Source organism: Populus trichocarpa, chromosome 16 (genome assembly GCF_000002775.5).
Source record: "Populus trichocarpa isolate Nisqually-1 chromosome 16, P.trichocarpa_v4.1, whole genome shotgun sequence".
Lineage (NCBI taxonomy): Eukaryota > Viridiplantae > Streptophyta > Magnoliopsida > Malpighiales > Salicaceae > Populus > Populus trichocarpa.
Window position 1 is genome coordinate 2,476,843 of NC_037300.2, and position 67,731 is coordinate 2,544,573.

Genomic DNA, 67,731 nt, shown 5'->3' on the forward strand with positions numbered 1-67,731 from the left:
TGTGGAATCGGTTCTTATGGAAAGATGCGGTTGACTCGAGAAAAATATATTTTTGAATTTTTCTTTTTCTTAATTTTTTTGGATTTTTATAAATAATAATAGAAATAAAATAACATTTGAGAAAATCTTGGTGGATCCAAAATTGGGTTACAACAGTTGCCCCCTCTTTACAATGCTTACGGTGCAAAGGCATTGGAAAATTCATTTTCTTTTGACTTTGCATAGTAAGTTTTGTAAAGAAAAACGATGGAAGTGTTGAAAAATACACAGATTTTTCAGTTGGTCTAATTCTTATGGGCGACCTGCCCAAATGAAAAACATGAAAGTGTTTTCAATATTGATCTTGTGAAATACATGAAAGTGATTTCAGATTAATGTTGTGAAATACATGAAAGTGATTTCAACATTTGTTTTTTTTTTTTTTTTTTTTTTTTTTTTGTGAAATACATGAAAGTGATTTCAACATTTGTTTTCTGAAACACATGAAAGTGATTTCAGATTAGCATTGTGAAATACATGAAAGTGATTTCAACAATGGTTTTGTGAAATACATGAAAGTGATTTCAACATTTGTTTTCTGAAACACATGAAAGTGATTTCAGATTAGCATTGTGAAATACATGAAAGTGATTTCAACAATGGTTTTGTGAAATACATGAAAGTGATTTCAACATTGGTTTTTTTTTGTGAAATACATGAAAGTGATTTCAACAATGTTTTTGTGAAATACATGAAAGTGATTTCAGCAATGGTTTTGTGAACCGACCCGTCTGTGAAATACATGAAAGTGATTTCAACATTTTTGTGAAATACATGAAAGTGATTTCAACAATGAGCTTCAGGGTTGATGAAAAATTCTAAAGGAAGTCATACCTGTATGGTTGAGATCTGATTTGTAAATCGATCTCAGAGATGATGAAATCTTCTCAAGAAAGTCTTGTATGTACGGTTGGGATTTGATTTATAATTGGATCCCAAAGATGAGGAAAGCTTCTCAAGAAAGTCTTGTATGTACGGTTGGGATTCGATTTGTGGATCCCAAAAAATGAGGAAAGCTTCTCAAGGAAGTCTTGTATGTACGGTTGGGATTCGATTTGTGGATCCCAAAAAAATGAGGAAAGCTTCTCAAGGAAGTCTCGTATGTACGGTTGGGATTTGATTTGTGGATCCCAAAAAAATGAGGAAAACTTCTCAAGGAAGTCTCGTATGTACGGTTGGGATTTGATTTGTGGATCCCAAAAAATGAGGAAAGCTTCTCAAGGAAGTCTCGTATGTACGGTTGGGATTTGATTTGTGGATCCCAAAAAATGAGGAAAGCTTCTCAAGGAAGTCTTGTATGTACGGCTGAGATTTCTGCCGTTCAAAGTGATGGTAGGAGTAAATTCCTTATAAATCACGCAGTATTTGGCAAAAGACATCATCAACCTCTTGCATTTTCAATACTCTCAAAGTTCTCAACTTTTGAAGCTTTAACCATGTCTTCCTCTTCTTCCAATGCTAACCCAAACCCTGTTCCTGCAGTAGAGCCTGCAGTTTGGCGTACTACCTTTGAAGTGAATGGTCGTCCAGTTACAATAGAGGATACTGTAATGGACAATGAAGATATTGCTGTAGCTGTGGCTAGAGACATGATCCTTCCTCGTGATGAAATAATGTTGGCAGCCAGGACCGATATTGAAGCAGTGAATCAGTCACTTGCTCTTAGTATCAGAGCTACCTCGTCTTTGGTGAATGTTGCAGAGCGTCTTCATGCCAGAAGACTTGAGTTGAATACTCAGGTTCTTGATCTCCATCATCAGATTGAGAATTTAAGGAATAGACTTCGTGATGAGAGACGTCACAGAAACAACTTGGAGAGGAGAAATCAAGAGCTGAATACACGTGTGGACTTTTGGCGGGACTATGTTAACACACGACACCTCGAGTTCGAGGAAGAGATGGAGCGTATGCATAAGCAATTTGAGGAATTCTGAGGCATGATTAATCATCAAGATGAAAATATCCCTGATCGTCCTCGCACTGTTTAACATTTGTAGTTGTAAACCCCTTTTTCCATGAATAAAAATCCATCTTTCTTGTCTTCATTTATGAATTTGGCTTTTGTGGAATAGCCATATTTGATGTGATTTACAAGAACTTCAATTCATGTGAGTCTCGTTGGATCCCAGTGGGAATTTTGTTTCTTGAAATATCTGCAAAACAAATATGTAATGCTCGTGAAGTTAGATGATATGCAATGCATCTTACCTGTTTTTGAAATATAGGTTCCCCCCTCTTTGATGCTTCATCGTCATAGGGTGGCTTTGTTTGCATTCCAAAGCCTTCTTTGTTATTTCGATGCATTGGTTCATTCATGTGCTAGCCATCCACTCAGCTGTAAATGCAGTGCCCATCTTGGGCTGTCCGCGATGATTACTACTCTCGCTGTTTATCAAGCTTGACAATGCCCCCAAGTGTAGTGTTGCTCGATTTATCATGAAGAAGTTTAACAAATCGTTCATCTCCTGGATTCTTTCAAGAATTGTTCTCTGATTGATTGTGCGCACCGTGCCAACACCCATCAAGATTGTCAATCAGTTATGAACTCGACTTCAGTTGAAACATACCCTTCAAGTATATGCGGTCATCCACTTTCATGGAACTGTCATGTCATTCAGACTTGCATTTCATACTTTGCAGTAAAAAGCTCATCTTTGTATGCTCAGCTTCTTTCTCAATAAGTTCTTCTCAGCTCATCTAACCAGATTGTGAAAAGAAATGCCTCAACCTCATCAATGATGTCGCTTTTATCACCCATACTCATGTGGTGCAGTGCACATTGACTTCAAATCAGATGGTCTCACGGTCAGTCTAGATGGGTGCGGTGCATTCTTCCAACATTCATGCAAAAGCGATCATGTGATAACATCTTTCAATAGTCATAGCCATATTGGAAATGATAAACCAAGATGAAGATATGAAGATGTCCTTCAGGTACATCTTTGCTCTCAATTGTTGTCGGGGTTTACTGGATCATAAACTGTTCTTGAACATCATTGCCCTTAATTGATCTGAATGTGCTCATTCACTGATTATCTTTCTTTGAACCATATTGTCCTCGCTTTATTGATTCATCATTTGATCGTCTCTATCCCCCAGCTGATTTAAACACTGTTTGTTTTCCTTCTCGGAGGTCCATTGTATTGCCCCCAGGAGTGTCGAGGAGAATTGATGTCATTTCTGTCAGGAATTTGCAAACTTGGTCGATGTTTTTCTTTTGAAAATCTTTCTTATTTTGGAATCAAATCTCACATTTCAAAGGTCATGTCTATTCAAGTCTGATTGTTGAAATGAAATCAGAGAGATGTCAATTTTTGAAAGTATTTTTGGAAATCAAGCTTTATTGGTCAAAGATCCAACACACGCTATTCAATGTAGTCCTTTGATTGTCTTGTACTTTTGAGAGAGAAAAAATTGACTCATTGTAAGATTAAAATGGTTTTTCCATGGTTCTTTGTATCCATTTTAAACTCTAATTTTGGGTATATCTTTTGATTGTCTGTGATGAGGTGACCTTTTATGAATTTGTGGAAAAACAAGGTACCCGAGTCAAAACTTGAGGCTTTATCAAGAAAGATTATTTCTTTTTCTTAGCAACAATTTTATCAGCATGCATAATAATCAGTAGCTTGATTCATGAAGTCACGACCTGTATGAACAACTCTTCAATTTTTGAGATCGCCATTTATCGGTTCAGATTGCTTACTTGATTAAAAAGAACTTTCTAAAGCACGTAATGTAGGCTATGGTTCATGGCTATGAAAGAAAGGAATTTCACAAGCTCAAAAGGTGTTTGAGGGTTTCAAGAACCTAGGATCACCATCAATTACTCATCAATCTCTTTTCCTCACGTTGTCTTTGTAGAGACAGTGACATATAACCTTGTTAATCTCAAAAATCAAAATTTGTTTAACATAGGTCATAATGCAAATCCAACTTTTCTTTGATGAATAGCCAATCTAATTTTTTTGAAGATCATAAAGGCTTTATCATAGACACACCAAAAGACATCACACTTGATTTTTTTCGGGTTAACTTTTGGCATTTGTTGTATCTTTATCAATCTTTGGCTTTCTTCTTCTAGACCTTTCTCAATCATTGGACTTTTGTTCTAAGCCTTCCCTTTATCCATCGACTCTAACATTGTCTTTGTCTTTTCTAGGAAAAGATTCTCATTGCCCCCAGTGTGGGGTGTGATCCTAGTCAGGGTTTTTTATGAAAGAAATATTCTATCAGCTCAAAATGGGACTGCAAGGGATATATATTTCAAGAATTATGAAAGGATGTAACAAAAATGGCCTTTTCTCATTTCAAGCAAGGTCGGTTAGAACCGATAAATTTTGACCTCATCCAATGTAATGGTTGAGACTTGTAAGAATCATAATTCACGAGTCCATAACTAATGAATCCACTACGTGTCATTATGCATACTGCTAAAACGTAGCTACATGGTGTATGATTCAATTTCATATGTGAGCTCAAAAGTTTCTTGATCACCTCATGTCATTTCAACAAGCATCGAGTCATTCAAGCAAAATAATTTTAATCTTCAGGATTGACTAATCTTAAACGCATGTTGGAGCTTGATCAAAATATTTTGTCAAAATAACCTTTGAAAGAAACATCTCATGCTTTCAAAACAACAAAGGGACAAAGAAAAGACATGTTTCATTAAAAGATGAGATGTGATCCCAAAATATAATGCAGAATGACAAAACTCATAACAAAAAGGATCGACAGTTTAACACTCTTCTTGGATCAGCTTTTCTGGCGATATCTGTGTTTTGCCAAGCATTTCGATCACTTGTCAATCTGAGGATGTTGAGGTGACAATATGGTTGATGACGTCATTTTGCACAAACTCAACTTGATTCTTGAAATTCTTGCAAACGTTCAACTGAATGGCACAAAATCCCCCAATGATATTCATGTATCTTTTACTAAGGGATGAGGGCTCAAAGGCGCACTCAAAGGGAGTTGAGGGCTCAAAGGCGAACTCAAAATGGAGGTAGGGTTAGAAAACGCACTACCTAAGGGATGAGGGCTCAAAGGCGTACTCAAAAGGAGTTGAGGGCTCAAAGGCGCACTCAAAAGGAGGTAGGGTTAGAAAAGACACTACCAAAAGGATGAGGGCTCAAAGGCACACTCAAAATGGAGGTGAGGGCTTAAAGGCGCACTCAAAAGGAGGTAGGGTTAGAAAACGCACTACCAAAGGGATGAGGGCTCAAAAGCGCACCCAAAATGGAGGTGAGGGCTCAAAGGCACACTCAAAAGGAGTTGAGAGCTCAAAGGCGCACTCAAAAGGAGGTAGGGTTAGAAAACGCACTACCAAAGGGATGAGGGCTCAAAGGCGCACCCAAAATGGAGTTGAGGGCTCAAAGGCGCACTCAAAAGGAGTTGAGGGCTCAAAGGCGCACCCAAAATGGAGGTGAGGGCTCAAAGGCGCACTCAAAAGGAGGTAGGGTTAGAAAAAGCACTACCAAAGGGATGAGGGCTCAAAGGCGCACCCAAAATGGAGTTGAGGGCTCAAAGGCGCACTCAAAAGGAGTTGAGGGCTCAAAGGCGCACCCAAAATGGAGGTGAGGGCTCAAAGACGCACTCAAAAGGAGTTGAGGGCTCAAAGGCGCACTCAGAATGAGGTAAATTGGTGGAGTCAGGGCAATAAGTCCAGAGTCTAACAGATGCTGGTAGACAAACTCGAGTGGTTGAGGTATGTCAATCGTGGCAAAGACATTTGAGCAATTGATGTTACAGTGAGACCTGGTTGGACCACATAATTAAGGCTTCCCATCGTTAGAGGCATCCTTTGATTCATTTCTCATTATTGTTCTAGAATCCTTGGCAGAATCTTCAATCATTCCCCTCTTTGTAGCTTGTTCAATTCTTTCGACAATCCTCACAACCTCATGTAAATCCTCCAATGTTGTTGTGGTTATTTATGGATTGGTAGAAACTTTCCAACAGCCAGGTAATCTTGGTAGCGTACAGAAACATGCAGCACCACCATTGCTGATGTGTGGAATCACGCATTGTCTCAACTGGGAGAGAAAATGATGAATCTGAAACCCTTTTGTCTCCTCTTCGATTCCTCACTGGCAGTACATCAAACAAACACCTATAGTAGGAATTCTGCTTTGTTAAAGTTGCAATGTTTGCTTTTGTTTTTCTCAGATCAGCATCCGATGCTGCTGGACCGGAATGGTGTTCACAATAGAGATGTCTGGAAAGAAGGCCAATGCACCAGGAACAGAAAGCTAGCAGCTATTATGTGCTCTTAGAATATGTGAAGGCTTTGAATGACTATCAGTACAGTTGAACGAGAACAAGGGTTGTCGTCATTAATTGTGACTGAACGCATTACTGTCATTGTTCATTGTTCATGACGAAAAAGAAGAGGTGCAACTTCAATGGAACTTATTCAAACAGATTTATGAGTTTGTACAGACGTTCCCTTTCCACTCTTGAAGCTCAACACTTATTCAAACAGATTTATGAGTCGAGTAGGCCTCAGCAGGTGGGGGAACTTATGTTTCAACCGTGTGCATGCTTGATAAATGAATGAAATGCACAAATGGATGCAAAATGCCATATGTTTTATGCATGCTTGTTATTTGTTTCAAGGTTTCCTTATGACGAGGAATAGACCAGATCAGATTCTCTTAAGAAAGTTCTCACTGAGGACTCCAAACCTACAGGAACTTGAACCGATTTAGGGGAGAAATTTGATGCCATAAATCAGAATAAACATTTCTCATAACAAAAAGATGATGAAATTATCTTTTATTAATTGATAATATTAAAAGTACAACAAGTCAATCTTTCCAAAGCCTTGGACCGTCGTATGCTGAGATCTCATTAATTCCATCTCTGATCAACCCAAAAAACTGATGGAATTCATTTCTGGTCATTGGCTCACCATCTGCTATTTGTTGGGCTAGGCCTCTTAATCCTAAAGCATAATTCTTGGCATCATCTGCTTGTACATGATAGCGCATAGCTTCAGAAGCCCAACATTCTGCTTCTTTTTCTGCCTTTTCTTTTTCTGATGATAAAGTTTGCTCAATAAAAAGCAAATGGTCTAAATGCTCATCTAAATTGGCAATTATTACATCTTGCTTTTGATGTTGCTCCTGAAGTGATTTATTTGTCTCTTCCAACTTTAATACCATTTCCTCAGCTTTCGATGCTCTTCTAACCCATCTCTTCATGTTGACATCTTGCTTCGTCTTATCTTCTGACAAAAGTACATATTTTTCTTGTAATTGCTGGAAATCAAGTTGTTGATGTTGTAGTTGAGCTGACAAGTCATCATTTTCCTGTTTTATGATAACCAAAGCTTTTTCTCGAGTGGCTAGATTAGATTCTAACTTTCTTTTTTTAGCCCCTAACTCTTCCACTTCAGCATTCAAACTTAGGTTATAAGATTCTTGTTGGGCGCGAACTTCTTCGTGTATGTCTTCAGCAGACTGAATCAAAGACCTGGGTGGCCCTTCAAAAGGAGGAACTTTGTACCCTTTCCCTCTCTTCTTTTGCCATATTGGATATCCTTCAGTTGTTTTTCCTTCTACTCTCTTGGCAGAAGTAACCCTACCAGGATGTTTCCATGCCTTCTTCACTGACTCCAATAATTTCTTCGAGGTCTTGAAATCTTCATAAAATGTTGCCAATTTAGTAGTCCTTGGAATAAACTGCTCAAATCCAAACTGTCGTAAAACCAGGTTAGGACAGTAACTAATACAGCAGCGGGCTCCTATCAACGGGACCCATGGGTACTCACCACAATACGCCAGATAAGATTTGAAATAAGCATATCGACTTCTCCAATGAAATTGAGATTTACTTAGACTTAGGAACATTGATTCCCATGTGGTTTTTCCTACTTCATGCAAGTGTTTTTCAGCAAAATTCTCCAGCTGAGAATAAAGATGCCACGGGGTACCAACCAAACCTGAAATCTTCCCCTCAATCATATGACTCACAGTCCAGACAAACAATAACTGCAAGCAACATCTTAAACAACCCCTTCCAGCTTTTCTGCAATAATTCAATGATGAGAAAGTTTCTGCCAATATTGCTGTAGCAGGGTTAATTTTAAGGGTCACCACATTTTTGAATACATTAACAGCCTCAAAGTCAATCATTCCTTCGGCAGATGGGAAAAGAACCAAACCATATATCCCTAAGGCCAAAATTCTCAATCGGATTTCATTGCTTTCATCATGTAATCTCCTTTTGAATATGGCTTCTAGTTCATTCCAAAACCAACCCTGGCTATTTCCTCGTTTAGTTGCATGTGATTTTGCTAGTTGACAGTCTGCCTGGGTAATCCAAGCAAAGTTAGAAAGTGCATGCTCTATAGGTGTGTAAAAGTACACCTTTTCTGACTTGGGACAATTTAGCAGGGATTCATACTCCTCGATAGTAGGAGTCATATCCACAATATCAAATGTGAAGCACCGATATTCTGGATCCCAAAACCCTATCATGGCCTGAAAACAAGCATGTTGGACCCTAATTTTCAGTAAATGTGATAGATCCCCATATTGTTTCTGAAAAGTGATTTGATCATGAGAGGATAACTTTTCCCAGCAGTCTAGCAGTTGTCCTGTACCAAGTGGTCTGTCATCTAATTTAACATGCTCTGGCAACTGAGACTCAAATTCTGATGGCAAACAATCCCCTTCATCATGCTGGCTCAATTCTGATTTGGTCAAAAATTCCTCAATAGTAATGGATTTTTCCATCTCACACTTCCTGTAAGGATCGGTGGAGATTTAATGAGCACATGAAATGTATATGAACATGTATGTTCATGCATTGACATTTGTTCGTGTCCTAATGGGTATATCCTACTTGATAGGATCTAGCTCATAAGGTTTGGCTCAGTTTAGTCTATCCTGAAAGATATTCTTCGGTTCTTAGATTGCCCGAATTACTCGTGAAGTAATCGGCCTCTTAACCTTATACAACATGAGTAGGGGAGAAAGACTCCACAGTACTAGTTGCATAGGGTGAGTTACAATCCAAGCAAAAGTCCAAATGAGCATCAGTGGACATAAGTCACACTTGCCACTTGAATCTCTCTTTTCTAATCTTAAAAAGGACGAGCTCGGGTCCAGAGCTTTTATGGGTTCACTGTGAAGTGTGTGAATACACAAATAAATAATATGTATGTATGTGATGAAATGAAAAATTGAAAAGAATCACAGTAGATATTGCATAAAATAAATAATGCAAATAAAATAAATGCCCAAAAATAAAATAGCGATAAGAAAGAGCAAATGAAAAGCAAACACAAGCAGTTGGCTTAACCCTAAATCTCCCCAGTGGAGTCGCCATTCTGTCGATACACGACGTCGGGCGACGGCTCCCGCTTTTTTTGTTTATTTAACAAAAAGGGTTTTTTTCTCGATTGGGGGAAACAAAGATTTTATTGGAGTCGCCATCTAGTAATTTGAGGGAACTAGAAATCCCAAATTAGACACTGGTCCCAGAGATTCGGGTACGAGGTTAGTTATGATTAAGGGAAGGTAGACACCACCCTTAAAACATCCTTTCAAAAGAAAGGTTACCCTTACTTGTGTGTTTTTATTTGATTCAAATGCGATTATATTTTGGGCTTATTTGTAAATTTTTGTAAATGATTAACGTCGGTCCCTAAAAATAGGAGACACGTTAAAAATGACATCAGTCCCTAAAAATTGGAGACTCGTCTGAGTTACCAAAAGAAATAATGGATATAATCCATTATATTTTGGGTTTATTGGTAATTTGTTTTTTTAAAATGGTTAACGTCGGTCCCTAAAAATAGGAGACACGTTAAAAATGACATCAGTCCCTAAAAATTAGGAGACTCGTCTAAAATATTGACGTTTGTCCCTAAAAAGGAGAATTACGTCTGGGTTACCAAAAGAAATAATGGACATAATCCATATTTGGTATTTACATTTTTGACATCGGTCCTTTTGAAAAAAGAGACGTGTCGACTTTGGTTTTTGTATTTTTTACAACATGCAAGAAAATTTACAAGCATTTATATATATAAAAAATATCAAAAATACCAGTAGAAACCAAAAAAATCACCTGAGTGCCACTGTATAGGTAAAATACTGAAATACCCTCGAAGTTCTCCGAAAATTACGAAAATGCCACTGGCGGCGCGTGTGCCTCACGCGCGGCTACTGTTGGAGGCGGCGAAATTTTCCGGCGGGATTTCTGGCCAACCGATGGCCGATCCTGGTAGATCTGATGTCGAGGGTTCTGATGGTGGTGGTCTTGACGGCCGTTGATAGCTGACGAGGGAGAATCGTCGGTTTGAAGCTTCGGTGGCAGCCGACGATCGCGGTCTTTTTCCGGCCATATGACGCGGCGAAAACGATGACAACCACCGGGGTTTTTCTTTACAGCAGGGGAGAAACCTTTCTGTGGTGGTGCGGAGGCTGGAGACGGCCGGAAAGTGGAGATCGGATGAGAGAGAGAGCGTCGCCGGCGAGAGGAGAGAGATGCTCTGGGTTATGCTACGGTGAGAACGCAAGCATGGTACACCTGTGCAGCTGAGGCCTGTGATCCGTTGGATCTCTGATGGAAAGATCGTGCGGCTGTGATTGGCCCGATCTGCAGGTTGATCAGACGGTCCGGATGAACAGAGGTAGGATCGGGTGTGACGCGGTACACCGAAATCTCGGTACACCGGGTGACGTGGCGCAACGGGATCAAAGCTTAGATTATTTCAAGGGCTGAGATGTGTTTGGGTTTTAATCTGGTGTGGTAAGCCCTATTATATCCTCTTAAATCAACGGTTCAGATCTAAACACTATTAGATCTAACGGTTAGGATATATTTGATATTTTCCATATTGTTTTTTTTAAAAATCAATATCCTACTCTCGTGAAAAAATAGTAAAAAAACTTAAATAGTATTCCGAATACTCTTTTCTTTTCTTTTCTTTTCTTCTTTTCTTCCCCTGTCTGTCGCACTGTCACTGGCTATTTATAGCCAATTACAGGGGACATACAAACCTTAAATTTCCACAAATTTTATTTTTTAATCACCGTCTGCTTTCGTCATTTTTTAATCACCGTTTGCTTTCGGTGCAACTGCCCGTTTGACAAATTTTTTATTTTATTTTATTTTATTTTTATTTTATTTTTTTATTATGTATAATAATATATATTTATATAGATAAAATTAAAAACTCAATTCAGTATTAGAAAAACCCGATTCAACCGCTAAAAATCAATTTTAATGACCGAAAATAACAGTTTTGACCCAAAATGACCTGATACTTATTTTTACCCTGGTCGACATGGTTTGACCCGGTGAACTCGGTTTTGACCAGAAATGACGGTTTTGACCCGAAAACGGCCTGAAACTCATTTTTTACCCTGGTCGACATGGTTTGACCCGTATTGACTCGGTGGACTCGGTTTTGACCGAAAATGACGGTTTTGACCCGAAACGGCTTGAAACTCATTTTTTACCCTGGTCGACATGTTTTGACCCGTATTGACTCGGTGGACTCGGTTTTGACCGAAAATGACGGTTTTGACCCGAAAACTCATTTTTTACTTGGCCGACATGGTTTGACCTGTATTGACCCTGTGGAATCGGTTCTTATGGAAAGATGCGGTTGACTCGAGAAAAATATATTTTTGAATTTTTCTTTTTCTTAATTTTTTTGGATTTTTATAAATAATAATAGAAATAAAATAACATTTGAGAAAATCTTGGTGGATCCAAAATTGGGTTACAACACGAATCATGCCTGGTATATCCTTTTATATATTTTTTTAGGTTATTAGAAGTCATGCACACAAATTTTTTATTTATATAATTTTTCTACGCACACCAGATTTTTGTGTATAAAGCAAGCATTATTAATTTTCTTTGCACTGCTTATTATTAACACCTTCATCAATAACATGCGTGATATAATAACAACATATCAACCAGGGACGGAGTTAGGATTATTTGTTAGAAAGGGTCAAAATTAATATAACAAGATATAATATTTGTTTTAATTTATTGTGCATAAGTTGTAAAACAAAACCTGTATAATTTAGTTTTATTCAAATAACTTACTACAAACATATAATGACCTTTGTATAATGTAAAAGGTTTACAGCAATACTAAATTAAGTCAAAGCAATGAAGTTAATTTTATTTTCATAATGTATCTATCACTTTAATGTTGTTGGTCTTTATACCTATCAAATATAAACATACAAAATATATAAGAAACATTAGTTAAAGCGAAACATTAGTTAAAGCGAAGCATTATTTATGTTTAATAAACTTTGAAATAAAGCAAAAAATAATAAAGAATCAATTCTTCTTAGTTTGTTCATCGTTCAACCTAAAATCAAAACATATATCGTAAGAAAAAATTGATAATTTTGGTAGCTTTGCTAAAAACAAAACATAAAAAAAAAAATTCAAGCATAATCAAAACAAACCAATAAAATATATCTAATTAATTAGAAAAAAAAATTACTATAACAAGAATTCAAAAAACAATTGGTAAAACTAGCAGATCTGAGAAAAAAAAAAGAAGCAAAAATGATAGAATTATAAAAGAACCTTATCAAATTATTAATAAACATCTCAAAATAAAATAAAAATATATTTTAAATTTAAATTACCCTGTTTTGTTTGATGAAAGATAAATTAATTGAGGACTCTGCTTCAATTTTTTGTAGAAAAAATTTGCTCACGATTTATGTTTTTATTTCTTTATTTAATCGGCTGCAACCTGCGAGATTTATATTAAGATAAATTAGTGGCTCTGTTTTTTATTTCACAAATTTTAACACACCATTAATTACTGTAAAGAATTAGTCCATGACTCTGTTTTATTCAACGTAAGTAAAGAGTAAATTAGGAAATCCACGTGGGTCAAGAGTAAATTAGAAAATCAAAAATAAAGTAACCATTAATTACTGTAATAAACCCACCTTTTTAAAATAAAAAATATAACACTTCCTTCTTAAAAATAAAAATGTCTTGAGGGGGGGCCCGTGCTTGCCCCCCCTCAGGTCTGCCCCTGATATCAACTAATAAACAGGCATGGTATCGCTAGCAAACCAGTTCTTTCTCTTGAGGGACATCTTCACAATCAAGGATCATATCAATTTCTCCACCAATAAAACAATTTCTCCACTATATTTAACTCCATGTGATTTTTTTTGTAATAGAGATATTGTTCAACAGGCTCTGAACTACATAATGGTGTGATCCTGTACCATAACTATATCGTTAACAGCAATAGTAAACAACAAGGCTAATTCCGAATTGGTTGTAGCAGTTAGGAAAGAAGAATCGTTTGTAGCTTAATTATGCATGTGGAAATCAAGGTTAGATGCTTATGGTTCTTTAATTATACTTTCTAATAAAGTTAAAGTTCATATTTAGTACTCGAGAAAAATAATAATTTAAATAACAGACACTCCTAAAACTTAAAGATCCATCATACATTTGCTATTAGCATATATACTTGAATTCTGCATGAAATTGATCGGACCTAAACTATGAAATAATGTTAAAAATAACATAAAATAATCTTTTAAAAATAAACTAGTTATATGTTTGAATCTTAATACCTCTATTTTTTATAATTAAATAAGAAAAATTAAATATAAAATAATAATGAATCCATATAAGTTTTCAAATTAAAAAAAATCACGTAAAAAGATATATATATTATAGAATAATATAAAATCATTTCTAAGACAAATTATTTCTAAAAATTTACCTAATAAATAGAAAGGGTGTACGTAGGATAAGAATTTAGCAACTGTATAGTAAGTATAGATAAAGTGAGAGGAAAAAATAACAAGAGCTTATCCTGATTTTAGTTTTCCATGCTTGAACGAGAAATGCATGTGAGAGATAAAAATAGGCAAGCATGCTTTGTTATATAAAGAGTGCAATAAAGAGAAAGCCCACGTAGACGTGCTCTTTTATAAAATACAAGAAAAACAAAATGAAAGCAAGTTTCTTTGATTCCCTATTCAGTGCAAATAGCATTAGTAAAATAATTAAGTAAATAAGACAATCATTATTTACAAAACATTAAAAAAATTATTTTAATTTAAAAATTTAAACCATTAATATTCATTCGCTTTGTTATTAAAAATTTAATATATATTATATTAAAAAATCATCTCAATTCTAGTTTAAATTGTTAATTAAAATTTAATTAATTATTTTATATTACTATTTAACAACATGTGCATGCAATTTTAATACTCCAAACACACCCTTGGAACTGATTTTTTGTTTTTTAATTTTCCGTAACAAGAAATGAGTAACGAAACATTGGCATTTTTGTTTATATTTTTACATAACAGCAAATGAGCAAGGAAGAGATAAGAAATGGTCCAATGCATTTATCTTTCAAAACGACCATTGATCAGCTTTAGACGACAAAATTTGCTCCACCTCCAAGTAAAGCTAAAATACTTGTTCCAAAATTGCAGCTACGTACTTCAAAATCAAGCTATATATAGCTTTTCTAGAGTCTTTTTTGTAATATTATATAATCGTATCCTATTGTTCATGTGCGTTAATTAATGAAGTAGAAAGTACTGTTAGCAATGTCCGACAGTACTGTTAACAATGATGCCCGTTCTGCTTCCTCTAAAAATTGTCAGTTGCTGATACAGATAATGAATGCTGAGGCAGAAGGGACCACTCATGATGACAACCAACGGAAAGGGCGACATTTCCCGAAGGTTCCATTAACGTTTCGTGATATTCAACAAAACAGCGATTCTTACCATCCATCGGTGGTCTCCATTGGTCCCTATCACCATGGGAAGGAAAAACTAAAGGAAATGGAGAAGCTCAAGGTTACATACGCTCGTCAGTTCGCATTAGATAATGAAAAACCCATTGATCAAATATACAGAGAGGTGGACGCAGTGGTAAGCAATGCAAAAAATTGCTATCCAGAAGACGCAAGAAAAAATCTCAACGACGAGCAATTTGCCGTGATGATGTTTCTTGATGGTTGCTTCATTGTCCAATTCCTCTTCTGCCTCTATCAGCAGCCTGGAAATCTGAAGATGAGTAGTCACGATGCTGCTTTGGTAATAAAGGACTTGTTCTTACTCGAGAACCAACTCCCTTTTGAAGTTCTCACCGAATTGATGAGTTTCAGAAACCGGGATCACAAAGCTCAGATGAAAATTCTTACAGCTTTCTGCGATCAAGTTCGTGCCTTTCCTGCTGGAACAGAGCTCAAGGAAAAGATAACAAAAATTTTTCGTGAATTGCAAAAATCAATAACGATAGGAAATTCCCAAGGTCCCGCACCTGATCAGCCTGCAGCCCATCTTCTTGAACTTTTACATAATCAGTTTTGCTCCAGAACGATTGTATCAGAAAACTCTGAGAAGAATTCGTGCAAGAACAATTCTCAAATGAACTGGTACCGTTATTGTCCTGCTGAGGAGCTTAGGAACATTGGCATCCATTTCAAGCCAAGCAAGACTGGTCTTTTCACCGATGTCCAGTTCAAACGGGGATGGCTGATCACTCGAAGTCTCTATATTCCTCCATTAAGAATAGATAGTTCTACCAAGTCCTTGCTTTTAAACTTGGTGGCCTATGAAGCATGCCATAATAAATCTCGGGTCACTTCTTACGTATGCTTCATGGATTCATTGATTGATACCCCTAGAGACGTGCAGGTGCTGCGATCGAAGGGCATACTCCTCAACACTCTAGGAAGTGATGAACTAGCCGCAGAACTCTTCAACCAGATAGCCAGCCATTTGAAACCCGATCCTTATGCTTACATTCAGGTTAAATCCAGCATTGACAAGGAGCATAGGAAAGTCCTAAAGAAATGGTTAGCCATGTGGCTGCGAGTTTATTTTAATAGTCCATGGACCTTTATTGCATTTGTTGCTGCAACTTTTACCATCATACTAACTGCCATTCAGACCTATATAGCACTATTCCCTCTCAAGGATCGGTGATAGCTCCAAGTGCAAACCCTGAGTTCCATGTGCTAAAGGTATCAGTTTCAAGAATAATTTGTGTGTGCTTGTTAGATTCCTTGCAGTTAAGAGTGTGGATTGCTTGTTCATCAAACTTGAATTGAGCTATTGTCTCATTTGGTTATGAGATTATATTAGACTGTTTTACTCTTGATAAATTTGTCTTGTATTCCATTTCTATCATAATAAAATCAAGACTTTCTTTTCATCGCTCATTCTCATGATGTTGTTGCTCATGTTGAATTCAAGGTACAAGAAAATATGAAATCAAAAGTTAGATTATAATTTTAAAAGAAATTGGGATCAAAGTTAAAAAGGAATTAAGAATTTAAGAATCAAAATATAATGAATGGAAGTTTGAAAAGGTATACTTTTGAACTTTGTTTCAAACATTAGGTTGAAGCACTAACAAAATGTTCTGAACATCCAACTAACATAGAGACATGTTGTAAAAGAAAAAGGTTTGCAGGAACATCAACTTCTTTGGCAGAGATGAAGAATTGGCTCAACTCTTGAACACGATAGGCGGAACGCGTTTGTTAACGAGCAGCGCACCTCGTTAACAAACATAGACACACCTGAACCCGGACTTGTACGGGGTGTCAAGAGATAAACGGATAGGCAATCCGAGGTCTGTTAGCACTGAAACTATGTCCTGAGTGATTCAGGGCCTGGAGAACTATTGCAAACACCCATCAACTTTCCTTGCTGTAGTTGGTGCAACGGTGGGATTTTTCTTGGGTTCCATTCAGACTTCCTATGCTGTAAAGTCTTATAACCCTACAGAGAAGCCATAATTTTGGCATAGGTCCTTTCTGGAGCCCAGCAAGCATTTGATTACATTTTCATCGTTGTATTAGCAAATGTTTGTAGTCAGTGGGTTTTTCATTCGTGGTACCTGTCTGGCTCTGTGAACCAATCGTGTATATCTGAAGATCGATCGATTTCTCAAAGTGATGATGTTCTTTCCTGTTATTTATCAATAACAAATTAATGCAATTATATGTAACTGGGTTTATAATTTCAATCCATTAAACTTCCATAATCTCAAATCATCATCTCCATCGCAACCAAATTTATTTTACATCCAAAATATGCCTAACAATAACGTGGTGAACTGAACAAAGAACAGTCATAATTTCTACTTCACAATCATCCTTTCCACAGTCAAGATGTAACAGACAAGTTTTAGATAGCAATAATACCTCATGTTAGGATACTGGCATGCAAACCCGATAAGATAAAAGACAAATGATAGGATAAAATGAGAAATGAGACACACAAGAATTTACGTGGTTCACCTAATTTGGCTACGTCCACGGGCAAGTATAGAAGGATTTTACTAAATAATGTGGGAATTACAACCTCTCTCTAACAATAGAAAAACAACTGAAATCTCTCTATTACTAGGAGAAAACACCTTACTTACTATCTCACAAAATACCTCACAATTATGTGGGATTACTTTCCCTCTCTCATTCTCCTCTTCTCTCTTATTTCTCTCTTGGTGTGTTATCTATGGCAAGGATGCACTGCCTATTTATAGGCAAGCATCCTTGCCTTTGTCTTGCAAAAGATAAGAGCAAGGCAAGTGGCACTAATTGACATTAATTAGTGCTGCAATAATTGATACTAATTAGTGCCGCAAGTTGCACTAATTAGTGCTTGCCTAGCTGGTTTCATAGCTAGCTTCACATTCTCCCACTTGAAGACTTTGATGATTTAATCAAGTCTTCACACTTGATCATTTGTGATTCTTCTTTAAGTCTTTCACATGTCGCACTCCTGAAATAGTACGAATTAAGCCATCATACATCTTTAATTTGATGGTGCCAATGCCAGCAATCTCTAAAGCATGATTATCACCCATGAACACTTTGCCTCCAGAGATGGGTTCATATGTATGGAACCAATCTCGATTAGGAGTCATATGCCATGTTGCTCCTGAATCCATTAGCCAGACCTCAGTAAGCTCTTCTCTATTTGTAGAGATTGTCGCTGCTTCACTATATAAAACCTCCCCATCTTCTGAGGTGCTCGCAACACATCCTTGAGGTTTTGATGACTCTGCAGTATTCTCTATACCCTTTTTAAACCAACAATCCTTTTTGAAGTGCCCTTTTCTGCCACAGTTGTAGCATTTCACAGTCTTCTTACTTCTTGATTTGGACCTCCCTTGCCTTTGACTCCCACTGGAGCCACGCTCCGTTGATCTCCCTCTTGACACCAATAATGCCTCTGCTTGGTTTGAACTATTTTTGTCTCCTTTATTTTTGTGCCTATTTTCTTCTTCCAAGATGGCGGCTGCAACATCATCAAAGACTAAATAGTCTGTGATGATATTATTGGTCAAGTTGATAATGAGCTGATCATACGAATCTGGAAGACTTTGAAGTAGAAGCTCTGCACGTTCACTTTCCTCTATTTGTTGACCCAACGTAATGAGTTGTGAAAATAGAGTTCTTATTGTGTTGATGTGGTCAGTCACCGCCGTGGTTTCTGTCATTCGAAGGGTATAAAGTCTCCGCTTTAAGAAAATCTTATTGTGCAAAGACCTGGACTCATATAGCTTTGTTAGAGTCTCCCATATCTCCTTAGCTGTTTTCTTCTCCGCCACACTTGATAATACTTCATCGGCTAATGCTAAATGTATGTTAGCAATAGCATTGCCATCCATCTCATTCCATTTTGCATTATCAATGATCTCCGCGAGGCGATCCCCAATTGCTGCCAAGCAATTGTCTTTCCTTAAGATTGCCTTGATTCTCATTTTCCACAGTGAGAAATTGCTCCCATTGAACCTCTCAATCTCATACTTTGTTGCCATTGTATTCACCGAGATCTATTCAGCTATAACTGTTTCACTGATTTGTAAAGTATACAGAAATAGTATCGTGTGAATAATACTTCACTAAGTAAATTCCCAGGAAAGATTGGAGGGGTCACAAACGGTCCCGCTTAAAACTCAATCTCCTTAGACAGAACTTCCTAGACTGTATTTAATCACCGCACTGACTTTCTATATACGTCAACAGTAGCATATGTGAACAGTACTGTATGGATGAATAGTGCCGTATAGGTGAATAGTGTCGTAGAAGTGAATAGTAACCGTGTACACGAATAACTTTTGTGTATTAACAACACCAACCAGAAGGCTCTGATACCATTGTTAGGATACTGGCATGCAAACCCGACAAGATAAAAGACAAATGATAGGATAAAATGAGAAATGAGACACACAAGAATTTACGTGGTTCACCCAATTTGGCTACGTCCACGGGCAAGTATAGAAGGATTTTACTAAGTAATGTGGGAATTACAACCTCTCTCTAACAATAGAAAAACAACTGAAATCTCTCTATTACTAGGAGAAAACACTTCACTTACTATCTCACAAAATACCTCACAATTATGTGGGATTACTTTCCCTCTCTCACTCTCCTCTTCTCTCTTATTTCTCTCTTGGTGTGTTATCTATGGCAAGGATGCACTGCCTATTTATAGGCAAGCATCCTTGCCTTTGTCTTGCAAAAGATAAGAGCAAGGCAAGGGGCACTAATTGACACTAATTAGTGCCGCAATAATTGATACTAATTAGTGCCGCAAGTTGCACTAATTAGTGCTTGCCTAGCTGGTTTCATAGCTGGCTTCAGTAAAGAGATGGTTCAAGCTCAAGGAGGCATGGATTCCCTGCATCATAACATATTAATAGAGATAATCACTTGACACTAATTAGTGCCGCAATAATTGATACTAATTAGTGCCGCAAGTTGCACTAATTAGTGCTTGCCTAGCTGGTTTCATAGCTGGCTTCACACCTCCCAGTAAAGAGATGGTTCAAGCTCAAGGAGGCATGGATTCCCTGCATCATAACTTATTAATAGAGATAATCACTTGAGTTCATTTAACATATTATCCCTGCTTTTCATAGTTTAAAATAGCATTGATGCATCCCTTCCATGCATTAGCAGAATTGTCTTGAAGAAATGACCTGTGTTTCAGGCATTATTAACCGAAATTCAAGCGAGTTCTAAGCGAATGGATGGTTATCAAGTAAAGATCTGAATTATTTCTATACAAGGGAGGGCATCAATCAACAATATGATTTAAACATGTGCTTTTGGACAAACAAGAGCACACCACTGAATCTGCTGCACTCCATACCGACAAGAAATGAGTGTGTGTGAACCATGGATTGGATATGTAATTAAGTTACAAGAAAATAACAGATGATTCATAGCGCTCTATTCACAATTAAAGGCAGCAGCACAGAAACTTCAATATGTAGATGCAACAGAATTAGAAGACAGATGGAATCTGAGTCACCTATTTTCTGTCCTGTATTAAATTGTTGATCATGTTAACCAAAGGAAGGGTTCCCTTCGCCATAATCTCTAACCTTGAAGGATTAGAAGCATGGGAGAACAGTGAGAGCCCAAAGAGTACAAGCTCAGGTAGAAACAGTCGAGATGACAAGAATCCATGCCAATAACGAGGTTCCAGATTAAAAAATGCATCAAAAAATCTTCTTGTGGCAGGTAAATCAAGCTTAAGCAAAACATCCATACCAAAACAGAAGAACTCTCTCTGTCTCCTCCTCTCTATTGGCCATAAATCTTTCCAAACTTTAGCTGATAATTCACTTCCAGAAAAGCTTCTATCAGAACCAAGATACTGAACGATAGAGTTAGCAACAATTGGAGCAGCCGCTAGAGTTCTTGCTACCATATAACCAGTCGAAGGGTGCACCATACCAGCTGTACCACCAATTCCAACAACTCGTTGAGGGAGCACGGGGAGGGGGCCCCCCATTGGAATGACACAACGCTCGTCTTCCTCAATGCTTTTCACTTTTATACCTAAGTGCCTTAACCTGGCCACCATCCTTTCCTGGATATCTTTCATGGGTACTCCAGGCCTAGCTACGAGGGAAGTTTCTTCAAGAAATATCCTGTCCGACGAAAAGGGCATTGCGTAGAGAAAAGTAGGGATCTTGCTATTACTCTCTTTTAGTTCCAGATTGTTGTTCAGATGTGAATCTCTCCAATCCATAAAAACCATCTTATCAACATCAAATGGGTGCTCTTCTACCTCTGCCAAAATTCCATAAGCCACTTGGTAACCTGGATCATATGGCTTATCATATTGAACAAGGCATCTAGAAAAGCCAGTTGCATCAAGAACCACGGAAGCTTGGATTGTGACACCATCATTGCAAATCAATAGAGATTTGGACTCCTCGTGAATAACCTTGATGACTTTAGTTTGGTGAAACTTTACACCATTAGATATGCATTTCTGTAACATTTTGGACTTGAGCTGCCTCCTATTAACCCTCCCATAAGGCCTATCAAGATCTTTCTTTGTCTTGTCATCAACATATACAACAGCACCAGACCAAGTTGTATCAAGGCAATCAAGCATATCCATGGCTTCAAATTCATCCACCCAAACACCATAATTATTAGGCCAAATCAATTTGGGAGATGGATCAATAGAACAAACTGAGAGCCCTGCCTCCGAAACTTGCTGCGCAACTGCAAGCCCAGCAGGACCACCCCCCACAACTGCAAGGTCAACTACAAGGCCCTTCGACAGGTCATACATAGGAAGATCAAACTCAAGATTTTCCTTCTTGGTTTCTGGTACAAGCTCCAAAAGTGCATTACTACTAGCCTTAACACAACCATTTCTCTCCCTTTTTGAACGAAATTTCTTGTGACCAAACCTAAGTTGCTGGCTTTGAATCTTTATGGAGCTCAAATTACTTAATTTCTCTGAAAACCCATGAGATTGAGGCAAAAATTCAAGTTTGTTATGTGTTTTCAACAGAGTATCCATAGTTCCTCCTTTATGCTTATCAAATATCCCTCCAAAATCCCAACTAGATCTCAACAAATTTCTAAAAACCCAAGGTGGAATTCAAGAATCTCTCAGTTCTCAACTGAGATGCCAATCCCTGGCAAAACCAATACACTGTCATAAAAAAATAAACGTAACAGGGCTGTTACATGCACTCAAATTATCACCAACTTGTAACAAAAGCTAGAGCAATATATAAAGAAAAACAAATCATACATCCTTTAAATATCAGGGATTATCAAGATATCAACAAGAAAACGTGCAAAATTCGTGACTTACCAAGAACGGGCATCGTTAGGAGCCCAAAGGAGTGTGGCTAAAACTTTTGAAGTATATTTCTTTTCTTCTTTTCTGAAGTGAATAAATTTGGAGAAAATGGAACAAAATATGCCATGGATACTATGGCTTATCTAAAGGAAGCCACAGTTGCCATGGAATGGAATGGAATGGCCCGCCATTCAGACAATGACCATACAACGTGTCTGAACATGAGACGCTAAAATAGGAATCCTAAATAGGAAATATGCATCCTCTGTGGATGTAAAACTACGCCATGGCCATCAAACTATTATTAGCTTTTAATTAAGTCCTCAACCATTCATTGCTGATTTTAGGCATGCTTGAGAGTGCAATTTTGAATTCTTTTTCAAATTATATTTTTTTATTTTTAAATTATTTTGATGTGCTGATGTTAAAATTTTTAAAAAATTTTAAATTGTTTTAATGTATATTTTTAAACAAAAAATATTTTAAAAAAAACTTCTAAACAAACCATTATAGTTGTCACTTGCTATTTATATCACAACCAATAACAACTTCTACCTCCGATTTTTTTTCTTTCTTTCTTTCTTTCAAAGAATAATTCTAACTCCAATCATTTGTTTTAAATTGGTTTTGATGGTATGCCATTATATATACTCCAAGTCTGTACAATTTTATTGAAATGGTAGTAGTAAGTTTAATTAGTGATATATTTTGAGTTTTGACTCGAATCTTGCTATAAATAACGAAAATAAAGGCATGAGTCTTAACGAAAATAAACAATAGGATGGATACTAATTTTATTGTATACTTTGATTATCATTAAAAATCATTCTGATAACAAATATAAGCATGTAAGAAATAGTATAAAAAGTATAAAGTTTTCATCATAATTTTGCGAAATTTGCTCTATTAGGTTATTTGGGTGGATTTGGTTTCCAAAGCTTTGAGAAATATTATCTTTATTTTTGTAATTCTTTTTTTTTATTTGAAAAAAAGGAACTCTTTGAAAGATTTTTTTTATTATTATTAACGTGGATGTACGGGTCAGCTTGCGTGAATCTCGACTAATTCCACGAACCCTGAAGTTAACGAACATGTAAGTCTCCAATTGCTCTCGAGTTTGTAGAACTCGAACCGATAATTTCTAAAGAGCAAGCCTAAAATCTGATAAGTTAAGCTAGATCTTCAAGATTTTTTTTTAATGATCTTTGCTCATGAATGTAGGAAATAATTTAAACCCAATAAGATTTTTGTATTTTCTCCTCTATAATTTTTTTTTCATTCTTATTTTATATCTATCACGTTCACCAAGTGTTCTACAGCAATCCTTACTTCCAACTTCCCAACAGCATGTATTTATTATTGCCATAACTAAATGGTTTAACTGACACTTTTTATAGGTTTGGAAATTGCTGGCTTAGCCTTTCAGTAAATAACGAGCAGAAGTTAGAACTCAAAACCTAAAACCAGCAAGACAGTAGATCATCATTAGACATGGCAACCTCGTCAAGCGACGATTTCTCAGTACTTGTATAAGCGTCAGATTTAGGCATAGATGCAACACCCTTTCTAGCAAACAAAGAAAGAGGACAAAACAATGATATCCCAGAACCTGAAAACTGGCATGATTGCTCTCAGTATTTCGTTTCTGATGAGGATTTCTCTGATCTTGATCTCTTGCAGTTCTTTACCCTTCAAGACAGTAGATCATCATTAGACATGGCAACCTCGTCAAGCGATGATTTCTCAGTACTTGTATAAGCGTCAGATTTAGGCATAGATGCAACACCCTTTCTAGCAAACAAAGAAAGAGGACAAAACCAAGACATCCCAGAACCTGAAAACTGGCATGATTGCTCTCAGTATTTTGTTCCTGATGAGGATTTCTCTGATCTTGATCTCAACCGAGCAATGAAATGTTTCCTCAACATCTCAAGGTCCTCATTCGTAAACATACAGAACAACCTGAAAAGCGCAAACCCACGACGTTATTACAATTTCAAAAGGTCAAATTAAAAAAAAAAAAAAAAAAGAATCAAAATGTAAAATACTGAAGGATAAAAAAAAAAGAAAACACTTTGGAGTAGGGTTATAATCCACACTGAGACAACGTATGGTAATTTCTTAAGGAGAATTAAGGGTTTTTTTTTTTAATTTGTGTTAAGGCCAATTTTTTTTCTTTTGAGTTTAATGTATGGTTGTAGATTCGATTGAAAAAAAGTTTGGATTAAATCATAAATCTATTATTTTTCTTTAAAATAAAGTCATATTAATTTATTTTTTTAAAAAAATTGTTTTAACTTGGCCAAGTTTAAATTGGATTTAACTGAATTCATGAAATCATAATAAATAATTAAAATAAAGATAAAAAACAAATTCTATTAAAATAAAAATGAAAAATGTGATTCATTTATAAATAATATATAACTTCATGATCATTTATTGTGGGAGTATATATTCATGTCATTTTAAATAAAAAAAATTTGGGTCATTAAACATAAATTTGATTGTGATTTGAGTTGACAATATTCAAGATCATAAATCTTATCAAGATAACTGTTAAAAAGATTTCACACATTGGAGTTAATTTTGAAAATTTATTAAATTCGGATTAAAAATGAACATTCCTTCTAAGAATACCTCTGTCCAAATAATAATAATAATAAAAAGAAAGAAACATATTTCTCAGATCCAACACTTCTAAATGAAACTTCCTCCAAAGAGAGTGATCAAAAACCAAAAACCCAACAAAACCCCTCCCTCCTTCCCCCACTCTCACTCTCTCCCTCTCCCTCTCCCTAACCCAAAATGTCAAGAGCCCTCTCTCTTAGACGCTCCCTTCTCCACCTCCACCACCACCGCCCAAAACCACTCTCCCCCACAACCCCACCACCCCCAAAACCCATACAAAACCCCTTTTCCCCACTAAACCCAGCTCGCAAATTCTGCACATCCCCTACTCCAACTCCATCAACAAACTCTGAAGTCCGCAAATACATAGGCTACACAGCCCTTGTTATTTTCTGTGGTGCTGCCACTTACTACTCCTTCCCGTTTCCTGGCAACGCAAAACACAAAAAGGCTCAGCTTTTCAGGTATGCTCCATTACCTGAAGACCTTCACACAGTTTCTAACTGGAGTGGAACCCATGAGGTCCAAACCAGAAACTTTTACCAGCCAGAAAATATTGAACAGTTGGAGAAGTTGGTGAAAGAGAATAATGAAAAGAAGGCTCGGATCCGACCTGTTGGGTCCGGGTTGTCTCCAAATGGGATCGGGTTGGCTCGGTCTGGGATGGTGAATTTGGCTCTTATGGATAAGGTTTTGGAGGTGGATAAGGAGAAAAGGAGAGTTAGAGTTGAAGCTGGTATAAGGGTTCAAGAATTGGTTGATGGGATTAAAGAATATGGTCTTACTTTGCAGAATTTTGCTTCCATTAGAGAACAGCAGATTGGTGGCATTGTTCAGGTTTTTTTCTTTTTTGTTCATTTAAAATAAAAGGTAATAAATAATTGTTACACTTGGTTCTACTGAATCGATTGGTTTGGTCTATGCGACCATTTTCTACAGATGGCATGGATTCCCGTGAGGTTAGGATATTATAGGTGTTACTGAATTTTTCTGATAAGCTGATGGATTTCTGTCAAGTTTTAGTTAAAATTTGGAAACTTTGAAGGGTTTCTTTTAAAATTTGAAAACTTTTGAGTAGTATGTGTGTTCTTGATGTGCCGAATGGGAGTCTTGGTGATGTCCAATGAATGAAAGTGAAACACTAATTAGATTGTAGAAAAGTTAGTGTAAGATTGAATTGGTGAACATGGTAAAATCTTATTGACTTCACTGATTTGTGGGTTTGGCTTGTTTGTTTAATAGGTTGGTGCACATGGTACTGGTGCCAGGTTGCCACCGATTGATGAGCAGGTGATTAGCATGAAATTGGTTACCCCTGCCAAAGGAACAATAGAGATTTCAAAAGAGAAAGATCCAGAACTATTTTATCTTGCTCGTGTTGGTCTTGGAGGACTTGGAGTGGTTTCTGAAGTTACTTTACAATGTGTGGAGAGACAAGAGCTCGTAGAACACACGTTTATTTCAAACATGAAAGATATCAAGAAAAACCACAAGTAATTTCTTTAGCTTTTTTATCAGATATTACAACTAGTTATCGTATGCACGCAAACTGGATGGTTGAGAATTTGAATAAAAAATGATAGATTGCTGAGATTTGTAATCAGCTTTTATGTTGTGAATGATTTGTAACTTATGGGATTCAAGTTCAAATCTCCACGCCATTTAGGAGGGACTATAACTGGGCAGCCCTTCTGTAATGATTTTGGAGTCTCAGGTTTTAGCATGATCATGTTAGTTGGTAAAGCTTTTGTAGTTGAGAACTAGGGAACTTTCAAATCTTACAAACATTATTCTACAGATCATCTGGTGTTAGATTGTGCAATACAATGATTAGTCATTTAGTTTTAAAGCTGCATGACCCATATCACAGGGGTTAGACTGTGATGCAATATGCTTGTATGTTGCTCGTTTGGAATGCAGACGTCTCTCTCTTGTGTTGAATCATGAAATGAAATTATCAGTAATTGAGATTTTATTTGTTTCTTATTAGCTAAAGATTGTCTAAATTTCTTTTTTTAGGAAATTGCTATCTGAGAATAAGCATGTGAAATACCTGCATATTCCATATACGGACGCTGTTGTGGTTGTGACGTGCAACCCTGTCTCAAAATGGAAAGGTCCACCCAAATACAAACCCAAGTATACTACAGATGAAGCCCTACAACATGTTCGTGACCTCTTCAAGGAGTCCCTTGAAAAGTACAGGTATACTGCCCTTTCTGAATCTGCTGTAACCATTATATATCCGTCATGTTTTCCTAGTTTGTTTATAATCTCTTATTTGCTTAGGTAATTTTATGGTGTGAAATATGTAGGCTTTAAAATCATGCTTTGTCCTGTCATCATTTTTTCAATCCATCCACTAATTAAGAATTTCTGTTGCGTTGTCCATATATATATGTCAGTTAATTGTACACTGTCACTTGCAGAATTGCTGCTGCTAAATCATCAGATGATAATGAACCAGACATAAATGAGCTTTCATTCACAGAGCTAAGAGATAAACTGCTTGCTCTTGATCCTCTCAACAAAGACCATGTCGTAAAGATTAATCGTGCTGAGGCTGAGTTCTGGAGGAAGTCAGAGGGATATAGGGTGGGATGGAGTGATGAAATTTTGGGCTTTGATTGCGGTGGTCAACAGTGGGTCTCAGAAAATTGTTTCCCTGCTGGTACCCTTGCCAAGCCAAGCTTGAAAGACCTTGAATTCATAGAGAAGCTGAAGCAGCTCATAGAGAAAGAAGAGATACCTGCACCTGCTCCCATAGAGCAGCGATGGACAGCTCGCAGCCAGAGCTCCATGAGCCCAGCCTCAAGCTCAGCAGAGGATGATATATTCTCATGGGTAATCTCAGTGAATCTTTCACTTTATTGAATTCCTTGGATACAGTATGTATTGGGAAAACTTTGTTGTGTCCATCTCATCTTCAATCAGGAAGTCCAGGTGTGCCTCTCATGCTCCAGACTTGTAAGTTTAAGTAATTGTAGGGATATGGAGATTTCATTTAGATCTGATTTGAGATACTTATCCCTCTTAGGTATATCTATTCTATAAGACAACATTTCTGTTGTCCCATGAGTACTTGAAATTTTTCTCAGTTTAAAGAATTGTCAACTTTTGTTTTTGAGATAAAGGGCTGGATGCATGAATCTTTTTTCACTTTCCATGTTGTGTTTTCTTTGTTTGCTGTATTGTACAGCCTTAATTGGTGGTTTGCTACTGTAGTTGTGCTCAAACACTTTTTGCTTGTTTCTCAGGTTGGTATTATCATGTATCTTCCTACAATGGATGCCCGCCAAAGAAAGGAAATCACAGAAGAGTTCTTCCATTATAGGCATCTGACTCAGGTGGAGTTGTGGGATAAGTATTCTGCTTATGAACATTGGGCTAAAATCGAGGTATTGATAAATATCTTGCATCTCATCTTCTGTTCAAGTTTTAGATTATCCAGCACAGAACTTGTGCTTTGTTTGACTGTTGGCATCAAAAGGAAATGAAAACGTTCTTCACCTATTGATTTTCTTCTCTACCATTACTCTGATTCCATAAAAAAACTGATTTTTAAAATGGGCAAAATGATGTTCCATTGAAATTTGGTGCTTCTTTATTTAACAACTCCCAAAAATATGTGCAGGTTCCGAAGGACAAGGATGAGCTTGCAGCTCTTAGAGAAAGGTTGAGAAGGCGTTTTCCTGTGGATGCATATAACAAGGCAAGGAAAGAATTGGACCCCAACAAGATCCTTTCTAACAATATGCTGGAAAAGCTGTTCCCATTATCGGAAACAAATTGAAAGGCTTCGTTTGTTGGTTGGTTAGTCATTTTATTCTTTCATATCATCATTCTGGATGCATCATCCTTAATTGGTTGGTTAGTCATTTTATTCCTTCATATCATTATTCTGGATACATCGTTTGTATTGTCCTTCTGTCAATCTGCTTGGAGCTTCAGCATAAATGCCTGGCTGTACATCAACTTCAGAAAACCAGAAATATAGAATAACATGTTGTATTATTAAGTTCACCATGGCCTCTGATTGATGATGCATTTTCTCTTTCATGAATTGGAATAAAGATCCTGTGTCGATCTTATCAAGAGCTGTTAATTTGAACTTTGAACTGTTGTTTTCTATTGCATGATTGAGGGTATCTCGTTTTTACTTCATGTTCATGTTCATGATGCTTGATTATTTATTGAAGTTGAGTTTTTCCAAACCTCTGATGATTACAAATGAAAACAACCATTTGGGTTTATTTACCGTCCCTGATGGCCATTTAGATGGTCTCCTGCTTCCTTAAAACCATGTGTGTCCAAACTCTTACTGAATTCCAGTGTCTTGTTTTTTAAGGAATAGGGCCAATAGGCTGTTCAACCACAATATTTGAACATTACCATACAACCCCATACTGAAAAAAAGCCAAATATGCTTATGTTTGGGACGAAAGTACCCTGTAACATGCTGAGAAATAGAATTATAGAAGTAAATTCTAGGACTGTTCTCAGAAACTGGTTTTAAGTATTAATCTCGTAGCTTTCGCTTGTCTCTACAGATTATATTCTGAGACCGATCCCTAAGAAAAAAAAAGAAAAAAAAAAGACTGGCATGTGGAGGCATTGGACTTCATGACTTGTCAGTTCTCACTCTTCTTTTCTTGGGTGCTCTTCTCACTCTTGATGCTCAAAAAAGAAGTGAAAAGGGCACTGTTTTCGAAACATAGGGTAGCTGGAAATGGTGAAAAAGGCACATAGAAATAAATGGAAATTGGTAGAGAAGGGGATCAAAAGGAGAATATTACTGTATGAGGAAACAAAAAAAAAAAAAAATCTTAGAGGCTGTTTGCAGACATGTTAATAAAACCAGTCACTTTTATTACAATATATGATCACAGAAAAGCAGGAAAATCAAAGGCCACACATCCGGTACACAAGTTTTGCTATTTGGATCACAGTTTAGCAGCAAGTTCCACAAGGCCAGCAGCAAGTTCCAAAACGCCAGCAGCAACAGAGGCTGCACAAATAAGAATAAAAAAAATGGATTAGCATTGGTAGAAAATTAGACTTGTTACCTGTGCTTCGTCGAGGGTAGAGCAAATATTTTTTATGTAAAAAAATATTAGGGTAAAAAAAAATTTAAGTTATGAGATATTGGTTCAAGTGGTAATCTAAAAAATATATATAAAAAAATATAACAATAATAAATAAATTAATAAAAAAAACAACAAAATAAAAAAGGTAATCAGAATACACCTTAGCAAACAAGCAAATTCAAGTGAATATCTTAAACCTAGTCTAATTTTTAAAACTTGTAATTTGTTAAATTCTAGACCTGGTTTTAATTAAGAAGCTTAACTCAATTAATTTAATTTTGAATGATGAAATCCTTAAAAAATATTAATTAAAAAACGTGCAAAAGCATAAAAAATAGAAAAATAAAATGAGGATAAAATTTGATAGAAAAAAAAAACGAGGATGAAATTAAAGAAAAAGAAGCAATTTTAAGAATGATTTAAAATAAAATAAATAGCCATTAAAAGAATGAGAACAAAATTTGAAAGATTAAAAAATCATAGAGGGTGAAATTAAAAAATATTCGTAATTTGATAAATTATTTATATATTAAGAAATAGTAGGGGGTGAAATTAAAAAAAAAAACTATAGAGGGTTAATCCAATAGAATCAAACCACCAAAGAACCCAAAAAAAGGATAAAAAATAACAAAACATTAGCTTAAAAAAAAAAACCAAGCAAACTCAAGTGAACCTCCTAATCCTGGTTTAATATCTAAAACCTACAACTTGTGAAATCCTAAACCGAGGCTCAATCAAGAAGCTTAACTCTTAATAAATTTAATTTTGAATGATGAAATCATGAAAAAAATATTAATAAAAAAATTACAAAATAAAAAAGCAACAAAAACAATGGAGATAAAATTTGATAGAAAAAACCCAAGGATAAAATTTGTAAAAAAAGAAAAACAATTAAAAAAATGATCCCGAACAAAATAAAATTAAGCAACTAAAAGAATGAAGACTAAATTTGAAAGATAAAAGAATTATAAGGAGGTGAAATTGAAAAATATTTATAATTTAATATATTATTTATAGATTAAAAAATAGCAAATGGTGAAATTGAAAAATATTTGTAATTTGATAAATTATTTATATATTTAAAAATGATAGGGGATGAAATTTTTTTATAATGACCATATGTGAAGGAAAAACAATTGAAAGGGCTCCTTTAAAATTTTGCATGGGTTGTGCAAATTTCGAGGTGGAGAAAGAGAAGAAGAAGGGAAAAAAAAAGAAATGATCTCCAACGCCAAACTAGAAATATTTTTGATACACGTGTCACATCAGTATGTAGAGAGCATATAGACATTACAAACACCGCCCTAAAAAGTCGTATTGGTTGATGGATGGCCTCTCATGCACCAACATGTTTTTTTAAATAATATTTAATATATGTCAATTAAAATAATACTTCGAAGCAACCTTAAAATTTATAACAAAACCAATTTAAAATGACTAAAATATCCTTATGAGAGATGTCTGAGAGAGCATGAAAGTAATTTAACTATTCCAAAAAAATTGAAAGGATAAAAAAATCCTTGAGGCAAAAGCATAAGAGTTTTTTTATTCATAGGTCAAAGTAGTAATTTTATTGTGTATAGAATAGGAAAATGACAAATATAATCTTATATATAATTTAAGAAGTACATTATTTTTTAATCCTTGAGGTTTGGACTCAGTTGTAACTTAATCCTTTATATTTGAAAGTCAATAACTTGGTCCCTTAACTTTAGCTGATGCTGACTTTCTGAAAACACTTTGAAGACTTGGTCCCAAGTTAGGAAGACTGTCTTTGTCTTGTTAGATGGTGATTTTACTATTCATCACCTTATAAAACACCTTGAAGGATAAACTAATCAACCCAAAAACTATGTTATAAGTAAGACCTTATAAAACACCGAGTTACAAATTTTTAAAATATTTAGTTGACAAATTGACCCTGAACAATCCATGTTAACTTGTCAAATTCGAGACTTAAGTTATGAGATCATGATAATCTCATAAAAAGTATTTATTTTAAAGGATAAAATTAATTTCTAATCAACTTAATATTGAAGGATAAAATTGAAAAAAAATCAATGATGAAAAATGACCGCGTCAACTCGGGTTAACCTACCAAACTCACAATCTAGATCTTAGAACAAGATAATTCTATAGAAAGTATATCAAAATAAATTATGAAGCATAACCCTTGATAAATCCAATATTACAGAATAAAAATGAAAATTAAATAGAAAAAAAACAAAGCATTGTTATAGTGAATGAATTTACCTTTTAGTTTTTGTTAATATACTAGTTAGTTGTCTTATGCTTAGATCTCTTGTTAACGCAAAAATAATAATAATAATAATATGCAAGTGTTTATAATGCATTTTATGACATTAAGAGAAAAATTTAATTGGAAATTGAAAAACCGATTCATACATAGTTAAATAAATAAAATATAATATGCATCAATAAATGCAAAAAAGAGTTGTTAACGCTAATTGAAACTCAAATTGTAAAGATAAGAGATATATGTAGATCAAAATATATGATCTCACAACATAAATCATGCATCCTGTTATAGTTTTAAAAAAATTGTTTTATTAACTAATTTCTTATTTAATTAAACGATAATAAAAATATACATGTGGAAGAGAGCATTTGATTAAAACTGACCAGAAAAAAAATTACAATATAGGGTTGATTAAAACCAACTTAAAACTCCTAAGAATTCATCCAAAAACACAAAATCAAACTGTAAACAAAATCCTCTCAAGCTTGATCTCCATTTTTCAACAATTTAAAAGGAAAAACACTATGATGGAACTTCTCTCGTTGAATGAATTTGTTGACACCAAGAATGATTTTTTTTTTTGTGATTTGATTATAGTCAACTTTCAACTTTATTTTTCATTTGTTATTTTCTGAAGACTCTATTTCCTCTTTCAAATCAGGAATTGAAAATAAAAAATGAAGTTTTTGATCAAAATAAAACTTTCAAAAATTAAAGGAACTATTATAAAAGAATGAGATAAGGAGGAGACAAAAACTAATTTTCTTCATGGAAACTCTAGTTCAACCATGTTATTTTATCGTGTTTGACATTTTGGTTCTCTTTCTTATATAAAAAAAATTGTACCATGGAACAACAAATGGTAGACAATTGGCCATTAATTTTGTTCAATAAAGCTTAAATTGAAAATATATATATATAAAACACAATCGCCATTGACAATATTTTGTATCTTGGTTTACAAAGTGTGGGGCTATAGTGAAAACCCACACTTTTTAGTATTCGTTAATGGTTAAAAAATACATTATTCTTTAATCCACAAGTTATGAACACGGTTGTAACTTAGTCCTTTATATTTCAAAGATATTTGAAAATCTATAGCATAATTAGTCCTTTGACTTTCGTTGACGCTATCTTTCTGAAAAGTAAGTTGTTTTTTCTATAAAAACTTCTGGTGCAGATTTTTATCTAAGATTTTAAATCGTCAAACGGTGCATTTGGGATTAAGAACAAACCAAAAGATGTTTTAACAAGATAGAGCTCAACAAGAGTCAAGAAACTGAGTTGCAAGTTTTTAAAACACGAAGAACTACGCTGAAAACTTAGGGAGTAAAGAATAAATGACTCTCGTTTAAGGCATTGTCAGAATCGATTAGCATCTATATTTTTTGCAATGTTGCTTATACAAAAGCAAATTGATGAATACTTGACTTCCCAAATCAGCTTGCTTTACTTACAGTCTCTTGATGAAGCTTTGTCTCTGCTTTTTTTTGCGAGGGCAGCATTTCTTCCCGGTGGTGGGAGTTTCAGTTGGGTATCCTTTGAACAAGAGAGAGAATTTAGTTTTCAAGAGTTTCTAGTGAAAAAAAATCTAGAAATAGAGATGGCAAAACCTGATGGAGATCTTCTATCTTGACTCTCCGTGAGAGGCATTTTGGAACAAAAACAAAGGAAGCTCGAGTCTGTTTCTGTCTCCTTGAGCAACTGATGATGTCTCGAGCACGCAAAGATCCTTATTTATCAGCTGGTTATATTTATAGACCCATGCATTGCCTTATGCAATAAAACAGGGTATTCAAGTAAGCTCCCACTTTCTACTCTCCTGAAAAGTATGCTGGAATGAAAAGACAAAGCATCTAAATTGATGACGAACACCGTTTTTCCAGCTCATGAGAATACGAACAACAAAAAGCCATGGATAATGGGCTCTTTACTTGGCTCCTAAACCTAAGAGAATGGGGACCAGGAACTCTATTCTGTGATTCTTTCTTCAAAGAAAATATTCGTCCTCTCTATTCTTCATACTCAACACCGGAAGAAGACGGTGTTGACAATCTTGCGAAGGAGCAAGTGCTTGTTTACACCAGGAGTAAATCATTTCTACTTAGGTCAGTGCAGAAACCCTTATCAAAAGCTGTAAATCACTATTGTCCTTGCTTCTTTCACCGTGCCAATTCATCGTAGCTCATCTCTTTTGACATTCAAAAGGTAAAGATTTTACGTTTAGCTTAGAAAGTTTGCTGGGGTTTTGGCTGTGAGCCTGTGACGTTAGCTGTAGTTTTTATGGCTACCGTTGTGGTTAGAACCAAAATATAAAAATATGGATAATGTGGGAAGAATTTTTTATAAAAAAAACTTGAAAATCTTAGAAATAGTTAGAAACAGAGTAATATTCTTTTTTTTTTGTTACAAAACAGAGTAATATTCTAATATTTCAAAGACTAAAGTTTCAAAAAGAAAAATTGGAACTTTCTATTTATATATAATATTTTTTATTTAAAAAAATAAAAATACTAATGTGCTTCTAATGAAAAATTGACTTTTGAGTTTTTTTAGAGCAGGATTCCATGACCAACTTTTACTTTACCCAATAGGATTGGTTGTGTTTTTTTTTTTTTAACCGCAGCCCAACTCATTCCTGGAGCAACTCTACTCTGTACTAAATCAAGGGGAGTGTAACACACGTGCTTTATTGTATATATAAACAGTTCATTTTTTTACCTTTTTTTTTCCTATCAATTTCTTTTTTTCCCTTTAATTTCGTTATATTTTTTTTATAGTAATCTTAATTGTCTTTAAACCGGTCAAGTTGACTTGATCATATTAGATTAATATTTACCCTGTTTAATTATAAACCTAAACCAAACAATAAATCAAGTTGGGAGTTTTTTTTTTTCAATTTGATTCTTTTTTTAACTTTTTTCTTAAAAATTTTTATAATAATTTGTCGAGTTGCTTTTAGAGTGAAGAAGTTGAGTGATTCGCATTGAAACAACTTTAATATTGTTTAATTTTAGACTCGGGTTAGGCAATGAGTTGAATTGAAATGTATTTTTATGTTAATTTCATTATTTTTTCCCCAACTTCGTTCTCAGAATTTTTTACTGCTCAATTAGGTTGCTTTTGGATCAATAAAGTAGACTGGATTATATTAAAGCAACTCTTTCATAATTTAATTTTAAACTTGAATTAAATAATGAGATAAGTCAATAAATTTTAAAATTAATTTATTAGATGAGATATAATAATAATAATATCAAATAATTCTCTCACAGCTTGAATATATTTTTATTACATTTAAAAAGAGATATAAAAAAAAAAATCTCACTCGCAACATAGCACTTGAATGTAAACAAGCATAGGTACTAAAGCCATGGCTAAATCATTGGTTGTCTTTCCATCGCATATATGCTAGCATCTCCTTGATTATTCAAATTAATAAATCGTGAAACACGCCATGTATATATGCTAGCATCTCCTTGATTATAAATTAATAAATCGTGAAACACGCCATGTATATATGCTAGCATCTCGCAGTGTTCTCAATTCCTGTGCACATGAGAGTTTGCATCATCAATCTCCTGGTGCATCATTCCAAGGCCCTAGCCCTTGAAAATGATGGGTTGGAAGCAACTGAGACAGGCAACTGGACTCTTATGCCGATGGTCTTGACTTGAAATTATGGACTGATCCAAAGTGTTATTGTTCCTGATAAACACTGGATGCAAGACCCTAGCTTGGTGCATATTTTTGTGTGCTTCAAACTGCATCATGGGCTTCGGCTACATAAGAAATTGAAGTGAAATTTAACTGAGAAATGGTGGATATCTTCCATGAAAGAAAATCTAATCTAATCACTGTTTTCCAATGGGACTGCATGATAGTTTTCTGTCCATATTGCTCTAAAACAAAGTAGTTCTGCATTATTGTGATGCTGACTGGGCTAGCAATGAGGGATTTGCACTTCCACATCCATCAGGAAAACGTTCGTTCATGTGTCCCAATCAATATTTATGGGGCTTTTGGAAAATAATATGTGTTCTTCAACATGATTGGAGTACTTAATTAAATATTGTCCCCTCATTTTGGCTTTCTTTCAATGGATATGCCCTTTCAGTTATCTTCATTTTTCTTGTCCGCTGTTCCATCAGCGTTAGGGTCTGAATCGCTAGAAAGCAGCATGCTATCATTAACGTTTCGAAAAAAATTCTTAAGAAATAAATTAGGGTATTGTATTATTTAGTCTACAGCTTAGGTAGGTTGTAAATTATTTTCTCCTTGTTATCATCTTAAGTTGGAATTTAAGGAATCATCTGAAGAATTTTTTTTTTTTTAATTTTTTTAATGAATACACCGGTCCAGATATGAGTAGTTTGCAACTCCTTGGAATCTCTAGAATAAAAGAAAAACAATAAAGATTTTAAACAAATTAAAATTTTTAAAAAAAATTATAGCAACAAACATCTTCTCTAATTTAAAAATCATCCATATTCACCAACTGCTAGTTGAATTATTATATAATTGGACCTGATAAAATTTAAATATGATCTAGTAATTATATAAAAATTACAAGTTATTTAATTAAATCTATCATTCTGCAAAATCCAATCTCTTCTTAAACTTAATCATGCATTTATTTATAAATATTTTTATAAAATTATTTATATAACTAGCTGTATCAGATCCACGACTAAGTGATTAAGATCACTCGCATTCATATCTAAAATCAAATTTAAAAGTATTTGCCCATGATTTGATGGGTGGAAACTTACTGATATCTAAAGAAAAAATAATTCAACTATTAAAAGTTTTTCATGGCCACTATAAATAAGTGCAATATGTTACATGCTTGACTATTGTTTTATTGGTCTATACTGACAACTTTTTGTTCAGTCATCATTAATCCTCCAACGTTTGCTTTCAATTAAATTCTTTTCATCAATTTAACATAGAGAATGACATAGTTTGGCAGAGATTTCCCTTACAAGAACTCAAAATACTGCCACATAACTTGAATCAGAATATTGTTTACCATGATTGTTGATCAGCTAGCAAATGGGACCTTAGGAAACTTAATACACAGTTTAATCACTGTATATTTTCTTCTTATTCTTGAACTTTTATGCACCATTATTGCTTTCTTTGAGTACATAAACCCGTACCCATAATTTCCTACCAACTTGCTTATGATCCTATTGTTTTCCCTTAATGAACTCTAATTAAGATGCATGGTAGGCACAAGATGGTGCTTAAAATCAGTTGATATCAGATGTTTATCATGCATCTAATTAGATCATATTGTTTTCTTTGGATCCATCTACTTAAGCGCGTAAAACAATCAATAAAGCTGGTCTCACAGAGCTTCAGAGAGAGGAGTGGAAGAAGAAAGGGGAGGAGAATTTAGATGAATGGTAACAGAAACAGAAAAGTCTCCATTTGCTTTTCAACAAAATGGAATTCTTTTCTTCTTCTTCTTCTTCTTCTTTTATTTATTTTTTTTTTAAAAAAACCTTAAATAAATTCCTCTGCGTTTTATGCCAATTGTTTTCTTTCTAATCCTTGATATCCTGTATAGCATTATTTTTTGTTTTCTATCAATTCGAGAATAATTCAGGAAGATTATAGCTAGCTAGCTAGCTAGAAAGAATTGACATAAAGGAGAGGTGTTTTCATTGACAATGAGAGTAACCATGGCTTATGCCAAATCCATATACGATACTCAACATATAATGAGCAAACATTTGTCAGTTTTCAATTATTGCTTCATGTTAATGTCTACGTTGGAGGTGATCATGTTGAACCACAAAAACATATATACATGTTGAAATGGAGTGGTTTTGGGAACCTATTAAAAAAAAATTGGGAGAGGAGAAGATTATTTATTCAAATATTTGCATAGAAAATAATCTTTCTTGTAGAGAAATTATTAAGCGAAACTAGTTCACCTGCTTTGATCAATAAAATTAATTTCTATAAATCATTAAATTTAATTTATTGAATTATATGAAGAAGCAAATCTTAATTTTCACATTTAATGGCACAATGATATGATAAAATAAAATAATTTTATTGATTTGATCCATAAGTTTAGACAATGAATTAGGTTCATGTAATAATTTCTCGTTCAAATATTGCATTTTCTCAAGCTAAATATTCACTTTCAAAGTTAAATAAAGTGAAAACAGAGAATTTTACTTGAAATAAACAAAAACATTATTTATATTATACAATAAATGCACGCTCAATTAAATTCAAGTATTATAAAACACAATTTTATATTTAATGAGTGTTATAGAGGTTAATGTTCAAAATATTTTTTATTTAAAAATACATTAAATAATACTTTTTAAATTTTTTTTAAAAGAAAAAACACGATACAAACATAATTCCGAATACCCGGACGGGACAACTTGTAATTGAATTTTGGCTCATGATCTACCAACCGCAATTTAATAGCATTCTTATAGAAGTAGTGCCTATCCATCCATGATGGGTTCCTTACTTTAAGAAAATATAGTCAAAATTAATAGTATGTATTCTCGTGATGAAGAAAAAAAAATAGTGCGTATTCACAAAGGAAGAAGTACAGATAGTACCTAAATTAAGAACACGTAATTTCACTAACCAAAGCCAGAAAATTCATTTCGTTTTCAGTTGAAAAGGAAAGAGACCTGGTGAGCACTGATTCTCAAAATGAATTTCACTCGTACAAGTAAAGACTTCTATTAACATCAATCAATCAAATTAAACCAATATGAATTGAATTGTTTTACCCTCCATATCTCTCTATCTCCGAGCTTCGATTCCTACAATGACTTGAAACATACGAAAAAAATTATTTGACATGCATATTCAAATTACCTAACCGGCTGCAAAGAGTTAATAAGAAGTAATAGCCTATTAAAAATAAAGTCAAGATGGGTCGAAAGAAATATCTGATTTTTGTTTTTGTATTTCAAAAATATTTTTAAAAAAGTTTGAAATTCTTTTAAATTTTTTTTTTTAAATTAATATTTTTTTGGTGTTCTTAAATCATTTTGATGCGCTGATGTTAAAAAAGATTTTTTAAAAATAAAAAAATATTATTTTGATATATTTCTGAGTCGAAAGCACTTTGAAAAACAAACGCAACTACATTGTCAAACATGCTTCTAAAACCGTGTATCACATCTGTCTTGAAAGTGGATAAATAGTAAATCGTACCTTTTTCTTTTTTTTTATTCTTATTTTATCTTCCACTAAGAGAATATTTAGATTAATTAACATGCGATAGGGATCTTTGTTTCTTAAGAATAATCATGGTTGAAGATGTGGAATTAAAGATTAATTAACTTGAGATCGTGGTTTATAAATAGCATTTGCATTAAAAAAAAAAACAAAATAATGCTAAAAAAGTAAACTACTATCGATGAGTAATTAACATCACAGTGCTACGACTGCCATAATCACTAGATGATTATAAACTCATCTCTCTAATATTCATGCTTTGGTTATGTAGCAATTAATCGGTCATTTACTCCCAATTTAATAAGACTTATGTTTTTTAACAAACAAATAGTTTTTTTGGACCAACTTTTCTTGGTGAGGATCTCTTTAGTCCAATCAAAACCAGACTTTTTACATCGATATATGAACCATTCATGAAAATTAACTCTGCCTTGAGTTCCCAGTAACCAAGGAGAGAGAACACCCTTACTGCCATTCGTATGTTCATCGACATTTGAATATGAAAAACATCGATCCTCACTCCACTCCAGTGTTTCATATGACAATCCTTACAATCGGGTCCTGCTAAACCCGACAGAATATCAATAATGTTTTGTGTGAGCCATCATCAATGCATTCAAACCTCATGAAGATTCTCTAAGACTATTTGGCATGATATTCTTCTTAATTGTTTTTCACATTAAGTAAATGAAACTAAAAAACAAGAAAGAATACAAGGGGAACCTGAAAAGAGAAAAAACAAAGCAATGAGGGATCTAACTAGTCAATCCAGTTCATTCAGAATTTCTATAAAGATTCGAGCTTCTCTAGCTAAAATTTCTAACTACAACTTCAATCAAAAGACCAAACATGATATTCTTCTTAATATTACATAAAATTAGACAAGAATTCAAGACAGGCTAATAATCGACCTAATAACAAATACAATGATGATTTTAATGAAATCCATGAAGATAATAAGTTGACATTTAAAGGTGAATCATTCCTTATTCCCATGAACATAGATGTAGTAACATATATTCAACACTTCAGGTCTGTGAAGATAAATATTTGAACAACAAGATTTTGATCTGCCATGTTGACTACGGGTCTTTCTTCTTCGTTTTTTTTTTATCAGAAAAAGACAAACCTAATTTCATAAGCCTTGATAATCGATATCATATGAATCCAAGTCCGAGCTAGAGCCAGCCTCATAAAAATAATGGGAAACTAGATTGAACTTGGAAGAGATGTATACGTTGTCTTGAAAATTATAAATGAATTAGAGTAAATTAACTATGATGGATTTCAAATGAAACAAGAAGCAACCAAGACACTCTAATTTTCGGCTAATAAGAAGAAAGATTCAATTGTCAACCCTTTGATGCTAATAGCAAAATGCTATGCTCAAAAAAATCATTCTAGAATTCTGTATAAACAAATGTGGGAATTGATAGTGTACTTGCGATAGAATGGCTAAAGGCTATACATTCGAATTTTCTGCTGTGAGAGTAAAAGGCAAGAAGGCGAAGATAATCTCTATTGCCCCAAGATGCCTGTTGTTGAGACTCGGATTTCAATAAAAATCTGACGACCCCTTCCATGCCAAACATAGGAATATTATATACCCATGAAATCTCACATTTCTATCGACAAATGCTAAAAAAAAAAAAAAAAAAACTAGGGACTGGGACTTGCATATGGTCAGCAAATTGTTATGACACTTTCAGCAAACACGCAAAACAGAAGAACTTTGGCAGGAGATTGCTTTGCCTATTTTCCCGTTTGAATAAATTCACATTAAATGTTTCACCATGCATGCCCCATTCCTGATGCTCTAATATTTTCTTCACAATTCCACATAATTTCATTGGGGCTATCTATCTAAATATAAACGTCATTGAGGAGTATAGATATAGTGCTGAAAATTAAATTAAGTCACTCACGTAGTAGCTAGGTCATCTCCAATTAAACTAAGAAAATAATGTTATCAGGTCTTTTACAAATAAAAGAGGAGCCACTCAAAAACTTATCATCATGAGCAAGTTGAAAGCAGATAATGTTCATGACGTTGCCTCAGAATATCAATATCTACTAGCAAAATCAAGCTGACCTTTGAGACCACTGAGATGATAGAATATACCATGCACATGTTGCCACAACATTATGAAAGGCAAATTTAAAGTAGGTGAAAGAAGATTGCAGAAAACTCTCCTTTTCTACTATGTTCCATCACATGGTCGATTCATGTACGAAAATCCCTAATTGGGGGGTAAAACGCTTAAGTGCTAGAACAGGCATGAAGCTTCATTGGCTGGGAAACATGCATTTTGATTTTTGACTATTCTAACAAAGAATAATGAGTGGCTAACAAGTGCTGATTTAACTTTTATGACAAATTCCACATCAAAGAACACTTGAATATAAGAAATAACTTTGAAATAAGTAATGGACAGCATTCAAAAGAGGGAGGTCTGGCAATGAAGTAAGCACAAGGTTTATAGCATGCAACTGGCTTAAAAAAAAGGAGGGGCTGAAGGAATCCCAAGACTGCAAGAAAATAGAGTAGACGTCAAGGATGATCAGCAAGGGAACGTCAACATACCCATTAGTTTAGAAACTAGTATATTAAAACCATCTAGGGTTTTAGCTGTAAGTCTCTAGGAGTTACTACAAGAGACCAAATAAGGCAAGGGGGACAAAAAAGAGGATTACCTGAAGGGAATCCTCAATTAGATAATACGAATTTATTAAGCTGTCCTGTGTAGTCACACTCGATGCTGCATTCATGGAGGACAACCAATCAAATTGTACATGACCACATGATTTTCTTCTAAATATTAATTAAGACAAAACTGCATCCAATCAAGCTTTCTCAAAAGCCCATGAATGCTTAGAAAAGAAACGTGAAGGAGAAAAGAGACAGCTCATTTCCCCCATTATAATATATATCATCCAAGTCCAAACAAGCCTATGATGAACTAAAGAAACCCCACCATCAATATTAGACACCAAAATCTCCCTTGTAATTTACGTTTCCTAGCTATATTTTAAATGACTCTTATTGTGTAATTAAATGTTAGCATGGGTCAGTTAATATTTTTTTTCTTAATTTACTATATATATAATGTTTAGGTGATGGGAAGGGGGGGTGGAGGAAACAAGAAAATAAAAGGGCACAATAAATAGGCCATGATATTAGATACTATCAATAAATACAAAGGAGTTGACAGGCCAGGTTTGAAAAGATTGACCTGCGTCTCTTTCTCCTCAAGAGATCAAAAACTCAGATTCTCCTTGTCTCTCATCCCCATGAGAGATCAGAAAAGATGTATCCCATCTCCAATGAAACTGCACTTCTCATATGATGAATCATTGAAAGCCTACAAAAACCAAAAGAAACACCCCAAACAGAACAGAGAGAAAAGAGAACAAAAAACAAAAGGCAACAAGTGAAAGAAGTGATTGAAGATTGATGACAAGAGGGGGGGGGGGGGGTTATATAAATATAATCCAATAATAATCTTCATGAACTTTCATGAAGCATTTTACTTGTCTAACTCTCCTGATCCTCCATCATTGCTATATAATTATAAAGAGAGAGCTTAGGTAGGCTTGAACTAGAAGTCATGAGAGTGATGGCGGTACATTGTTGGATCATGTCGACTCATTGCATGATGGTCTCTCTGGCTGCTATGGCTACTATTATGTTCATCACTCATTGGTGGATAAATAGGATTTGAAGTAGTTGCATTCACACTCCCTTCTTCACGTGAAAGAACCGAAGCTGCGGATTGGACAAGCTCAAGACACAGCCTAAGCTTGTTGGGCTCAATGTGAACTAGACCCGGGACTGCCCCCTTGAACAAGAAATCTGAGGTTAGTGTTCTAAGAATGTCAAGAGGGGTGATTCCATCGACGGTTCTAACATTAGGGTCAGCATGGTGATCAAGAAGTACTGAGACCATATCCGGTGACACCATTTCTGCTGCAATGTGAAGTGGGGTTTTCCCTGCGGGCCCTGCCGGATAGTTAACATCAGCTGCACCAAGTTCAAGCAAGGCTTTGACCACTTCTCGGCTACAGTTCTCAACAGCATAATGCAAAGCCAATGCTTCATTGAGATTGAGGCCTTCTCCCATTACCATAAGCTTAACTAGTTCAACATCAGATGAGTCTAATGCCCTTTTCATTCTTCGAATTTTTTGGTCCTCGAGATCAGCAGCTGCAGTAAGATCGTGGAGATGGTGGTGATGGTGAGGCATTAATGATCTACGAGCAATGGATGATTTGAGTCGTAGTTCTTCAATTTTGGCCACAACATCAATTGGAAGGTGTTTAGCTAGGACTTCTGGTGGAAGGCCTGATTTGGCCACAAGATGGGAGCAAGTAGTCCAAAGTTGGTGCATATCTTGCTTTCTTGAAGCTATAAGAACCTTCATCACATCGTCAATTGAGGCGTTGTCTACCATGCTAGCCAATTGCTTCTGAGGAACAGAAAACAAGGGAATAATAATTAGAGCATTGGTAAATGGATTTAGCTGCAAATGGAAAAATTTTCTTTACGATCAATTGCATTTAGTCCATCCTGTTTTGGTGTATGATGGGATGTTTCATGTAAAAATTTTGTTTATCCTGTCCATCTCTTTTTCACAATCTTATACCCAAATGGGGAAAGTGCTTGTTTGGCATAGATTTGGTGAGCATACTGTGGAAGACAAGACTGGAGATGAAGAACTAAATTTAGAAAGTCTAGGCTATATGTACAGCACAAAGATTGAAAATCTCAACTCCAGCAACCAAAAATGATACATGAAATCAAGAAAAAACACTTATCTAACATGGACAAAATGAACATTTGACTTAAATGAAAATAGTGCTATAGTGTTTGATAACTATATATCAACAGCAGAAAGAACAGAAGTTAATGAGAAGAAAAGTAGAAGAAAAGCCCACAAAAACTGTTAAGAGAAAATTGAAACAATTATTGAATTACCATCTCCAACTACAAAAGAAAATGCCAAGCGACTTAGTGCTTGAATATAAAGCACTATAAATGAGTGTGGAATCAAACTCAACTGCATCTGCTTGAGATGAACATGAAAGCTAGGTAGAAACCAATTGAAATATCACACAAGACATCAGCCACTTGATCATGGGATAGTAAAATTTCCCTCACAACAAAAAGAAAAGAGAAAATAAAAAACCCAACACAAAAACGCCTTCCCACTTCCCAAAAACCAAAACAAAAAAAAAACATAAGAGTACTACTCTACACACTCATCAAGATTTTGAGAGAAAAGAGAGGAGACAAAGGGAGAAGAAGTGAAGAGAGAAAGAAAATCTTGAAATGATCATAACGAGCTGCTATATATGACTGACTACAAGGAAGAAAGACCTGAGTGAGCATTGCAAGTTGTTCAACACCAAAGTATCTAGCGGCAGCAAGAGTGTCAAGAGCAAGATCAACGGCTGAGGTGCAATGTGTATGCCAACACCCTCTCACGCCACAATTAGGCCTTGGCTCATGTTTTTGTGGCACAATAGAGACTTGTCCACTATACAAGAACTGTAACAGCAACAAGAACACTTCATACCCCACAGAGTTAACTGGTATCACATTAGACCTTGAACCTGGTGATCCAACCAGGTTTATCCTTGATCCAGATGGGTCTAACCCAGATGGTGGGTCAGGTCCACAAAAATACTTCCTGAAAAACAAACTTCTTGCTGCTAAAATACACCTGTGAGCATGAACTAACCGACCCTCTACGCTGAAAGTTACATCAGAGAAAGCTTGGCCATTGATTAGAAGATTAAGGTAGTCTAAAGACAGAGTTCTTAGAGAGTCTTCAAGAGTCATGTCTTCAAAATGAACAAATATATGGTTTTGTTTACTAGCTAGGGTTGCCTCGTCCTATCTATATATATATATAATTATATAATAAAGAGCAGGAAGGAAAGAAAAGAGAGTGAAGGCTGAAGGACAGTTAACAAGAGGAAGAGAAGATAAGAAGACTTCATTTTTTTTCCTGTGTTCTTGCTAAGGATGATGATGGGGTTAGTGTGTTACTGTATATTTGTGAAAGAGAAAGAAAGAGATTCTTTTCTCTCTCGATAGAGGGGGGGGGGGGGGGGGGGGGGGCAATATGAATGGCTATTCTGGGCGGCCGAGGTTTTAAAAAAAAGGGGTGAAAATAAATAATAATGATGGGATTTATTAGAATTATTAATATTTAATTATTGAGAGAGATTTACTGCTTATAATATATACTTAAAATAATTATGTGGACGTACGAGTACATGTAGTTTTCTGAGCAAGAACTACACGCAAATGCAAAATGATATATATTTATTCTTATGACTTAAATAAGGGTGTTGACTATTGTAGTGATGGGACCATGTTCATTCATCTATTTTTAACATATCACTTTGTTTGTATCTGGTTGATCAGGAAGGAGCAGCAATTAGTTTAATTGTAATTAGAGACTTTTAAAATCTCTTTTAAGTATGCTTAAGTCATAAAAAAATATATATGTGTAAGAGTAACTTCGAGGAATTGTCTTGCTAATAAAGTAGCTATGCATTCTTTCTTGATTTTCTGGATTCAATCTTTGAATAGATGCTAATGAAGTATTAATTTTTGAAATTATTCATAAAAAATTATAGTCTTGATTAACACATAAATTAATTTAGAAATATCATTTATCATTGAAAAATAAAAATATATATAGGAGTCAATGGCATAGTAGCATATATAGCTTACCTTCATATTTATTTTGTTTAAGTGATTTTTTATTTAATATTTCTTTTTTTATTGAACGAACCATAAACCATATAATAGGATATTGATAAATAAAACTTTGAAGTTCAATTGATACGATATCCCTCAAAAATAAATTACCCTTATAATATAAAAAATAGATGTAAAAGCTCTAAACATACTTAGGAATTAATTAATATAATACATAGAGAGTGACAAGTTATCATTAGAAAAATTAAATTCTTACTTTTGTGGTCAAGATGCGATGAGGTTTCCCCCCTTTATTTTGACTGGAATCAAGGCCTTTTCTATTCCTATTCCTTTTTATTTTCTTCTTTAACAGTATAATTTGCCTTGAACCGTACTTCATTCAGTATATATATATATATATATATATATATATATATATATATATATATATATATATATATATATATATATATATGACTTCGTATTTTTGGCCCTTTGTGACCAATCTCTAGATTATATAAACTCAACTTGTAAAATAAAAATATTTATCAAGAGGGAAAAAAGAAAGAAAGTAAGAAAAGAGTACGCTCGTCAAAAATACTAGCTTGTGCTATATTCTTGACTACACGAGGCCTTAGGAATGTGCTCTTTCGCAGTATGATCTTGGACTGAAAATGCAGATCAAGGGCTACAAAATGTTCTCTGCACATAGTGCATTTAAATAGTTTAAATTTCTCAACATATAAACAAACATGTAGATAGAAATCATTTGTTGATTTTCAATTGTTAATTATTATTTATTTTTATTTTTTTTGGATTATTTGATATCTTAATTTTTTATCCACAAAAGACAAAAGTTATAACTTCAAAAAGAATCTGTTCCTGTATTTCCTTAAGGGCCAACTAACACTTAATTATTATTTTTTAATTTTTCTTGTCAAAACTCTTGGGGAAACCACAGATCCCTGCAGTCTGTTGATGTTAACAGAGACATGCATGACAAGAATCCACATTAATAATCTATTATCCAAAATCAATCCCAATTAGACTACATAATAACTAATTAACTGTTCCAAATACTCACCCTTCGCCTATTTTAAGAAGTATGTCAATGAATTATTGTTGTCAATCTTCATTTAAGCATGAAGATATGGCGGTCTTTGGCAGGCAAAACCCATTAATTTCCCCGAATCTCTTGACTCGGTTAATTAATCAAATTGAGGACCCAATTTAGCCAGGTAGGATGGTTAATACAACATTTAGTATCATAATTTCTCTTTAATTAACTACTTAAGATTTCAATACATAGCAAATCGATCTTGTTTACGAGGTGAGATTTTTTGTTACATATACGTAATTAAATTATAATATTTTTGCTACAAATGACTAGGAGAGGAGTTTTACAAAAGCCAGCCCCATGAGGGCAGGAGGCAGGAGCAACAAGCAGGTACTAGCTCGCTCTAATGTACATTAAACAAACCAAGCTAGAAAGTGAATATTAATAATGATACCTAAGAAAGGTAACCTCAAAGTTAGTAGGGAAAAGTTTGTCCTCAATTTTTATTTATTTACCAACCACATGCTCTAAACACCATCATTACATTGTCACCACCACTACTATATGGAGGTGAGTGAGAGAGTAAATTAAAAATAAAAATAAAATAAATAAAAAAAGAAGAAAATTCAACACAAGAACGTATTGGTGACAAGGACTCGTAAATAAGAAAGATGGACAAGAAATGAAAACGATAGAAAATAATTGAAGAAGTGGCATGTGCTCCTTCCTTGTAGCTAGATAGATGTAAAATGTGGACTTCAAAAACATGGAATTAAGAGGGTGTGGGGGGCTGGAAATTGGGCTCTTTGGAAACCGTGTCGGCCGGGACTTGAGGGTTCATGTTCATAAATATTGGGACTAGTGCCCAACATAATCAATTTTAATTAATAATATTTTGAAGGGGCAGGGCCCGACCTCCTGCACGTGAGACAAGACCCGGCACGTGCACAGGCTTAAAGAGTGTTTGTTTTGTATACTATTTGTTCGTGTTTATGTTATTACTGTCACGAGATTATGTTTTAAAATGTTTTTTTTTTTTTAGAAATTAGTATATTATAATGATTTGATAAAACAAAGAAAAAAATAAAAGAATTGTAAACTTTTTCATGGTGTATGTTTTTATTAATTTTATTTTTTACATTATCAATTCAAAATCATGAAGGAAATTAAGGAAAAAATCATTAATCTAATATTTTTTTAATATCAAATTAATGTATTATTAAAACACGTAAAAATACAGTTGGAAACGCAGTGTAAAAGAAACTCTTTAATAATGATTAATGACTCGGTGTTGTGCGGTAGGCAAAAGAAAGCAAAGGGGAGAAAAGTAGAAGAAGGTAGCTGTTGTTTTGCCCCTTTTGTTCTGCTTTGATATTATTATTATTAATAAAAATTCGAAAAGGAAAATAAATAAAAATAAAAATAATAATTATTATTATTATTGAGCAACAAAATCATATTGATTGACAACACATCCACTGACTGTCTTATGATTTCAAGACCCTCGATTTGACGTTTGACTTGTCTTTTCACTCTTCACCTTTTCCTTTTATTCTCTCTCTCTCTCTCTCTCTCTCTCTCTCTCTCTACCTTCCATGACAAGAGTTTATTTACATTACACAACCTCTGTCCAAAGACCATCTTCACACTTTCTGTAGCTCAGTACTCTTAGTTAGGTAGCCATTAGCTGCCCATCATGCCCCCGGCACAACTGATCAAGTGCGTGTCTGGTAGTCTACACTACATTCTTTTTTTAAATTTATATTTGTTTTTGTGTTTATAAAATACTTTCAAGAATTTTTTATTTTTTTTTCACTCCATCTCGAGCCCAATGGATGGATGTGCCCTTCTCATTTAATTTATTTTCTCTGTTTTATGAATTATTTTCATCACAGCAAAAGATTATAACTTCAGTGATGTATTTCTTGTCCATTGGTTAATTGTGGCATTTATTGGCATCATTAAATCTATATTAGCATAATATTTCAAGTATACTTTTTCTTAATGCAAGTTGCATTGCTAACATTAATCCAGCAATATGATATTGGTGTGGATTTAGCAGTTCTTGAAAATTTTTATATTAACATTAATGTGGAAAAAAATATTTCCAATTAAACATCTCTAGTTAATGATTCAAAATAATTTTAATAATTATTTTTTATGAAATAAAAATATAATGAAGCGGCTCTTATCTTAACTCACCATACTTTAATTTATCACGGAAGAAAACTCTCACTCAAACATATCTTTACAATTAGTTTTAATCAAATTTAAAATTATTATTTTCTCAACGGGGGATTCAAAAGGTTTTCAACAGTGCTATGAGACTAGCTTGACGAGAGCTAAGTCAGTAAAAAAAAATTGAAGTTGGTCCACTAACCGACGTTAACGCCTACCTAGTTTAAAGCCGAATCGGCCTATAGATCGGATCTTTTTTATCAAACTGTAAGGTGAGCCTAACCAGCCCACCTTCCAATCGGTGTTCAAACCTAAGTTAATGGCTGTGGTGACGAGGGCAACACACGTTATTAAATCCTGCCTTGTTGTTTGCTTTCACTCTTTTTTATTATTATTAATAATGGTTTTTCTTTATGAATTGGATTGCATAGCTATCTGGCCAATAGCTTGCATGGCTTGCCCAAATTATGTGGTCGGACCGAATTGCAGAACATTGGTTCCCCTTTTATTAAAATATTAGAGGTAATAATCATGAATATTCCATCGAAATATTGCCTTAAAGGGATAGCGGCATTCTTAAGTGAAAGAACAATATTCTAGGATGCCGCATTAGGAAAGAATATTAAGATCAAATTAATGCTTTAATTCACTCTTATCTCTAAGGCGCAAAACAATAGTTTCATTAATATTATATAACCAAGTTGGTGCCATATAGTGTGAAATCTCTCTCAAGTGTATGGTCCCCTTCTGCTTCTTTTGGCCTTGAGAATTTATTTTTATATGTATAAAGGTGTTGGTTAATCGATTGAAAATGAAGTTATTTGTTCATCACTTTCATTATTTTTTTAATTTTTTAATTAGATTTAGACGTTCGTGACCCAGAAATGCATAAATTACACACAGGGTGCGTTGATTCACGTTTTCTGTAGGCACTTTCAAGCTGCTGCAAAACTGTCCCTGCCCATTCATAAAGGAGATTTCAATTCGGTCCTTTTTGTTTGTTGAGGAGTCCTTTCAACCCCTCTTTTACCCTTTTTCTTCTTTATTTATTCCCTCACCTTTTCCCATTTCCCTAGCATTAAATAAATCAAGAAAACAAGGCCGATCGAGTCTATTTCTTTGGGTTAATTTTCATTTTAAATTCATGCACTCTCGTGTATTGATGTAACCCCAACAATTGACAAAAACACACAGATTTAAGTAGCGGTATGGCTAATGAAATTGCTTGTTTTGTTTTCAAGTGGACGTCCTATCGAATTAAACTTGTATTAATTCAGGTTCTAGTCTTAGGAATGATGGAACGATGATAAAATAATTGAATGACAATTGCTTATTGTGTAGCGAAATACCCAACGAAAAAAAATGCTAGTCTTAGTTTTAGTTTTATGATGCGTTTATTATTGGACTTCCGTTGTGTTTGAATTTTTTTTTAAATAATGTTTAAATTAAAATAAAAAAAACATCAAATCTAATTTTGGATAATTATCAAGCTTAAATTACCTTCTCCCATGGCCATACCTAAAAAAAAAATTAATGGTGTATAACGAATAATTATTAGTGGTATTCTGATAGTTACTAATAGGAATTTACTTTGAAGAAAGGTACCCATATAAGTATAAGAGATAATAAAATTCATGACGCATAAAAAAGTGATAAGAATATATTCATCTAAGATTTCTCTTTCCTCCTTGTATGTATATCTTTTTTTAGAGTAGATCTCAGTGAGTAACTATCAGTAGGGATAGTAAAAAAAAACTGGTCCATCAGTAATATTTATCTAACCCAAACCAACCCATCAAAGTCAGATAATGTAGATAATATTGGGTCAAAAAATCTAAGAAATGAATATCATAGGTTAGATGACAAATGAAGATTTTTGAAACTCAATCAACTCAACCCAACCTATATACCCCATAACAACCAACTTGATTTGTTGTTATATATTATGTCTTTTTTTTTTTTTTGCAATTGATTATTTCATTTTAGTCTATTGGTATATTAAATCTAAATTATTTGTTACAAATTATAACAAGTTTTATGCTAATTTATTGAGCCCAAATCTTAGTTCTAATTAAGTCAAACACATGAAAATTAAAAATATAAACCCAACTCGTGAATATCTATAATATTCATAGGAAATTTATCCCAACATGATATATCCAGCATGCTTAGGTTCAAGATAAACTGAATGGGTCGGGTTTATAATTTTATAAAATATTAGAAGTTGAGTTAGATATAATTATGGATCCAAACTCGATCCAATTATATCCATGAACACCTCTAATTAATAGAATGCCACTAATTACTCTTTGTGCCCAATAAAATTTCCCAGCTATACCTTACACAGACCTGGATTCGTGTTATATTATCTTCCAAACTCTATAATGACCATTTAAATTTATATTGGCTCAAAGAAGAAATGGTTAAGAGTTCTTTACATTGAATTTCTTGAAAGACATGAACATAATGGAAACAATATTATAAAATTTGTTAAGAATCCCATAGATCTCATTAGACAACATAAGATTACTAAGAGTTTGTGCGGAAATTATTTAAAGATCAATTATTTCTTCTAGGTTGTATGATCTTCATTTGTCTGATCAACTCTTTAAGGTTGAGTTGTCATAAATCATAAACCATCTAATTGTCTAACCTCTAATAACAATCCACATGTTTTATCTAATTAGAGATCTCTTAAAGCTTTTTAAGAGAGAGAAAGATTGTTATGCTTTTAGTTCTAACGCTTTTTTCTTTTCTCTGTGGTTCTTATTTCTCTATATTAAACTCATCTCGAAATAAATATAAGGCATAACATTATATTTATAGAAAAAATTTAATATTCTTATTAATGATAAAATATTATTTTGTCCTCTATAGAAAATCACATATTTTATTTCAAGATAATTATTATAAAATTTATACAATAAAGTCTTTATTTGATTTTTGTAAGTTTAGAATTGTAATCCCTTTTTAAAAAAGTTTTGATTTGAACATTTAAGCATGAAGTGTGTATACTCAATCATATCAAGTTTTCTCTTGACACTGTTGTCACACCCGGACATCGCGGCGACCTTTTAAAAATTTAATCTCAATGGAAAAAGAACAGATATGTGATTCTCATTAATATCTAGTCTTAATAGAGAATTGACTAAGAATATTAGGAATAATATTTTGATGCAATAAAAATCCTCATAATTATAACCACTTTATAATTTTTTTTATAAAATGTTGTTGTCCCAGGAACTTTATTCTTACTCTATTAATCAAACTTAAATGAATATTAAAGATAAAGAATGTCTTTATAAATTAAATTTTTTTTTTGCATGAATAAAGTCAATGTCACATGTAATTACTTGATTGGCTACAAAGACATATACACTAACAATCTCCTATTTGAATCGAAGTTAATCATTCAAGTATTTAATATTATATCGCTCCATATGACAATTGTTCTTTTATTGGAACAATGTCTTAGGGAGAGGAACTGCAAGATTCTCTTTCATAGCTACAAGTTCTATTTTTACATTTTTTGTTTTTATAATTTTTCTAATTAGATGGTATCATCTAAGCACATGTTTGGATTGTTGACAAAATCATTATTACATTGTTTGAATCTGCAGTGATTCTCCTCACATGCTACAATAATTAAAACTGTGAGCTCTTTTAATTTTTTTTAATAGTTTTTGCATTTAAAACAAACAATAACAAAAAAAAAATATGATATTTATTTGTGATTCATGAATCTCTCTATTAAATGTGGTTAAAATTAAATGAGAACTAATTTAGGTAGCTTTTTGTACCCGAATAACAAAAAATTAAGAAAATGTTTGCAACAAGAGTTCATCGTCCAAGTAAAAAGCCAAAACTGCCGGTCGAGATTAGCTTGTTTGTTTAGGTATTTTGTCCTTTTAGCTATTGATCGATTCAAGCCTTTTAAGCATCTCGCAGAGAGGTGAGGTTTTAGTTATTTTCATATCAACAGAGAAATCCAAAACGTTTTACTTGGAGTTCAGGGATCAGTAGCCAAGAATGGAAGCCAGTCTCTATACGTACATGGTAACATTAATTTGATATGGCCTTGCCATGAATTTTTCATAAGTTCACACATGACATGAATATTGGAGCAATTTTTTCGTAACTCTTAAGCAAACTTGATTTTCTTTCCTCTTTTTTCTAAATAATAATCAGTTTGTGCATGTGATAATCACATATTTGTTTCTTTTTATACTAACTTTAACACATGTTTTTTAGAGAAAGTTTTTTATATTAACTTTTGTTTTTTTTTTAGTTTAACGTGGGTGTCCGGGCCAGTTTGCGCGCACCTCGACTAATCTCACGGGTCCTGAAGTTAACGACAATGTAAGCTTTCAATGGCCATCATATGAGCAACCACATGGCTCGAACCTGAGACCACAGAGGGAGCAAACCTTTAATCTCAAGCTCTTACCACTGAACCATCAACTAGATGGCTTTACATTAACTTTAATGTATCATCAATTGAGTAATGACCTAAATTATTAGATTTCTCCAAAACGAATATTTATAGCTCTTATCGAATTGGATGTTCAAACACCTAGCAATTAATAGATGTCTCTTCATTACTTTCAAAGACAAGGAAGAAGATATATTCAAACCCCAAGGAGGCACTCAAGTTCTCCGTAGGGAGTACCGTTCATCAGACACTCTAGCCATATAGGGATAGGGTCTTTTAAGATCACGAAACCCTTTTAGAGTTTAATTAGGCACCCCCACTCCTCAATTGAAGTCACCATTGCGGGCTCGATACATTTAACCTTCGTTTTCAAATTGGAAAAACCATAGCTGTTCCACATGTGTATCTCATATATGATACACATACACCCAGGATTCAATAAAATGGCATTGCTTCATCACTTTCAAAGTTCACCTTACTGACTAAATACAGTCAAGAGAAGAGGACAATTGAGCTGAATTATTAGTTACTTATTAGAACAGTATATTTCTTTCCAAACGGCACAAGTCAGTCGAGATCCTGAAGAGATTTGAAAAAACCAAGTTTGCTGAGCTGAAGTTGGTGATGATATCGCCAATCATTTATCAAAGACTCAGCTAACAAGAATTGACCAGTCATCTCCCTGAAGGTTTTTCCAAATAGAAACAGCTATATATGTCCATTTCAGTCTTGTCTATTCGCAGGGTCTTTCGATCTAGAGAGTCAAAGAGTCCAGGGTGGACAGATATTCAAAGTTTTATCTGATCACTCCAAGGCTTTGAAGAAGAAGAAAATTGCTAGGATTGTTATGAAGATACGTTCTCCATATGGGAGATAGATTTGGTGAATGGTACTCCAACCAAGTTATGTCTAATATTGAATGGTTACAAATGATAGGAACAATTTTGACTTTGGACTTGGGGATTCTTAGGTGGAACCCATTTGAATTTAGTAAGGTTGTCCTATGTATCTTATAAAATCTCGATGTCTAGTAAGTTGGTAGTATCATGGACAATTTTCCATGTAAGGGAAGTGATTGCGGATTTGCATATGAGGAGTTTTGTGGAGGACGTAGGGTCAAAATTCCACGATTAGTTTTGCCATTTGTAGTGGTGGATTATTTGGAGTCAGCTCAGAAACAAAAGCTACCCAATTCTCCCATCCATCAAGGGAATCCTTTAATATTGTGCACGCTCCACCAATTAAGGCTCTGAAGCGATATCTCTTAAAGACTCAGGAACCCTCTCTTCGTTGTCCATCAATCTCTTAGGGTTTTGGTGGCGAGGGCAACATCATGTTTTTATCAATGGAAGGTCGGCCAGTTTTTGACTTGGTGAAATGATAGACCCCTAAAGGTGACAAACACTAAGTTAACTAATAAAGCTTTTGACCATATGTGGTTTGCCAACTGTACTATCTCGAAAGATTTGCTATATTTCCACATGGTCTTGACGTTACATCATTAGCCATTGACATCTATGATTAACCCGTTTGACCACTGTTGAATGAATGAGAAAGATCATCTGAAAATGCTAGCCAACTTAATGAGAATTTTTTTCAAGCAATCATGTTAGCAATTTAGCGTGTTGAAGAATTCTTGCATGCCACAAGCCTACCTACCTGTTTTTTTTTTTTTTTAAGGGAAAAATGATAAAGATCTACGTTTCTTATGAATGTGTGGTGTGTGTGTGTGGCGCTGCTTAATTAATGTATGTGAAGCTTGCATACCCCCACTTTCATGGAAACAATAACTTAATTCAATGATTTAGTATTACATAATTCATTCATCATTCACTTATGATGAACTTGAGAGAGAAAAAAAAGAGACAAAGATTCGTCCTCAATTGAGGACACATATATAATTAATCATGTAGAACATTCTTGTGGCTTAAGAAATAAAAATCCATGGAGAAGAAAACGAACATATTTATATTTTGATCCAACGAGTGCAGATTTGAAGTCAATAATGATGTTTTCCTACTTATTAAGAGGATATATAATTCACTCAATCTATTCAGTTTAGTTTCGTTTGTGCTCTACAAAATTGCTAGAGGAGGCTATAATCAATGTTAGAGAATTGTATATATTATATTTTGGGGTTTTATTTAATAGTTTAAGATTTTATATTAAAATGATTTTTTGATATGATATCAGAATCTTATAGACTAAACAGTCACAAGTTCAAAACTCACCATCTCTATTCTATTTAATAAAAAATAAATATAAAATAGTATGAGTTTATTCAAATTTAAAATCCTAATTATAGATTTTACTTAGAGAGTGAATGTGTAGTTTTTTGTGCCTTAAAGTCAATGAAATTTGTGTGATACATGTAACATCGTAAAATCCATGGAATTTGTTTTCCTAGTTGATTTATTGGTACTTTTTATTGATATTAATTTTTATTTTTGTGATAATTAACTTTTATTTTGTGCATGAGGATGATGATAATGATGATTTAATTAAACTTAAAATTTCAAGCGAAAATTTAAAATCTTTAACCATTGAGATATTCTCGCGAACAAAGAATAAATTGATCTTAATTTCAATCTCTAATTCAGAACAACTAAAAACAATATTTCTTACTCTCGATGTGTTTTACAATTAATGATCATATGTGGGATACTTTTTTTTTTAATTTAATATCATGCCTTGATTAAACCAGGGTGTAATTTGACAGAAGATTCGGTGACCTGATCGTAATTCCAACCTTAACATGTAATTGGTTTACAGAGAACTCGTCTAAAGACTCGCAAATGACCTGTAAATCTTCCATGCTTCTCTCTGTTCTTTCTTTCTTTCTTTCTTTTTCTTGGTAGACGTACAGCAGATGTTATAATTTTGTGACTTTGATTAAAGCAAAGAGTGCATACAGCGACACTTGGATTCATGAACATGGTGAAAGGATGAGGTTATTCTTTTAAGGGGATAGAGTATAAAAAGGTAGACCGAACCATGGAAAAAAAAAATACCACTCCAGCTGATTTCAGGGCAAAAGTAATTAGTGTGTTTAATATTGATGTAATTGAAAGTGTTTTTTTTTTAATTATTTTTGGGCTGAAGAAACAATAAATCGATTTTTTGTTTAATTTATATTTTCCTTGATTTTGAGATTCTAAGATAATAACCATTAAAAAATATTACGTTAATGATTATTCGATATTCAAAGTTACTTGTAACTACATCACCACTGCATCACGGAACACTTATTAAAGCATATATTAATGTGTACATTGTTTGAAGGAATAACATTACTCCATGAAAGGGACTCAACGGCAAAAGCACATAGTGAAAAAGCATATATAACAAATCTTCAACGTTCAGGAAAAAAAAAATCATATTCACAATTCTTTAAAATATTTCTTATTTAATTATAGGTATTTAAGGAATGCGGTTTGCACCGCGTTCTTAAAAAAATTAATTTTTTTTTGCTAAAATTTAATTTTTTTTATATGTTTTGGTGCATATTCACAATTCTTTAAAATATTTTTTATTTAACTTTATTTTTTATGTATTTTTTTAAAAAATAGTTTCAAACGCAAAATTTGGATGTCTTAACGAGGGATATGATACAAAAATACATGATTAAATTTTATGAGTAGATATTTATTTTGGACAGACAATAATAATAGAATCTATATTTTAAAAACTAACGAATAGATCATCGTAGTACCAATTTGAAGCTGATTTTTTTCCTTTCATGAAGAAGGGTGTTTTTTTTTTTCGACAATAAAAAATATGTCTTCCAAGTATTTTATGCATTAATCGAGATTAATTCTTTTTTTTAATGATGTTAAATATCAATGAACTTTATTTTCAATCAATATTCTGATTTATTTGTAGGACCCGCATCGAATTCTCTCACCTGCTTGGTTGACTATCTATAATTCGGTGTCGGCTAATGCAATTATTATAAACACGAAGAATTTTTTATTTTTTTTGGTATTGAGATTAATTTATTTTTATTAAAATTAAATTTTTGGCATTGAGATTAATTTTTTAATATTTTTAAATTGTTTTGCTGTGGTAATATCAAAAATAAATTTTAAAAAATAAAAATATATTATATTAAAATAATTTCAAATAAAAAACAACATTTAATATATTAACAACAATCAAATGAATTTTGATCATTTACCTAATAGGCTGAGCCTTATTTGCACTCCACTGGTCATGTTTTTCTCTCATGAATAAAGTTCACAGGGTCTAATTAGGGGCATTTGTGCTCGTTTTCGTATTCCTCGTGTCAAGACCATGCACACGCCGGGGAGGGCAACACGTCCAGATATTCAAGCTCACATTGACTCCAGCGCGCAGGCCTAGTATCGATAAAGTTTGGATACTGCAGTCTGTTGTGTTGCTGCTGGTTTAAGCTGCAGGATGTAGTCCTGATCGCTTTTCCTCTTCTTAATTATGTACCAAAAAAGATAATGAAGGGTCTAGTCTCATCATTGTTAATAAATTGAATATGAAAATACGTAATTAATGAGATATGAAATAGTTACGTATCTTTTGTGGCCATGATGTAAGAGTATATTTATTTATTTAATTCCCATGAAAAGAACAAAAAACTAAAGCATAGTTTTCAATTGGCAAACACTTGTATTTCATTTTTTTAAAAAAAAAAACATAATAGTGGTGTTTAAATCTTTTGAGTGACCTTGCAGGCATTTAGGAGACCACCTCCCACTCATATTAAAGCTCGGAAGGGATCCTAGCAAACCCACTTTCTTATACCCCTTTGACTTCCACCAGCTAGGACAACCATACCATCATGGCATGGGAAGAACACTTATTTGAGTGGGAGTGAATTTGTGGCTTTCCCTTATCTCATAAACCCCTGTTTGGGTCCCATCTGTTCTTGATCGATGGCTGGCTTCCTACCCATACTCAGCTTATTTTGTAACCTAATCTTTGTTTGCAAGCAACGCAAGAGCTGCATTATACAATATAGTGGCTTGTTTGGGAGTTTTCTGAAGGGATCTCTTTGAGCCACCAACTCCATGAAGACCGAGACATGAAATGGTTAATTTCAGATGCAAAGAACCCTGTAAAGGTCCCACCAAAACAGGTTCATTAGTAAAAACTTGTAAAGGATTCTCTTGCCAATGCTCATGTTTCTACTTAGCCCAATACATGTAGCAGTGTTTGTTGAAGATGCCAGATTAAAGTGTGAGAAAACTGTACACTTTACAAGAGATTTGGCTCAACATGTACTCAAATCTATATTAAAAACTTGTTTGTAAAGGCTGTCTCCAACTTCTAAAAAGCATAGCTTTCAAACCCTTGCTTTTGCACCAATGAGTTGAGTTAGATTTGTATCAGACTCCCATTAATTACAGTAACTTTCAGTTAAGGGTAGACATCAATCTGGACCTTTCAAAGCAAGATCAACTTTTGAATATATTAAGTAATCAATTTTTTTTTTTATGAATTTATAAATTGCCTATATTTGAAGGGAAAGAAGAAGAAGATGATGAAAAGAGTCGGACAAGTATAGAGGCATGCATAAATTATTCATAATTGTTAAAAGAAATGTAATCTTCGATTTTCAAGTTTTTTTCTTTAAAATACCTAAAAGGTTAGCAAATAACCAGCTGCAGATGTGTATATACATGGAATAATGTGAATGATAGCGTGACCATATGAGCTCCAAATCTGTTTTTTTTTTTTTTTTTCTTCTGTTAATTTCTGCTTTAAGAGCAGTAAAAATGGGACGAAAACATGTATAAACTTGGAGAGTTGGCTTAACTAGCTAGTGGAAATATTCTCAATATTCCTAGTCAGTTATGGTTCAATTTTAAATCCAAGCTATGTCTCCTTCTTTCTTCTTTTTTTGGATTAATGTGAAGCAAAAATTATTTTAAAAATGTTGAGAATTTGGATGCAAACGTTTTGAATTACTTCCCCGTTATTCACTATTTGTGCAGGGCTACCGTAGTCTGAGCATCAAAAAAGGCTATTAAACTCATAAAAACGATGTTAAGGACCTCTAGCTGGTTCATTATGGAGGAGCTTGTTCAAACGCTCGGGAAACAAAGCCAGAGCACAAGCTTCCAATTTACACGGTATCACTGAATGGGCCAGGCTTGCACAGAAATAAAAAAATAAAAAACAATGAAAGAAAGAAAAGTGAAAACCGTAAGGAGAAAAAATATACAATATGATGAGCAATTAATAATCACTAGTCAAATTTATTTTTTAAAAAAATTAAAAGTCTTTTTAAAATGGAATTGAGGAATTAAATATATATGATTTTGATTTATGGTGAGGTTATATATGCATAAATTGGCTTTGCATAATTAAATATTGTCTAGTATTTACATTTTCGAAACAATTTTTTAGTAAATTTGTTTTCACTTGTATTTTTCACGAATTTAGACAGGCATGGTAAATAAGATAATTTAGGGTTGTGAACAGTATTCTAAGTCTGCAAGCCTGCGGATCAGGAAAAATATACTTGAAGAGTATTAGTCTCATACGAGGTACGTTAATATTTAATTCCTTTTAGGAATCTACCCAAATTTTAGTGGTAGAAAAATTAATAAAACCAAGAAAAAAAGAATATTGGGTCATAATATCAAGGTAGTATTATTTTGAGATAGAAAAGATAAAGACAATAGAAAAATGTATTTTTATATATTTTTTGTTTTATAAATACAAAAATTTACTCGATAATTGATTTCAAGATAGATTTATTTTATATTTTTATTTTAATGTCCTTTAAATATTTTTTTTTATTATGTGATATTAACCAAATACAAGTTTAGAATATACAATATCTATTATATATTACATATTTTTATTACGATAATAACAGCACATGATGCAAAAATAGATCGCCAACAACCACTTTATTTTTAATTTTATGATATGAAATCTAGATTTTAGTCGTCTTTTCGCAAGTAATTAATAACATTACTGCTTCATTTATATAAAAAACATTAAATACACTTAGAAACATAAGTATTTATGTAGTTGCACACAGTGCATGTATTTAAAGACAAATATGTACAATGATGTGATGCATGAGGTTCGTTGATTCCAAATGATTTGACAAGACAAGAGGTGCATGTGAGAAGATGCTGATGTAGACAAACGACCTGACCTCTCAACACAGCCCGTCCTAACAGGCAGCAGGCAGCAGCAGCAGCAAGGCTGCCCCCAAGCAACAGCAAGCAGCAGCAGCAGCAGCAGGAGGCACACTCCTAGCTCTATCTAGAGATCCACTTTTTACCCCCAAAAAAACGGCTAAGAAACCGTACTACTACACAGCGTAGAAACGGTCCCCATAACCCTTTAAACACCCTCTAACTTATGACACATGTCAAGAAGCCATGATCACCCTCTGATCTATACAGTTACCATAGCCACAGACATTAATTAGTACTAGTCTTTCTTTCTTTCTTTTCAAGGTTTCGCAGATTTTTGTGTGTTTATGTGTTTCGAGAGGCGCTGACTCCCACGTGCAAAACTGTCACAACCTGCCATAAACAGTATATTGCTACTCTTATAGGACTCTACATGAGAGAGGAAGGGTGAGAGAGAGAGAGAGAGATCTCACGTCTCTTCTTTCTTTCTTTCAAGTCTCTCTCATTCCTTTTGCCTGATTGTCATTGATCCATCTTCTCTTCGAGGGCTGTAAATCTTGTGTCTTTAAAGGATCCACAGTGGTAACTTCAGTTAAGGGTCTGTGACCAGTAGGTAATGGTGTCAGAGTGATCGGAATGTGTAAACCGGATAAACTTCAGGCCTATTCTCGTCATTTACTTTCTGTTTTATTGAATTGAATTATGTTCTTAAACTAGGGCCTCAGTTTCCCGATCTGAGCTTGAATATTGTACCTTAGCATTGCACCAAACATTAGTTCTTAATCCCAATTTTGATCGCTAGTCACAAGGGGTTAATCGATCCATTGATAGAAGTTCCATTGATAGGGAAGGTCGCACAATAATTCATTTAATTTGATTGGGAAATGGTGGGACTTATAAGCCAAGATCCAAAACTTCTGTTGAATTTCCATAATGTGTAGTGATATAAGAAATAGAAAAATCCATATCCTTTTTGCCCCAGCCAATTTTAGAAAATTTCTTCCTAAGTCATAATTGTGTCTCCCATTCAAACACTTCTAGCCTTTTTAATGTCAATGATTAAGTAAGAATTGCAAGTAAGGGATCAGAATTTTTAATCAACTTTTTTATTTTTTTTTTACTTTTATTATTTAATTTGGATATCTGGAAAGCCCAACTAATTTTTGGCCACTGAGAAACCCACTTTAGAGTCATGCACTATCAGAAATAAAAAATAATTCTCAATCAAGTCAAAGAAAAAGTTTTTTTTTTAACAAAAAGTTTATTAAATTATGTTTTAAACTATAGCAACTAAGGCTTATTATTATTTTTTTTTAAATAGTTTAGGGTATATTTGGTGGCTGTATTATGTTCTCTTATCATCATGTCTCGAACCCAAAACGAAGGTGGGAAAAACTTTGAAGTGTAACATTTTACCTTTGAGAAATGTTTGATACGGAGGAATTAATTTGAGCTTACAAAGATTCGGAACTTGAGATTCCAAGCAACCCTATGTTTTCTTAAATCAAATTAATGCCCCTTTATAATTCCTAGTTATTTATTTTCAACTTAAATTCATTTCATGGGGAGCTAATTAATTTGTATGCACATGCAGATTTAATGTAGACGAGTCTGAATAATTAATATGGTAGTTTTGAACAGTCAATTGCTAATATATCATTAATGAATCATGGCATAAAGGTTAACATACTTATTTATGAACCATCGGAGCAGAGATAAGCCCAAGAAAAGGCTTGTTTGTGCTGGATAAACAACCGGACAAAAAAACTCATAATTTTTTATTCAATTATTAGTTTAGGTTAAAACATTATCAAATAATTTTACAGACCTAGATGTATAAAGGCATTAACTTGTTGTAACTAGCCGATTTCAAAAGACCCTCAAATCATGCCTCAAATATGTTGTTGAGTTTTTTTTTTTTGAATTTTTAGCTTAATTTTAAATTTTATATTGTTCTTCTTATTTTATTTTTTCAATATCCCTGATGGTTGGAATCTAAGCTGACAAATAACATATTATCTTTATTTTGTTTAAAAAGAGATGGATGATATATTATCCATTCTTTATAAAAAAATAAATAAAATAAGGTTAGATGTGTAGACTAGCCTACAGAACTAAACACATGTTTTTTTCTATTTGGGCCAAGTGCTAGGCTGACCACTTTCTTGCTTTCTTGTTTTTTTTTTTTTTTGGGAATCTAAAAAACATTATTTACCATGATAATTCACCTGCCCTTAAATATTGACAAGGTTCTTAAATAATTTTATATATCTTTATTAGAATGCTTATATATACTTGTTTTTTTCAATTATTATATACATAATAATAATAATAATAATAATAAATTGCTCATGAATATTCATTTAAATTTATTTTTTATTTTTTAAATAGATTTTGACATGATTTTATCACATTTTCTTAGCTTTTAATCCCATACAAAATATGAACATATTATTTTAATATATATTTACTTGCCTTGACAATCATGAAATGTTTTTTTTTTTGTTTAAAAATATTGTAAAATAATCAAGAGATATATTAATAATGGAATTGAATTTATATTTGATAAATATATATTTTCTACTTATTTCAAATCTGTCATTTTTAACAAACTTTTATTTTAATTATCGCTGTCTTTTGTTATAAAAGTGTGATCCTAATTATGTCGTTGTTTTTAAGAAGCTTAAAGCTTTTTTATGATGATATTATTAGGTTTTGTTTTTGGATAATATTATGTATCATAATATGCAGAGTTTTTATAATAGTTTTCTGCTAATATTGAACGAGAAAAGATATATGTATTTATTCTAATTCTTTTTGTTTTTTTTATCAAATTAAGAACCCAAGAAAAAAAAATATTTTTTTATTGAAAAATATATAGTAATAAGAAAAGCAGAAATTATACTTGAAATATTTTTTTTTTCAATGGAGTTTAAATTATTTATGTTATAACAAAAAAATAATTGAGGAGTTCCTCGTAATATAAAATCATATATTTTAATATGCATTTTTATTCCATCTTCTTGAGTTAATATCTTTTTGGAATTAAAAAATTTATTATTATTTATTTTTATATATAATTTTTAATTTTTAATTTTATTAAACACTTCAATTTGCAGTTAATTTTTTTTTCGTGGTAGAAAAGGTGTTAACAGCGCACTCACCTTTTTTGGCATTGAAAAAAGATTTTGCTCCACCCCCATATGATAACACGGTAATCAAACTAGTTTTTACTATAAAGCATGATCCAAGGAATCAAATAAAAATTAAATTAAAGCCCAATTTTAACATATTGGAACAATTGAGTTTTTTTAATAACCTCTTTACCTATATCAATTTTGTAGTCTATTCCTTGCAATGTAAACTATATGTTATAAAATAATACTAGACAAACAAAAGAGACTGTTGTGCCATGTTTGATTCCTTCGTTGCCACATGAGATATATATAGACAAGCACACCATGAAATTCTTAGCAGCACAGACAGAGGTTTTCCTCTGCTCGTATCGTTTTGCCCAAGTAAATTCTTGCTTCCAACCTTCTATATGTCTCCCTATGTTGCCTAAGAAATTAACTCCTTGAGATTCTATTAGAGAGATAATGCAAGTGATCTTATTGGAGCATGTTCACAAAGGAGAGGAAAAACGAGAACATATTGCAAGAAAAGAGCACTAGCCATCCAATTAATGAAACCCATCAATGGATCCCACATTAATTTTGTAATATTCTAGTAGCCTATAAATTTTTTTAATAATTTATTCTTGTTGCCTTCTCTTACCGATTGCATTTCTCTTATTGAATTATTTATTGTCATGAATAATTCAGACATACATGCGTGTGTATGAGTATTAATTTATAAAACTATATATACTAGTCTTTTGTTCCATTTTGGTTGTCTATAATTTGATTTCTAACTATATAACAAAACCATCATTTATTATTTGATTTAGTCATATAAATTATATCTTAAGACTTTATCTAACAAATTTAAATCTCTTAGTTAAGATAATTCATTGATATAATATCAGGGTTTTGTTACCAAATAATTATAGATTCATAATATTAATTAATTATATTATGTTACATCACATAATAACTTTAAATTTTTCAATATTGTTATAAAAAGAACATCTCACTTGTTCTTGTAAAGTGTTGTATTTTATTTCCCAATGTAAAATTAATCAAGAACACTATTGAAAAATCATATATATTTTGATATGTTTTTTATTTAGAAAGTAGGCAAATATCGCGAGACATCTGTAAAGAGAAAACATAGACAAACAAACTGGGACACAAAAATATTAATGATCATGTGCGTGTATTAATTAGTGCAACTATATAGAAATAATTAAGAACCTGTGCACGCCTCCTCTCCCAAACTTTAGGCAGCACGGTTAAGATTATAATTCTACCTTTGCTTTTACAAAGCACAAAGTGCTTTTTTATGCCTTTAAATGGAAATCATGTCATTTGCTTTTGGTGTTAAAGCAGACACAAGACAGAAGATTGACAAGATTAGCAAGTGGAAGACGGGCACATATGTTTAAGAGTTTGCAGGAAGCTTTTGAAACATTGTGCTCTGTGTCCTAATTAAGTGAATATAAATGACATGAAATCTTCTAGGACCCAAACGACGAAAACAAATAGGAAACTAAATATTCTTCAGAGGGATCGAGGGCTTCAAACTGTATCACACTGGTGCTTTTAAGGTTTAGAACTATAGCATATATGTAGAGGTTGAATTAATTATCGCATATCTTTTCAACTTTATATGTACAATGATGCCATCGAATTTAAGCTAATAATACCAAATAATTCTGTTAATATTAGTGTAAAGATGCCTCTTTTTTCTACAATCCCTCTGGTTTAAATTGCCATAGCCATTGATTTGAAAATGTCTTTTCATAACAATGTCCATTGGAGATGATCACACGTACGTGTGGAGCTTAACTAGTAATTAATGGTCATTAAATCTAGATTATGAATTTAAAACTAATAGTCCAATCTATCTTGAATAAGTTCGTCAACATCCAACCGTGGCAGTGGGCCTTACAAGTACCAAATTACACAATTAGTAGCAAATCAAAAGGCAAGGAACAAAAAGTAGCAATTGTTTTGGCTCTCATGATGTACCGAGTAATTATCACTAGCTTCTTTAAAATTATCTCCTTGCAATGCCTGACTCGTCGATGAGTAGATTTTGCACCTTTAAAGTGGATTAAGAGGAAATTAGACAGACCCCACGTAAAAATTAGAGCAGAATTGGCTTTGGATGATGTGATTAGTATCCTATGAACTGTAACTTTCCTAGCCTTTTTTGGCTAAGATCGACACTAGCTATTTTATAGCTGGTGATCATTTTCACTTTATGTTGGCTTTATTGATTAGACTGATGTGAAACAGAGAAAATGATAGGAATAAATTAGCATAGCAAACCATTAATTTAAACTCTCTTTTTTCAGTTTGCTTTTGGTACGAGTGAAACATTTAAGAGAAAAGTGTTTAGGGAGTATGATTTAAGGGTGAAGTTTAAAGGGTATGAAAAAAAGATTGAAGGGACTCAATGTTAATAATATTTTATATGAGGTAGATAAATTATGGATGATATATAGTGTGTCTGTCTCAATATAAAAATAAAATTATTGTAAAAAATTAAACAATATATATTCGTGGTTTAAAATTAAAGAAAAAAAGGTATAAATATTGTTAGATTTAAAGAAAATGAGGGAAGGGCACAAAATCCAAAATCCCCCCTTAAAACTTCTTCTTTACTCCTCCCCCAGGCACTACTAAAATGACACTATATATTAGCATCTAATTTTAGTACCAGAATAATTCAATTACTGATTTAGTAATGAATTAACAACAAAATATGTATATATAAAACATTAATAAAATTTTCACCTCCTTTACTCTCCTACAAAACACGTTCTTAGGCTTAATAACATGTTGAAAGTAATTGTATTTACCATATTAAGAGTTCATTTGTTTCTGTATTTCAAAAGCGTTTTTAAAAAAATTATTTTTTTTCTTTACTTCGATTTTTTTTTTTTCAGATCGTTTTGATATGCTGTCAAAAATATTTTTTTTAAAAAAAATTATTTCTATACATTTCCAAGCTAAAAGCACTTAAAAAAACAATCATTACTATCATATCAAATATGCTCACAACAATATTATACTAGATTTATAAAGTGGATAAGAATGGGAAGATTCACACTTGACATTGTATATTTTCTTTATAGAGGTATAGACCACATTTACCATGTAATTGTGTCTTTATTATTATTATTATTATTATTATTATTATGACAATGAGAGCTAGTGAATGAATGAACATTATAGGCATGGGTAATGTTAAACTTTTGTACTCTCTTTGACTCATTTATTTTTAATTAACCCACTTAACACTTTATATACTCATTAACCCATTTTTTTTTATTATTATATACATTTGATTAACGTAAACTTTGGGCATGCATGGACTTAATTGCAAGAAGTTCTTTACAAGGACTAAAACGCTATAACAAAAAAGAAGATGTTCGAGAAGCTTCCAATTGAGAAGGTATCTATAAAGAAATTAAAATCCAGAGACTAAAAAACTTTCTGAAAAAATAAAAAGAGCATCTCCATGGCATCAACTACCCAACCCAAAATCCACCGTACGTACCACATATGATCCATTTAAATTCTGTAATAATAATTTTATTACCCACACTCCTTTCGAACAGGACAATCTATAGGTAGAAAATGGGGTTCAATGGAATTACCATGAAACACAAATATTATGAATTATTAGTTCTTTCAGGGGTCCAATCTATGATAATAGGCTAGGCATTCTGCTGGTAG

At 33.5% G+C, this 67,731-nt stretch overlaps 4 protein-coding genes and 1 long non-coding RNA gene across 8 annotated transcripts; 2 read left to right on the top strand and 3 right to left on the bottom strand.

Annotated features, from left to right (window-relative positions):
- The first annotated feature begins 14,633 nt into the window (after positions 1 to 14,633).
- Positions 14,634 to 16,022, top strand: LOC18106118 (UPF0481 protein At3g47200). Its single transcript, XM_006373657.2, has one exon. The coding sequence runs from the start codon at positions 14,634 to 14,636 to the stop codon at positions 16,020 to 16,022; it is 1,389 nt and encodes a 462-aa protein (XP_006373719.2).
- A 4,186-nt stretch (positions 16,023 to 20,208) lies between these two features.
- LOC7458943 (lycopene beta cyclase, chloroplastic/chromoplastic) lies at positions 20,209 to 22,360 on the bottom strand. Of its 2 annotated transcripts, none has more exons than XM_002323224.4 (2): positions 22,185 to 22,360; positions 20,209 to 22,019 (listed from the first exon to the last, which is right to left on the bottom strand). In XM_002323224.4, exon 2 carries the CDS (start codon positions 21,882 to 21,884, stop codon positions 20,370 to 20,372), a length of 1,515 nt encoding a protein of 504 aa, XP_002323260.3. In that variant the 5' UTR covers positions 21,885 to 22,019; positions 22,185 to 22,360; the 3' UTR covers positions 20,209 to 20,369. The 2 variants fall into 2 exon arrangements, with proteins under 2 accessions (XP_002323260.3, XP_024443804.2); XM_024588036.2 differs by having other exon boundaries at positions 20,209 to 22,002; positions 22,185 to 22,359.
- A 2,539-nt stretch (positions 22,361 to 24,899) lies between these two features.
- LOC7464114 (L-galactono-1,4-lactone dehydrogenase, mitochondrial) lies at positions 24,900 to 28,964 on the top strand. 3 transcript variants are annotated; one of them, XM_052448031.1, is made up of 7 exons: positions 24,905 to 25,637; positions 26,043 to 26,293; positions 26,820 to 27,005; positions 27,230 to 27,644; positions 28,058 to 28,198; positions 28,435 to 28,613; positions 28,752 to 28,964. In XM_052448031.1, the coding sequence occupies exons 1-6, from the start codon at positions 24,978 to 24,980 to the stop codon at positions 28,591 to 28,593; spliced, it is 1,812 nt and encodes a 603-aa protein (XP_052303991.1). In that variant the 5' UTR covers positions 24,905 to 24,977; the 3' UTR covers positions 28,594 to 28,613; positions 28,752 to 28,964. The 3 variants fall into 3 exon arrangements, 2 of the variants coding, with proteins under 2 accessions (XP_052303991.1, XP_002322641.2); XM_002322605.4 differs by having other exon boundaries at positions 28,435 to 28,964; XR_002978479.2 differs by lacking the exons at positions 28,435 to 28,613; positions 28,752 to 28,964 and having other exon boundaries at positions 24,900 to 25,637; positions 27,230 to 27,743.
- Positions 28,965 to 29,648: 684 nt separating this feature from the next.
- LOC18106119 (uncharacterized) lies at positions 29,649 to 33,932 on the bottom strand. Its single transcript, XR_002978480.2, has 3 exons — positions 33,761 to 33,932; positions 33,605 to 33,686; positions 29,649 to 29,808 (listed from the first exon to the last, which is right to left on the bottom strand). It is a non-coding gene; the product is annotated as an uncharacterized LOC18106119 (long non-coding RNA).
- An 8,590-nt stretch (positions 33,933 to 42,522) lies between these two features.
- On the bottom strand, positions 42,523 to 45,536 carry LOC7458945 (BTB/POZ domain and ankyrin repeat-containing protein NOOT1). The gene is made up of 2 exons (XM_002323225.4): positions 44,752 to 45,536; positions 42,523 to 43,840 (listed from the first exon to the last, which is right to left on the bottom strand). The coding sequence occupies exons 1-2, from the start codon at positions 45,214 to 45,216 to the stop codon at positions 42,974 to 42,976; spliced, it is 1,332 nt and encodes a 443-aa protein (XP_002323261.1). The 5' UTR covers positions 45,217 to 45,536; the 3' UTR covers positions 42,523 to 42,973.
- Positions 45,537 to 67,731: the final 22,195 nt, after the last annotated feature.

Excerpts from the sequence above, each read along its gene's own strand:
- LOC18106118 (XM_006373657.2), top strand. The coding sequence starts at position 14,634 with ATGTCCGACAGTACTGTTAACAATGATGCCCGTTCTGCTTCCTCTAAA.
- LOC7458943 (XM_002323224.4), bottom strand. The coding sequence starts at position 21,884 with ATGGATACTCTGTTGAAAACACATAACAAACTTGAATTTTTGCCTCAA.
- LOC7464114 (XM_002322605.4), top strand. The coding sequence starts at position 24,978 with ATGTCAAGAGCCCTCTCTCTTAGACGCTCCCTTCTCCACCTCCACCAC. Across the intron at positions 25,638-26,042 it reads AGATTGGTGGCATTGTTCAG|GTTGGTGCACATGGTACTGG; the intron begins GTTTTTTTCTTT and ends TTTGTTTAATAG. Across the intron at positions 28,199-28,434 it reads AACATTGGGCTAAAATCGAG|GTTCCGAAGGACAAGGATGA; the intron begins GTATTGATAAAT and ends AAATATGTGCAG.
- LOC7458945 (XM_002323225.4), bottom strand. The coding sequence starts at position 45,216 with ATGACTCTTGAAGACTCTCTAAGAACTCTGTCTTTAGACTACCTTAAT. Across the intron at positions 43,841-44,751 it reads AACTTGCAATGCTCACTCAG|AAGCAATTGGCTAGCATGGT; the intron begins GTCTTTCTTCCT and ends TCTGTTCCTCAG.